Genomic DNA, 60948 nt, shown 5'->3' with positions numbered 1-60948 from the left:
CCTGTATGGAAGTATGGACTGAAGGTGAAGGGCTTGTCTGCAGGAGTCTGCTATAAAAAAAATCTGTTTATTCTCAGCTAATTATAAAGCGAAGTGTCTACACAAGGACTGTGACTGTAGCCAAACTTGCTTAGTGTCCTCTGAAGGATTGGCAACATATGCCGCCTCTGACAAAACAAAAGTTTCCCAAGATTTCGTTTCATTTTTTTATATAATTGGGAAGCCTAAAAAATTGTTCCCTCAAATATGCTTTAGAGATGTCCCAAACTACCCCAATTCTGCCGAATCCGGATTCTGACAAAAAAAGTGGTTAGCAGTGCAGGCACTGGATCGTGAAACAAACAACCAAAATGGATTCAACTTCCAGCATGAGCGTTTTGGAGAGACAGAAGTAAAGAGATCAACATAAAATGGGGAATGGTCACATATACATCTAGTCTCGTAATGTGAGGAGGCCAGATGCGGAAGCAGCGCACATTGCCCAGGCCCAAATTTATTCTTGAGAAACCCCCCATAAGATGCAGAATAACATGAAAACATGCGTGTACCCAATGTCCCATTTTCCACACATCTGTAAGGCGTCTGCAGGAGTCTTATCAGGGGTGCCATGCTTTTCTGGTTCCTTAGGGGAAAAAATGATAAATGCACACATTTGTGCAGGGAAAAAAAAATGTGCTTTTATTATTTTTTTTTTCCCAAAAGGTTAACTGATCCCTTAAAAACATGAATTTTAGTTTGTCTTTTAATGCATGCCACCGCAAGACAATGCAAAAAATGCCTTGTCTTTTACCTGGCCAGCACAGTGCGAGGCAATCCACCGCCTTGTGCCACACGGCAGCCAATAGAACTTAATGAAATTTTCACACTGTGACCTTTTCAATAAAATTTGTTTAAAAAAAAAAAAAGTGAACATTGCAATGCTCCGCAATTGGCACATCCGCACTGCTGTTATCCCACTGCACACCAGCCGCTGCATTGTGATGCAGTGACTAGTATGAAAGTACCCATGATGACCTAAAACACTGGGGTTGATCAAAGAGTTAAATGTATGCCTGTTTGAGCTTACTGACTGTGGGGGGGGGGGGGGACTCTGTGACAGGCACAGAGAGATTGGGGTTTCAGCTTAGCTGAAACTCCTGATCTCTCTCTGCCTGTGTGACAGAAGACCCGCCTGCTTTGTTTACATCGCCGCCACTCCTCCTGCGGTCTAGCTTCCACCGTGTCTAATCACAGCTGGAGTGCGGCTCCGGTGGCACGCGCGCTACGCTGAGACCATGTGCACATAATCACGTATATGCGCAGCCGAGCCGCCCTGCCACAGGAAATATGCGTGGGGCGGTTGGCAAGTAAGTCCTTTTATTTTTTTTTATGTAATATTTTGATTTCTCTGAGATACTGAATTTTGGGTTGTCACAAGTTGTAAGCCATAATCATCAAAATTAAAAGAAAGAAATGCTTGAAATATATCACTCTGTGTGTAGCACATCTATGAAATATATGAGTTTCACTTTTTGAATTGAATTACTGAAAGAAATTAACTTTTTGATGATAGTCTGATTTTATGAGATTCACCTGTATATACTGTATAGATATTCATATTTCCTAACTGTATAAATATTTGTTTTTTCAACATCTGTTTCCTTATCAGTAAAGATACCATACTGTCCCTGTGGAACCAGTTTAGGTGATACTTGTTTGGCAGTTCCAATGTCATGGCGGAAAATTACAACTTCCCATGCTGAGTTACAGAAGCTTGGCTTCTGTATGACACGTGTTCTGAAACAAAATACCTTATGGAAAGCCTTAGATGTGGGCTGGCATCTTCTGCCCCCCCCCCCCCCATTCCAGCTGCAAACTCATTCCAGAGCAATGAATATAGTGTGTGTTCTAAGACCAAACTGGCCCTGCTTCGCTGTCCTAGAACTAGTTTACAGGGAATGGCAGGCAACATCTACTGGTGACTGGTCAACTTTCCTTCATTTACAGGAAAATTGGAGAAGCAATCAACTTCAAATTGCATAGATCTCTCCCATGACCAGGGAAGAGTGATTGTCATTATACCTATGCTAACCAGTTATAGCTCAACATGAGGAAAGAATGTAAAAAAGTGAATGCTGGAAATTTCTGGAGTTATAGAGATTTGTTCAGGCAGGCTTATAAGTGAAAGGAAATATTCATTTTTATGTCATTTGTAACACTGGACTGGTCTGTTCACAATGATGAATTCACAGTTATTGTAGAGCATTCCATGGCTCACCAAAGAAGATGATAGAAAATGCTACACCGACTAATTAGCTCTTTTTCTTGCAGAGGGAAAATAGGTGGATTCCGGTTGCTATGGACATCCTCATTTCCAAGCTTCAGTCTACTTCTTTACACAAAAACAGCTAGTTTATTTATTTTTTTACACAGTAAGAGTTGATCTTTCCCCCTAAGTGCACAAGAGGTATTTTGTCTAAACAGGTTATATGAAACTTTCTTCTAATCCTCATCGCTATCTTCCTCCATCAGTAATATTTTGGGGATGTCTTTTGGTATTTCATCTCCCTGGTATTTACCCTGAAATGAAATGGAGAGGTCCACTATTCTGTGGAGGGGAAGACAATTGTCTTTTGCAGAACTTTCTGCTCCAAATGATCCTGAAGTAGATTCAGAGTTGCCCCTTGCAGTTGGAATATATCCTTGAGAAGAAGAGGACTTCTTCAGGATACTTTTGCTAAATGATGGTCCTCCAGGGGTGCATGGCGGTGTAATCCTGGGGTCTTTCTCTTTGACTTGATTGCCATGCTTATCTGTTAGCGAATGAGGAAATGCAGTCCAGTCTATACTGTTATCAGGGGTGAACTCAAATTTAAGTTTAGGGATGAAAATGGCATTTTCATCTGTACTTCTTAGTACCAGTACTCCCTGACTTCTCCTTATGACATCATTCCTCCTTAAAGAAATGTGTGACTTGGTGTCCTCTTGGCTACTAGATGCTCCAATGGCTGCTATGTTTATGGCTTGGCCAAAGTCCATGCTGATTTTATGTGCTAATAGGTCCTCGTCTACTGGTAATGACACACACGTCTCATCTGTGCCCTCTGCATCATTAGCCCTAGGACTTTTTGATGTAAAAATTTGACTTTTTGTTTTGACCCTGGGACTTTTCTTCAAGTTTTCATGACTTGATATGGTATCTTCTTGACTAGGAGTTTTGGTGCTCACTTCTCCTTGTGTGTTGTGCAAAGCATTTGATTGAGACTGTGTGAGGTCATCAGATACTACCTCAGGCTGAAGTCCTTCAGTTTCAAGGTTCTCTTTACTACTAAGGTGTAGTTCAGAATCTGACTCGGTTTCTCCCTCTAAAACTTGTCCTTGGATTTCTCCTTTTTCCTTTGTTCCAAAATCAAAAACTTCTTCTTTGACATCTTTATTAACAATATCCAAAATTCTTTCTTCCTTCTTGGTACATGTAGTTTGAAAGGTCAGCAGTTCCAGTGGATCCCTATTTTTGGTTTCTTCTATGGAACTACCATCAATCCAAGCTGTATCATCATGTTTGCTTTCAAATTTCTGGTTGGTAATAAGCTGGGGTGAGGTTTGAGGGTTATAAGACTCTTGACCGGTGTTACATGAGCTGGATTCTGAACCTTCTTTCTCACTAAGGACCAGACCATCTATCTGATGAGTCAGCAACAGGTGGCTTCCGTGATCTTCTGTGGTTTTGTTCTGTTTTGTAGACAGGTTACTGTCCTGCCTGGAGAGAAGTAAAATGAATTGTATGCATCAATAATTGTTAATGTGTCATACAGTAAGTAGAACAAAGGTCAGATTCATGGTCCCATAGCAAGCAGTTTCAAAATCAAGTCAGCCATACAACTATCTTGACAAGTTGAGTTTAAACTCTCCACCTGTCCCAATACATAGGTGGGATCATCTCCCCTGTGATTGGACAATGAAGCAATATGGTCATTATCTATTCTTTTCTGTAAGCTATGTTCCCCATAAGCAACAAGGGCCCACTGGCTCATGCTGTGCATCGAGTCACGGGAAGCTTACAGTGGTACTTCTATCCAATGTAAAGATACAAGTAACTATTGAGTAAGTAATAACTGAATATAGAATCTGTACATTTAAGCTGCTAGTACCACTCGCCTGATTTTATGATTTATGCCGTACAAAATTAATTCAAAAGAGAGACACACTGTTGGGGCAGCACCAACGAATGTGGTAGAGACATCACAGCAACCCACAAGAGATATCAAAGCCATTGAGTAGACTGAACCTGTGCGTCTTACAAAACAGGCACAAGCTGAACATTACCTTTTGGTTATGTAATAAGTAATCTAGCTCACCGTCTTCTAGGAATTCCAGTGCTCTTCCTTGAAGGGGATATCGGTTTCACTGGAAATCTAAGAACTGTTCCATGCCTGGAGTTCAAAGAACGCTGCTTGCTGGCTTGTGGCTGATGAAGTTGGGAGTACAGCCTCGCCTCTCCTGCTCAAACAAACATGCAGAAGGGAGGGATACACAGGCTGTAAATAAACTGCCCTCAGGAGTTGTAAATGCTTCCATCTCATTGATATATTATAATCCTGAAGTATTAATAAAATTCCTACATTTAACAAACAATAACTTAATTTCACAGTAGTGATTAGTTGTTTGTATAGTACAAACAAAACTGATTCTATACCAAAAAGCCTTACATTCTAATGCCCCCGCCATAGTATATTCCCATGTTTTCCAAAGAACACAACCATTCACATCAGTTTCTGTATCAGAGAGCTTACACTTTTAAAAAAAATACTAAACACACATTGTTTAATTTACATTGTCCCTTCTCTTTCTGTATATGGATGATGGCACTGTAAATATTAAAAAAAAAAAAAAATCCACCAAGTACCTTTTTTCTTATCGATATACAGCTGTCACATAAACCAGCTCTTTCCTAGCCTATCTGTAGGGAAACATAAGCAGGAGGAGCTTCTAGTCCACTGCTGCTGGTCACATGTTCAAAATAAAAAAACAGCCTTTGAAATAGTAAAAATAAATTAATATCTATAAATGGTTTCAAAATATCATATAAATATATATTTGAAATCAAATCTATATTATTTTGTGGAAATAACATGGTGTGGGCAGATTTCTGCCAGTCACAGGCTGTGTCACGCCCCTCCAGCCTGAGTCTTGGAATAAGAGGGAGGTGAAGCCACCATTAATCTACATGTAATATCCCACCCCCATTGTGTTTAGCTGGTTAGTGGGCATGGAGGGAGTGGGCTGTCATTTACCACTGTGTATATGCCCACATGTGTGACTCTATAGTCACGCATGCTGCTCAGATGTTAAAGGGAGGAAATGCTCAGCAGAGAAACTCACTGAAAACTGAGCATGTGCAACACTGCTCTGTAAAATCCCTAGCTGCATTGGGGACTTGGATAGAAGGGGGAGTTAGAGAACAGCAGGGTCAACCAGGTTTTTTTGCAGAAGACAGAAAACGAATCCCATAGTGATTGAGTGAGTATGAACAGCATGTAATACAGCACGTAATAATAGTTTATTATGATGTAAGTTTAGTGGCACTTTAAGTCTCACTACTGTTAGTATATATTTATACAGCTCTGACACATTCTGCAGTGGTGTATAGAGAGTACTGAGCCATTTACATAAAACCCAATGCACCAAAGGAGCGAACACTCTGTTTCCACCACAGTTCTATATTATTTCTGTTATTTAGCTCTGACATAATACCCAGTGCTGTACAAAGTGCAGCATTCCATGTACATTGGTATCTGCTTTAAAGGATTTTACACTGTCACACACTATTATTATACATTGATAAAGCTCTGACCTATTCTATAGTGTTGTACAGGGAACACTGAGCTATTTATATGAACCACAGGAGCTTACATTCTAATTCCCCACCACAAGCACACACTATTAGCTTTATCAATGTAAAATAAGACATTTACCGCATTGCTGTTTAGATACCATTGTACTATTCATGACAGTCTCTGCACCTTGCCATCTAATGCCCCCCTACATTCATACACTATTAATATTACTACCTAGAAGCACTTCTGCGATTTGGGCAGTGACAGCTACAGTGACAATGACAACCCAAGCACAGAATCAAATTTTCAGCTGAGCAGATGACAGCCAGCTACTCCAGCTACTGTATGGAAATTATCATGAGATCAAATGGTTTATAATAAAGCTGAAACAGCTTATATAAGAAAAAGTTGAAGAATCTTTACATATTACATGATCACAAATTACCTTACACTAAAATCATTATTGGTTATAGAAAAAAAAATGTCATTGAAATCCCCTCATTGCAGTACCTGAATCAAAAGGCATAGCTGCTGCTAGGGAGGTCAAATTCTTCACTTTCTCAGGGTCCAAAAGTTTCAAACTGGTAAACATAATGACAGAAAACATTATACAGAAAGAGAAAAGCGGCAGTTGGCTATGTATAATGCGGGACTGTGTCTTTCCGGCAGCAGCAAGTTAAAGCGTAAACAACGAGCTGTAAAAATCCTGGCGCATCGTGGCAACATACAATGGGAACTAACTTTCCTATACGGGAGAGTTTAAGAAAATGTTTGTAATGGTCATTAGCGTAAGTATGCATTTTCCAAATTTTACTGTCGTGAGCCAGGTTCAGCTAATGAAGTGATACAAAATCAGCGCAAGAATACTCTAAGTATATACCCTAAAATGATATATATCACCTAAAAATGTTGTTTGTTACAGAAAGTGCATAGTGCTAATATAGTGACTAATACATGCCTTCTACAGTGTACATATAACTCCGCTAAATGCATAGCGATCAAATAATAATACCATCTACAATGTGCAATAAATTACTAATATATACAAACACTCCGTATAAATTATCTGCAATAAATATTTGTGACAAATTCAGTGCAATAATCATACATAAAATGAATGAATATAAATACAAATTATTATTATAAATTATTAATGATCATAAAGTTCCAAGGAAAGTCCAAAAAAGGTGCAAGAAATTAGTAATTTATTGCACATTTTAGATGGTATTATTATTCGATCGCTATTCATTTAGCGGAGTTATATGTACACTTTAGAAGGCATGTATTAGTCACTATATTAGCACTGTGCACTTTCTGTAACAAACAACATTCTTAGGTGATATATATCATTTTAGGGTATATACTTAGAGTATTCTTGTGCTGATTTTTTATCTGTTCTTATCTTGTTGCTGCATCCTTTTGCAGTCAATTAGCAGCAATTATACTCTGAAAATATTTATTTTTACAGCCTTAGAATGCCCAGGTGCTAGATCATATTATTTTTCACATTCACCTAATGAAGTGTAATGAAGGTGTCCTAGGAGGACCATATTGCTAACTTCAAATAGCCTCAGGAGACATTTGCACTGCTCTATCCCCATAGCTGGCACTGCCCGAGTTGAATGTGCTCTTAAGTCCTCCGGAACAGGAGGGTCTTGTGAAGAGTAGGCTCTTGTAATTGTCTGAACAATCTAGGAGGTGACTTTACGTGTTGATGCTGACTGACCCTGCCTTAAGCCATGCCGGAACCAAGCACATATTTCAGCTTTCCTGAATGTAAAGGTGGCTGCCAAGCAGGTCATCAGAGTTAGATCAACATCCAGGGGATGTGGTTCTCTCACTTAACCAAGAAAGACGGTAAATTGATTTCCTAAGATAAGTGGAAGGACAAAATAAAAGGGGTAGATTTAAGTGGAAGGAGAAAGATACCCCATGGATAAAAAGCAGTCTGGGGTTTTAGGACTATTTGGTCCGGGTAGAACGTTAGGTGAGGCTCCTTGAGTACAAAGCCTGCAACTCTGACACCCTTTTCGCAGAGGTTGTAGCAACTAGAAATATGGTCCTCAGGGTTAGATTGTAGAGTGTAGCCAATTCTGTAGGATAGAAATAAGGCCTTGATAGAGCTGAGGACCATAAGAGAGTCCCACATAGGGAACAATGGTTTCCAGGCAGGTCTATAACTTAATGCAAGCCTTTTAAGAATTGCATCGATAAAGGGTTAAGGACTCCTTAAACCCCTGTAAGTGCAGACAAGGCTGAACTATTATACTATTTGAACCTAGGCCCCTGTTCAGTCCCAGTTGTAAGAACTGCAGAACCTTGGCTGGTTTAGGTGAAAAGGACTCTAGGCTTTTGTTGTGTGAGATCTGCATAATTTACCCATATTCTCTGGTAAATATTATTCATGGAGACCTCTGTGGTTTGACACAAGGTAGCCACTACCTGTACTGAGCACCCTTGACTTGGTAGCCTCCGCCTCTCAACTTCCATGCCATCAAAAGTAGTCTCTTGGAGCTGGATGGCAAAACTCACCATGAGTGAACAGATCCGTCATAACTGGCAGAGGCTCAGTGCTCAACTGTTGGAGAGAGATACTAGAGCCTCCTAAGCCAAAATGGTAAAATTGCAATTATTAATACAGGAAGTTCCACTGACAGCCTAAGAATTCTAGCATTCCACTGCTGTATAGGCCCAGTACAACTCTTGCTTCTCTCATAAAAGGAGTGAATGACAGAAGGACTTGGAACACTACACTCAGTTGGAGAGCATACTTTGCCTCATAAGCTAAACATCCCATGACCCTGAGCAGCCTGCTCTTTGAAATGAGCCCCCCCCCCCACCAACCTTTTTGGCTGGGGTCTGATGTGATAATGTTCCATTCGAAAACAATTGGTCAGTTACAAAGAACAAAGGATACACCAGCATTGTTCTGCTGGAAGAGACTTCGCTGCCAAAGCACCTTTGACTTTCTCTATCAGAGGACGGATCTTCCCTTGTGGAAGTTCTACTGAAATTTTTCCCATCGCTATTGCAGACAGTAAGACCGTTGTGAATGCCCTGGGAAAGGTGTACAGACTACCAGTTTCAGTGCCTCCCCCTCAGAGGAATTGAGGGTGGATTGGGACAAATAAATAGGTGTCTAATAAACCTACAAAGCATTCAGTCTCCCAGATTTTTCAATAATAGAATTGATTGGAGGTTCTCTATCTTACACGACTCCAACTTTCTCTGCTTGTTGAGTTTTTTAAACTTTAGCACTGGGCACAAATTACCTGATTTTGATTTTTTTTCTTTTTGCTCGGAACAGAGATGAACCTAATTCTCATCTCCTCTGGGCACTTGGAACCTTCACAATTGCTCATTTTACATTTAATCCAGCTACAAACTGGATCAGAATTTTACACTTTTCCTTTGGTGGAAGAGATCGGAAGGTGGACATCCCTTAAACTTCCACCAATGTCACACCAATATAGCTGATGTGGCCCACTGATCCTGAACATTTTCTATCCAGGTGTGTCTGCAAAGCTTTACACAGGCACCCCCTGGATGAGTGCACCCTTAAAAGGACTTCCGCTGTTCCCCGAAGACAGGTGGCTTCGATTTTTAGGGCTTCAACAATGAAGTTTGGGTACTTCTCCAGTCCCTTTACTAATATTTTTCCCGGTCCATAGAAGTTGCCTCCTTGTATCTACTTGGGAGTTGCTGCCTGTATGCTGGACCTGATTTTTTTCATTTTTTTGTCACATGATATTCGCCCTGACCTGCTAGTGGTCACCCTTGAGATGGTGGTATCCTGTCTACTCCCAAATAGATTGGATCTGTTGTCTGGCATCTTGCACCAGTTTTCTTTTTAAGTTGAGATCTGCCGACTATGGCTTCAGCCATAATGCCCTCCTTGCCATGACTGTGGGGAACACCGCTCTTAAAAAACATCAATTGACATCTACTGACACATTCACCGCAGAGTCTCCTGCCAATTTCAGCTCCTACAAAGCTGTTACCACCTTGTATCACTTCACTTCCTCCAGAAGGGCTTCTTTAAAGGGTAACTCCGCTTTCCTTTTCAATCTATAGAGCTGTAATTTTCTGTAAAATGCAAGGCAATATGGCTAACTGGAGGTGTTCTGCACACAGAATGTGTACAGAACGCTCCCCTGAAACATTATTTCCTGCTTGAGTGATTGGCTCACAGATTTTCCCAGAAGTCTGAACGGAGATACAAATCAGATTTTTGGCACCCACTGCAACAAAAATGTAATTTTTGGTAAGATACTCCCAATAGGAAATCACATCTAAAGGGATGCAGACTCTGCCACTTTCCTCAGATGCAGCAGCTGGTTGATAATTATGAAACCACTTCCATTAGACTCACTTAGCACATGGGCTGGTTATTGCTGGTCTGCAGGCATCTGCAGATGCTACAGTAAGTAGGAGCACTTCAGAGCTGGGTCTAGATTTCGGAGTAGAGCCTCCTTGAACACAACCGAAAGGCGAGGGGTGTTGCCAGCTGCAATAATGATGCATTCACCATCAGAGGAGACCGCAGCAGGTGGACCTTTAGCTTTTTCAGGGTATACAGTTTTTAAAACCTGTTTATACAGCCTTTTTCTCTGACCCCTTCTTTTCTTCCAGGATTAACTCCTCTAGTTTCTCAGTGAAGGGAAATGAGACTTTTCTAACCTTGTAGAGAGTTTCCTCCACTTCACTTCAGGCAATTGCATCCTTAACTGCCCTTGCAAAAGGCTCTATTGGACAATCGTCAAAGCCGGTGAGCCCTTTAATGCCTTCTTCTTCCGACAAGCTTTCTAATTTGGACCCCACCTACTGGCTCTGGTTGGAAGTGCTAGGCAATTCAGCCACCGACTAGGAAGTACAGGCTTCATGTATCAACTCCTTGGCCGATTCTTTAATCAAGGCGGCGACTTTGCAGACATACACTTCTTTGTCAGTTGTCGCTTCCTCCAAGCAGAATTAACATAATAGCTTGTCAGGCAATGATGTTCCACCACAAACGCCGCAACCATTAGGGCTGATAACCTGTGGTGTTTGTAAAATGGCGAGCAATTAAAAAGAAGGGTGAGATGATTTTGGTTTTGATCAAGGTTGCCTGGATGTCTGAGCCTAAATGGTGAATGTTCTTGCTTTTAGAAAGCTCCCGTCATCTTGAGGTCCTTGCAGGGCTGTATCCTGCTTGTTCCAGGCAGACTTGACATATTAGCTTGGCAGGCAATGACTCTCCACCACAAATGCAGCAATTATTAGGGCTGGTAACCTGTGAAGTTTGTAAACGGGGAGCAATGATAATGAGTGGTGAGATGATGATCTTGATCAACATTGTCTGGATGTCTGCTCCTAGATGGCTTCTTGTCTTGACCTTTAGAGGGCTTCCGCCATCGTGAGGTCCTTACAGGGCTGAAGATATTGGCTGGCTCTCTTTTTCTCAATCTTCACTACTTACCTAATCCCTATACCTTAAAAGCAATGGGTGGTCTGACTGGGCAGCGTTCCCCCATAGAAACAGAGCAAAGCAGCAGACTAAAATGAAAAACAGCATGACACAGTGATCCCAGAGCAAGCATTGAGAAGGGGATAGGAAGAGCCAAGGTGAAATGCCATAAATAGCACAGTGATCCTTGAGCAACACTGAGAAGGAGAAAGCAAAAGCCCAGGTGAATGTCATAAAGAGCACAGTGGTCCCAGAGCAACACTGAGAAGGAAATAGGAAAAGCTCAGGTGAATGCCATAAAAAGAGAAAACATACCTGCAAACAATGGCCACATAAGCATTCAGCATGCATGAGTAGAGAGCTCCACCATGTGTTGCCCAAAAATGCCATAAAACTATTTAAAACTATCACATTTTGCCATTAGTGATATCAGTGCCTGAGCATGCTCAGATCGCCATCTTGGAAAAGGGCTGGCCAGGAAACAGGACACAGAAAGCCACATGACTTCCTGCCTTTCATGCTCATAGTGTACTTGCACTGCTGCAGCCATCTTGGAAATGGCACACACCCACAAAAAAAGAGAAAAGAGGTGAAAAGCATATGGAAAGCAAGGGGGAAAACGCTGTCACTTACGTCAAAGCTTGTTTAAAGCCTTATTTGACTGGCCTGCTCCGCCAGAATGGGGCTCTAAACTTATAGCTCATTTAGAGACTTTACAGGAAGGACTTCCACCAAGGAGAGGCTAAACCTGGCTGGGACGACAGGGGGTAAGGGATACCTCGTGACTCCAGTCCTGATCAGGTGAGGACGAAAAGGAGAATGCTGCCTTTGATTTATAGTAAACCAGTCCTATCAGGTTGTGGGGATGGAGTCACAACCCATTTGTATGCTGCTATAATGTGCCAGGAAATTATAATGTACTTTGAACATGTGACATTAAAACAAACCACATTAAATCTTATAAAAGTGAATGTCCTCCCTAGGAGTCGATAGGCACAAGATACCTTCCATTATCTTTGTTAGAAACCTTCCTCTGTGTGCCTGTAACTAATTGCAGGTTGTTAGTAAGGACCAGTCTTACCTGACTTCAAGTCTAAACAACACCACCTATCATTACCCTGTACATTGAGACTGTTCTAAATAGAACTGATTGGAAAGGGGATGGTAGAAACATAGAAAAATGACGGCAGAAAAAGACTGAGTAGTTCATCGAGTCTGACCCTTTCTTTTTTTTTTTTCGTTAACTTTTTTGGCTGATGAGTAAAGATCTAGGTTTGTCCCAAGCATGTTTGAAGTTATTTGCTGTTGACTGTCTCACTACCTCTTCTGGAAATGTATTACGAGCATCAGCTACCCTTTCAATAAAATAATACTTTCTAAGATTTGTTTTGAACTTTCCTCCAGTTAGTTTGAGGTCATGTCCCCGTGTTTTTGATTTTGATTTCATATTAAAAAAAAAAACACGCCCTCCCGAACCTTGTTTACCACCTTGATGTATTTAAAGGTTTCAATCATGTCTCCCCTTTCCTTTCTTTCCTCCAGACTGTGCATATTAAGTTCCCAAAGTCGCTCTCGATATAATTACACAGTTTGTGAGGTTGAAAAAAAGACATCAGTCCATCCAGTTCAACCTATGATGTGTGTGTGTGTGTGTGTGTTTGTTGTTAACCGTACATTGTATATCCCTGTATGTTGTGGTCTTTAAGGTGCCCATCGAATAGTTTTTTGAAACTATCGCTGCTCCCTGCTAATACGACTGTTTGCGGAAGAGAATTCCACATCCTTACTGCTCTTACAGTGAAGAACCCCCTGCGTATTTTAAGGTTAAACCGCATTTCCTCTAGTTTTAGTGAGTGGCCACGTGTCTTATTGTATTCCCTTTTTCTGAATAGTTTGTTCCTTATGCTAGGGTCGCCAGTACAGTATTTGTACATTGATATCACATCCCCCCCTCAATCGTCTCTTCTCCAGAGAGAATAGGTTCAGTGCTTGTAGTCTTTCCTCATAGCTGATGTCCTCCATTCCCCTAATTATTTTTGTTGCCCTTCTCTGGACTTTCTCCAGTTCCAGCACATCCTTCCTGAGGACTGGTGCCCAGAACTGGACAGCATACTCCAGATGTGGCCGGACCAGAGTCTTGTAGAGAGGGAGAATAATCTCTATTTCTGGAGTGAATCCCCTTTTTTTTATACATGCCAGTATTCTGTTGGCTTTGCTTGTAGTGGCTTGGCATTGCATGCCACTGCCAAGCCTGTTGTATACCAGTACACCCAGGTCCTTTTCCATCCTAGACTCCCCCAGAGGTCCCCCCCCCCCAGTGAGTAGCTTGCTTTCGTGTTTCTGGCACCCAAGTGCATTACTTTACATTTTTCAACATTAAACCTCATCTGCCATGTAGTTGCCCACCCCATTATTTTGTTCAGGTCCGCTTGTAAGGTTTCCACATCCTGCATAGAAGATATTGGCATGCTTAGTTTAGTATCGTCCGCAAATACTGAGATTGTACTAGATATCCCCTCCTCTAGATCGTTTATGAATAAATTAAACAGGATTGGCCCCAAACATTGGATATGTTTTATCCCCCAAACCTTTCACCATTTTTGTTACTCGTCTCTGGACTCGTTCTAGCTTATCAATACCTATTTGGAAGTGAGGTCTCCAGTACTGGACACAGTATTCTAAATGAGGTCCATATAGGGGAATTAGCTGTACAGACAAAAAGAAGAGGGGAGAAGCGCTCTAAGTGCAGACAATTTATTGCAGATAACAAGGCAGGTGATATACACTCACTAGACATGAAGACTGAAAAGCTGTATGTGTCAAAGCAATCCTGCAGCCATCCTCTGGAGGGTGTCCTCTGGTCACAGGAAGCCGTATGCAGTACTGTCACTGGCGGTGGGAGGGAAGAAAGCCGGCTGTCTCCCACAACATCAGCGGTGAGCGGTCAAGCGGCTCGGATCTGCGGTTCCGTGTTGCGAGTGATGGATGGAGGCACTCTCACCCACAGGGATGGTGGGATCTGTCCGATGTGTTACGGCATGCACGACGCGTTTCTGAGCATGCGCGGGGTCCTCTGCACCCGGCGCGCTCTTTCATCAGGTGCTATAGTGCCGTAGTCTCTGTGGGGCTTTATGTAGTGCTGAACAAGAGGATAATTAGGCACAGCTGAAGTAAGGGGATGGCAACCGCCCACAGCACTGAGCAATAACCTAACCAATCAAACATTTTTGTAGCAATGGGAGAGATTAAAAACAACTTAGAAGTGGAGTATGATCGGTCGGCTGCCCTTAAATACACATGTATGTGGGCTAGACAACCGCTTATCACAGTGATAGCAAACAATTAGGCAATACAAAACATATAATAAATGTAAAATAGGGGTAAGCCTGGGTTCATCAAGGCTTATGAAGAACATGTAAAAACGTTCCAGGTTTAAAACGATACAATTATAAAAATAAAAAAGTTAATAAAAAGCATCTTTAAAAGGTATATTTTAAGAGCTAATGCATAATACCTATACAGGCTGTGGTATGGAGAAACAGATAAGCAAATGAAACAATAAAAGGAGGGAGGGGGAGGGGGGGGAGTAAAAAAGCCTTATATATTGGATAAGAAAATGGAGGATGGATATAACCCATATATAGGTGTACATATGTATATCCTAATAATTATATTTTCTGTATAAAGGATTTTTATATGGATTACCAACTACGGTACCACATGTATGATATATAGGGGAATAAGCCTTCTGATTGCTCAGTAGGTAAACCTTATAAAGTTTGTATAAAAGATTTATATACCAGAACCAGGGCCAAAGTGTATATATTAAAAAATCATCTGATATGATGTGATGAAAAAATAATAAATAAAGACCAACAGAAAACCCTGATAATAATTATAAGATAGTGTGCACGTCTAATTCTTCATTTAACCCTCGAGGAGCGAGAACATCTAACGTATAGATCCAGAAAGTCTCTCGCATACATAATTTGGAAAATCGTTCTCTCTCCGGCAAGTCTTTGGGAATCGATTCGATAACCCAAATTTTTAGTCCCTCGGTGGATTTTCCATGGACTTCTGAAAAATGTCGAAGGACACTATGAAGGTCACATCCACCTTCAATAAGACGGCGATGTTTGCCGAATCGTTGTCTGACTGGTCTGATGGTTCGACCTACATAGAGCAACTGGCAGGGACATATCAGACAATACACCACATAGTCTGTGGAACAGTTGAAAAAATTGTCCAAGACATAGATTTTGTCATTATGTGTAAAGTTCTTTTGGCCATGTTGCACAAAACTACACATTTTGCATAACTTTTTACGGCAGGCATACATGCCTTTCAGGGGGATCATCCATGACGGATGATTAGTGGCCTTGATGTTCTTTAATTTGCTGGGTGCTATTTTGTTTTTCAAGGTGGTAGCCCTCCTATAAGTCACTTTTGGCTTGTCCAAAATGACCGAGTTCAAGTGGGGGTCTTGTTTTAGGATATCCCAGTGTTTTGATAGAATTTTTTCCATTTTTCTATACTGACAATGGAACTTAGTGACAAAACGAACAGGATGGTATTCGCTCTTGGCCCTAGAACTAGGATGTTTCCCTGGAAGATAGGCCTCATAGGCTGAGTTTACCAAATCATCAGGGTAGCCCTTCTCTGAGAATTTTTTCTTTAAGTGTTTACTTTGAGTTAGATAATCTCCATCTCTGGTACAGTTCTGTCGAAGTCGACAGAACTGGCCTTTTGGTATATTTTTCGTCCATTGGGGGTGATGGCAACTCTTATAATGGAGATATGAATTACCTCCCGTGGGTTTGATATAATTTTTGGCATGTATCTGATGTAGCTCATGTCCCAATTCCAGATCTAAAAAAGGCATAGAATCTGGATGTGAGACTGACGTGAACGATAGACCCAAAGAGTTGTTATTGCAGTGGCTGACAAAACCGTCAATCTGGGATGCGGAACCATCCCAGATGACGATAATGTCGTCAATATACCGCCCAAAAAAAATGATGTGTTGAGCAAATGGATTATTCTGCCAAATGTATCTAAGTTCCCAATAGCCCATGGTCAGATTCGCATATGAAGGAGCAAAGTTAGCTCCCATGGCTGTGCCATTTATCTGCAGATAAAACGTGTCCTCAAACTGAAAATAGTTGTGGGTTAGGCAGAAATGTGTCGCCTCCAAAATAAAGGAAACTTGGTCATGATGTAGGGAAGAATCTAATAGGAGAAAATGTTGTAATGCTTGTAAGCCTATACTATGGGGGATAGATGTATACAAGGAGCTAACATCTAAAGATAGCCACGAGTAACTATCTTCCCATCTATATGGCGTAATCTGCTCCAATAAGTGGCCCGAGTCTCGTATGTACGATTGCAGACTTTGGGCCAAGGGCTGTAAAAAGACATCAATAAACTGTGAGAGGCCACTAGTGACGCTATTCATTGCTGCAACGATAGGTCTCCCTGGGGGATGAAGGGGGTCTTTATGGACCTTTGGCAGGTGGTAGAAATATGGAGTATTATAATACTCCTTTTTCAAAAAGGCCGCCTCATCCTTATTAATCACTTTTTTGGATAGTGCAGAACCTACCAGTTGTTCGACCTCAATTTTATATATGGGCAATGGGTCTTTTGAGAGCCTCAAGTATGTTTTTTGGTCACTTAATAGTCAAAGGGCTTCGTTCACGTAATCAGTTTTATTCTGTAGGACAATGCCCCCACCTTTGTCTGCAGATTTAATAATAAGATCAGGGTTATCAGAGAATCTCTTAAGGGCCTGGGATTCGCCATGATGGAGATTAAGGTGGGAGTATTTGCTCTGTTTTGATGTATCTGAACACATGGCTTGCAGGTCAGCAAAGACTGTCCTATAATAAGTTTCTAGGTACGGGCCTTTTGAGCGTGTGGGGTAAAACACGGATTTAGGCCGTAAGTCCGTATGGGTATAGTGTGGCGACTCCGGGAGATGCTGAGTATATAACAGTATATCAGGGTCCAGATCGTCATCCTCACAGGGATCATAAGTGCTAAAGGGACTGCCAGGAAAAATCTCATCAGTTGGGGTAGGGGCATTGGTGTCTACATTGTCAGTGAGGGAGCTGGTATCAGCCTGTTTGGCCTTTATATTGAAATAACGCTTCAATGTAAGGTTGCGTATAAACTTATTTAAATCACGAAATAGTAAAAAGGAGTTAGGGAAGGAGGTAGGGGCAAAACTTAGGCCTTTATGTAATAAGGACATATCATCCTGATTTAACTGGACGGAGGAAAGATTAAAAATCTTTATAGTCTCCGTTGTTTGGAGTTTATTTTTGGTAATTCGTTTACCTCCTCTACATCCTCGTCTATAATTTTTCTTTTTTTCTTTCTGGTATTGGTCAGTGGGCCCTCCTCTAAAAAAGACACCGGAGGGGGGACCATTGTAGAGGGAACCGTGTCAAGTTCATTGATCATGACAGGAAAAGATATATTTTGGCTCAAGCCAAGTGACTTTGGTGTTACTGGTATCTGACTGGCTATAGGGGGACTAATGAACTCTTCCCGGTTGGCGGGTAAGTTTGGGAGGGTCTGAACCGACGTGGGGACAGATGACTTACCAGCGGTAACTCGGGCGTTGGTGGTACTGGAAAGTCTATTTTTAGTAATATTATTATAGGTGGCAGAAATGCTCTCAATCTTACTAACTTTACCTATATCTGTCTTGGTTTTGTTTTTATTTATATTTTTATTATTACACTTATTAGAATGGTTAGGTGGAATTCTGGTTGGACAACTAGAGGGAATATTACTCTTATTATGTTGGTCAAAGAGTCTATCTACCTTAGTGGTCTGATTCTTGGCTATGGGTATGAGTCTATGGTTGTACATGGGCCGTGTATCACTGCCACCACTATGTGGCGCGGTCCTAAGGGGTTGGACTGGGTGAATCTCCAGGGACATTAGTGGAGGTATGTGGTGATTTTGTTTCCACAGGAAAACCTTATCGTTGCTGTAATCATCTAGGTCTCTCCTAAATTTATCCAATTTAGTATGTATGAGTTGGTCCTCCTTTCTTTTTGTATTCCTTTTTATAGACTTTCCAGTACCACCAACGCCCGAGTTACCGCTGGTAAGTCATCTGTCCCCACGTCGGTTCAGACCCTCCCAAACTTACCCGCCAACCGGGAAGAGTTCATTAGTCCCCCTATAGCCAGTCAGATACCAGTAACACCAAAGTCACTTGGCTTGAGCCAAAATATATCTTTTCCTGTCATGATCAATGAACTTGACACGGTTCCCTCTACAATGGTCCCCCCTCCGGTGTCTTTTTTAGAGGAGGGCCCACTGACCAATACCAGAAAGAAAAAAAGAAAAATTATAGACGAGGATGTAGAGGAGGTAAACGAATTACCAAAAATAAACTCCAAACAACGGAGACTATAAAGATTTTTAATCTTTCCTCCGTCCAGTTAAATCAGGATGATATGTCCTTATTACATAAAGGCCTAAGTTTTGCCCCTACCTCCTTCCCTAACTCCTTTTTACTATTTCGTGATTTAAATAAGTTTATACGCAACCTTACATTGAAGCGTTATTTCAATATAAAGGCCAAACAGGCTGATACCAGCTCCCTCACTGACAATGTAGACACCAATGCCCCTACCCCAACTGATGAGATTTTTCCTGGCAGTCCCTTTAGCACTTATGATCCCTGTGAGGATGACGATCTGGACCCTGATATACTGTTATATACTCAGCATCTCCCGGAGTCGCCACACTATACCCATACGGACTTACGGCCTAAATCCGTGTTTTACCCCACACGCTCAAAAGGCCCGTACCTAGAAACTTATTATAGGACAGTCTTTGCTGACCTGCAAGCCATGTGTTCAGATACATCAAAACAGAGCAAATACTCCCACCTTAATCTCCATCATGGCGAATCCCAGGCCCTTAAGAGATTCTCTGATAACCCTGATCTTATTATTAAATCTGCAGACAAAGGTGGGGGCATTGTCCTACAGAATAAAACTGATTACGTGAACGAAGCCCTTTGACTATTAAGTGACCAAAAAACATACTTGAGGCTCTCAAAAGACCCATTGCCCATATATAAAATTGAGGTCGAACAACTGGTAGGTTCTGCACTATCCAAAAAAGTGATTAATAAGGATGAGGCGGCCTTTTTGAAAAAGGAGTATTATAATACTCCATATTTCTACCACCTGCCAAAGGTCCATAAAGACCCCCTTCATCCCCCAGGGAGACCTATCGTTGCAGCAATGAATAGCGTCACTAGTGGCCTCTCACAGTTTATTGATGTCTTTTTACAGCCCTTGGCCCAAAGTCTGCAATCGTACATACGAGACTCGGGCCACTTATTGGAGCAGATTACGCCATATAGATGGGAAGATAGTTACTCGTGGCTATCTTTAGATGTTAGCTCCTTGTATACATCTATCCCCCATAGTATAGGCTTACAAGCATTACAACATTTTCTCCTATTAGATTCTTCCCTACATCATGACCAAGTTTCCTTTATTTTGGAGGCGACACATTTCTGCCTAACCCACAACTATTTTCAGTTTGAGGACACGTTTTATCTGCAGATAAATGGCACAGCCATGGGAGCTAACTTTGCTCCTTCATATGCGAATCTGACCATGGGCTATTGGGAACTTAGATACATTTGGCAGAATAATCCATTTGCTCAACACATCATTTTTTTTGGGCGGTATATTGACGACATTATCGTCATCTGGGATGGTTCCGCATCCCAGATTGACGGTTTTGTCAGCCACTGCAATAACAACTCTTTGGGTCTATCGTTCACGTCAGTCTCACATCCAGATTCTATGCCTTTTTTAGATCTGGAATTGGGACATGAGCTACATCAGATACATGCCAAAAATTATATCAAACCCACGGGAGGTAATTCATATCTCCATTATAAGAGTTGCCATCACCCCCAATGGACGAAAAATATACCAAAAGGCCAGTTCTGTCGACTTCGACAGAACTGTACCAGAGATGGAGATTATCTAACTCAAAGTAAACACTTAAAGAAAAAATTCTCAGAGAAGGGCTACCCTGATGATTTGGTAATCTCAGCCTATGAGGCCTATCTTCCAGGGAAACATCCTAGTTCTAGGGCCAAGAGCGAATACCATCCTGTTCGTTTTGTCACTAAGTTCCATTGTCAGTATAGAAAAATGGAAAAAATTCTATCAAAACACTGGGATATCCTAAAACAAGACCCCCACTTGAACTCGGTCATTTTGGACAAGCCAAAAGTGACTTATAGGAGGGCTACCACCTTGAAAAACAAAATAGCACCCAGCAAATTAAAGAACATCAAGGCCACTAATCATCCGTCATGGATGATCCCCCTGAAAGGCATGTATGCCTGCCGTAAAAAGTTATGCAAAATGTGTAGTTTTGTGCAACATGGCCAAAAGAACTTTACACATAATGACAAAATCTATGTCTTGGACAATTTTTTCAACTGTTCCACAGACTATGTGGTGTATTGTCTGATATGTCCCTGCCAGTTGCTCTATGTAGGTTGAACCATCAGACCAGTCAGACAACGATTCGGCAAACATCGCCGTCTTATTGAAGGTGGATGTGACCTTCATAGTGTCCCTCTACATTTTTCAGAAGTCCATGGAAAATCCACCGAGGGACTAAAAATTTGGGTTATCGAATCGATTCCCAAAGACTTGCCGGAGGGAGAACGATTTTCCAAATTATGTATGCGAGAGACTTTCTGGATCTATACGTTAGATGTTCTCGCTCCTCGAGGGTTAAATAAGGAATTAGACGTGCACACTATCTTATAATTATTATCAGGGTTTTCTGTTGGTCTTTATTTATTATTTTTTCATCACATCATATCAGATGATTTTTTAATATATACACTTTGGCCCTGGTTCTGGTATATAAATCTTTTATACAAACTTTATAAGGTTTACCTACTGAGCAATCAGAAGGCTTATTCCCCTATATATCATACATGTGGTACCGTAGTTGGTAATCCATATAAAAATCCTTTATACAGAAAATATAATTATTAGGATATACATATGTACACCTATATATGGGTTATATCCATCCTCCATTATATAAGGCTTTTTTACTCCCCCCCTCCCCCTCCCTCCTTTTATTGTTTCATTTGCTTATATGTTTCTCCATACCACAGCCTGTATAGGTATTATGCATTAGCTCTTAAAATATACCTTTTAAAGATGCTTTTTATTAACTTTTTTATTTTTATAATTGTATCGTTTTAAACCTGGAACGTTTTTACATGTTCTTCATAAGCCTTGATGAACCCAGGCTTACCCCTATTTTACATTTATTATATGTTTTGTATTGCCTAATTGTTTGCTATCACTGTGATAAGCGGTTGTCTAGCCCACATACATGTGTATTTAAGGGCAGCCGACCGATCATACTCCACTTCTAAGTTGTTTTTAATCTCTCCCATTGCTACAAAAATGTTTGATTGGTTAGGTTATTGCTCAGTGCTGTGGGCGGTTGCCATCCCCTTACTTCAGCTGTGCCTAATTATCCTCTTGTTCAGCACTACATAAAGCCCCACAGAGACTACGGCACTCTAGCACCTGATGAAAGAGCGCGCCGGGTGCAGAGGACCCCGCGCATGCTCAGAAACGCGTCGTGCATGCCGTAACACATCGGACAGATCCCACCATCCCTGTGGGTGAGAGTGCCTCCATCCATCACTCGCAACACGGAACCGCAGATCCGAGCCGCTTGACCGCTCACCGCTGATGTTGTGGGAGACAGCCGGCTTTCTTCCCTCCCACCGCCAGTGACAGTACTGCATACGGCTTCCTGTGACCAGAGGACACCCTCCAGAGGATGGCTGCAGGATTGCTTTGACACATACAGCTTTTCAGTCTTCATGTCTAGTGAGTGTATATCACCTGCCTTGTTATCTGCAATAAATTGTCTGCACTTAGAGCGCTTCTCCCCTCTTCTTTTTGTCTGTACAGATTCTTCCTCCTCATCTGTGGAAGAGCAGCTCAGTGCCCACGGACTTTATCCCTTTTAGGATCATCAACCTATTTATGGTATCCCATTGTCCCCTATTGTTTGGTACCATTTTATGCCTATGTCCATTTGCAGCTACAACCTTTTTTATTGCCTGTGTTTTTTTTTTTTTTTTTTTTTTTCTTTTCCCCTTCCCTCCCCTCCCCCCCCTCCCTGGATTCAGCTGCTTATTAGTTCTGTTCATCCACCCTTCATATGCTGGAGGTCTTCGTAGCGCTCTGTGTTTTGTTTTTTATATAGGGGAATTAGAACCACCTTCCTCCTGCTGGTAATCCCTCTAGTGGTGCATCTTCGAATTCTATTTGCTTTCTCCACTGCCTGGTCAATCTGTTTGCTCATTTTGCAGTCATCTGAAATAAGTACCCCAAAATCTTTTCTGTAGTGCTGGCCAATACTTTACTCCCAAGGTTGTACTCTCTCAGGGGATTCTTATGTTTTGGTGATGCCTATCCTGGTGTGAAGCTATTTGAAAAAAAAACGCCAACAGGAGGCAAAAGTAACAGGAAACATTTTATGGCAAAAGGGGAAGCTCCACTTGTTTGCCTCCTCCCCTCCCCTCCGCTGCCACATTTAGCACCTTTCGGGGGGGGGGGGGAGCAGATACCTTGTTTTGACAGGTACCGGCTCCCACTTCTGGCTGATCTCACCACGGCAAAGTCACCCAGAAGTTTGCGCAGTAGGGAGCCAGCTGTGAAGCTACAAGGTTTCACTGCCAGTTTCCCTTACAAGAAATGGTGGCAGAAGCACTGAGAGCTGATTGAAAAATCGACTGGGGTGAAGACACTGCAGGATCCCTGGACAGGTAAGCGTCCTAATATTAAAAGTCAGCAGCTACAGTATTTGTAGCTGCTGACTTGTATTTTTTTCTGAAGGAGTCTGGAGCTCCTCTTTAAAGGTTTACAGGTTTTACTTTATTATTAAATCAAAGAAAGGTCAGACTTGCTATATTGGTCAGACTTTTTATTAACCTTCATTCCTAACATTAAACTTAGGCCTCATTCGCAGTGGCACTGTCTAACCTTTGTTTTATATGCATTTAGAGGACATTTCCTAATGCATGTAATGATCTCTTAATGGTGCAGTTCACACTGTGCATTTACCTGCATTCAGTTTAGCTGCATTTAGAGAAAATAGAATTTTGTGCATCCAAGATCTGATTAGAAACTCTAAACATGACTTTAAAGCAGGAACATTGTTTACACTTTCCAAATCACTTCTCCTGGGTTTAGGAAAGCCAAACACACCAATGCCAGAGTGTATGAGTACATAAAGCTCAGATAAAATATCAAAATGCAGTTAGAAACACAGCGTACTAACAGTCTCCATTTTTGTAGTCATGCCTTCACTTTCTGAGTCTATTTTTGAAACAATTGTTGCACAGATGTCAGAAACATTAATGCAAGCCTGAACAAAATGTCACAATATGTTTGTTTGCAAATAGATTGATTCCTGTATCTTCAGCTCCATCTACTGGCCAAAATGTAAATATCTCAATGATAAATGATGCCACATTTTGGCCACTTCGTGAGCTGATCATACAGGCGTTAATCTATTTAAAAACATGCAGTGAAATTAGTTGAGCTAAATGTTCTAGGTGTCTAACTATCACTTTGCAGTCCAGTGGACACCAGAGTCAGACCCAGTGGTCTCATTAAACGCTCTGGTCAGACACCCCCTTTTCTTCATTGCAATACAGGTCTGTGTGTGGAAGCTTGTGTCGAAAGGTGTTACTGTTACTCGGCTCTACTAGCAAAGACCACTGGAGAGGAAGGGTATTTTAAAGTTTCTCCTAGCAAAAATCAATCAAAAATCATGTGGGGTGTAAGAGTAAACAATGTAAACAATGGTGTGAGACCTTAACTGGACCTTAACTAAATCCCTGCATATCCACACTGTTGCTGTCTTACGCTGAGATGAGCCCTGAAGTCCCCATTTGGCATTCATATCCCGCCATTGAAACCCCTGATTTAGACAAAAATACCCTGCACTCACTTACCCAGCCTTCTTCATCCTGACTGGTACCATCATGTAGGTGGCCTGCCTCTGAGGGCGTGGCTGTGTTGAAGGAGCACTCTGTCTCTCTCTAGGCACCCCAAGACTCGTACTGCATGCTCCTTGCTATGGAAAACAGATATATTTGTTACATACAATTTAAAAAAATTCTATTTATCTGGCATGTTAAACTGCAACAGAGATACATTTCAATCCGGTGATATGCAGTTGTATGTTAAGATGTGTAGCTGGCTGCCATCTGTTCCATGTAGCTGCAGATGCCTCCCCCTCCCTCGCCTACACTGTCATGCTGGGAGCCAGAGCAGCCTGTGTAAAGTCCTCTTCTCATGCTGGCTGTGCTGCGGCCCTGTGTGAGACTTTTCCGCCCACTCACCTCTCTCTTCCTGGCAGCAGAGAAAAGGAGCAATCAGGGAGCAGGAGAGCTAGCCAAGCCATCTCATAGACTCTAATGCACAGCGCTTGGGATCATGGGAGATTTAGTCAAAACGACATCTCTATAATGCAGGAATTCACTTTCATAACTACAAATCCAGATAGACATTGAGACTCAGGAGGAGCTGGAGGAGGATTTACACTACACTACCCGAACAGGGATTTTACTGTCTGGACAAGGACAAGAGAGAACCCCTTTATACCAACTCGTGGACCCTGGGGAGCCCAGCCAGAGGGAACTGGGTCCTATGACTGGGGGTTGAGAATGCTGACACTACAAAAAAGAGGTTGGAGCATCCATCCACTACCCGACACCACTGCTGGAGGCTGCGGGGAGAGATGGGGGGGGGGGGAGGCTTCCGCTGCGAATGATTACAGCTGCACCCTGAGGACTGGTGAGAGGGCTTTTGGCCCAATAGTCACATTTCTAGCAGTTGCTGAAAGCAAAATGGCAAGTACACCCAGGTCTTACTGCTTTTATCCCAGACCTACACTGCACCCCTACCAACTCCATACCACTGCTATACTAAACTCATTACTCACTACATCTGATGCACCTTTACCCAATACTTGTTCCATATCTACATTACATCTGTGCAAGGACTATACTACCTTTATAGGAAACCTTAACTGTATGCAGGTTCACCAGGACTGTTATTAAGAGTGCAAACACTTCTTTAAAGGCCCCAACATATAGCCGGCAGAAGACACATCTCAAGTACTGCCTGTGTCTCATAAACTATGCGCAAACTCCCGCTATTTCCCTATACCCTTTCTTGACCTATCAACTGAAAACAGTGCTTACCAGATGGTTTTAGGCCTAGCATAGCCATCGTTAGTGCTCTCTGGCAGTATAGATCCAGCATTTTATAGTTTTTTTACTATAGTATTTTACTGCTTGCTGCTGCACTTCATGGCATTGTTACTGTTTATGCTGGTCTGGATAGCAGGTGTCACTTTAGGCCTTGTCCTTATTGCTAAATATTCTGTATACTAAGTGTATTATCGCCATTATTATTTATTTCTCTTCTTGTCTCTACTTGCCTTTACCAACTTTATTTTGTGTAAATATATACATTTAAGTTTGTTTTTACCAACTGGCTTGGTGCTTGCGCTCTGTCAGGAGTTCCTCTGTGATACTCTGTTTGTGTACTCAGCCTGGTGTGTCAGAGGGGCTGAGGTCTTTGAGAAGGTTGAGGTCAGCAACAGAGGACTCCTCTTAAAGTGGAGCTCCACCCAAAAGGGGAAGCTTGGCTTGTTCGCACCCCCCCCCCCCCCCCTCTACTGCCACATTTGGCACTTTTTTGGGGGGAGCGGGTACCTGCTTTTGACAGGTACCCACCTCAACTTCCGGTTAAGACCACTGCAGCAATCTCTGAGTATTTCTGAACCCCCCCCCCCCCCACTGCCTCCTGGGATACACACAGGTTCCAGAAGATGGCAGGACTATTTAGAAACCGCAGCGTAAATCATGCATGCGCAGTACAAAACCAGCTTGAAGGCTTCACTGCTGGTTCCTTATAGTGAAGATGCCAGTGACTGCACCCGATAGCCGACTGAAGAATCAGCTTGGGGTGCCAACATCACTGAATCCCTAGACAGGTAAATGTCCTTATATTAAAAGTCAGCAGCTACAGTAATTTTAGCTGCCCACTCTTAATTTTATGTGCCCAGACTGGAGCTCCTCTTTAACTAGCAGCATCTTCAGAAGTAGCACTACAGGTGATTTCTCGGACTGAAAACACTTTGCTTTACAGGACTGAAACCTGTCCTCTTAGGCAGATCTAGTTGCCCTATGGGGAAAATCTGCCAGACTTGAGAGTGTCAATCTACGCAGAGGATTATGAACAGATAAGGTATAAAGAAGCAAATTTGTATGTAGGCATTTTTCTTTAAACCTATCTAAGAAAAAAATTATTAGAAATTATTTTCATTAATTTTTAATGAAATTATGATTGTTTTTTATTTTAATTTTTTTTTTGAGCACCAATAAAAGAGAAAACGAAGTACCATTGTGGGTTTGCAGTTCGATGTTAGACAGCTCACAAACCAGCACAACATATACTGTAGCACCACTGAAGGAAAAGGTTCTACCTGTATTAGAAAAGCATCTGCAGAGTCTGGCTGTAATCAGAAATACAAGTTCTCTGAAATGACATCACCAGGTCAAATTAGGGTTTTGCCCATAAACACAAAACTGGACCTGAAGCCCTTTGACTGAAAATGACCTCTGACATAGCGGCATCTAATCTATAATACTGAGCAGGCAACAATAAAAGACTGTAATCTTGTATTATTTGCCCTCATTAAGTCATTAGACTTGACTATCTATTGCTATAAACTATAAAGGTATTATCTGAAGAGCCAAACAGATATTAATCAGTGTCTCGCTTGCATACTAACCTTGGCTGTAAGCGATGGATTTGTAGCTGTTTTTGTCCCTGCTGGCAGTCTAACTATGGTGGCTGGTGCACTGGCACATGTGGGTTTATGAGATGGCAATCTGGAAATCACCTTCCCTTTGCTGAGAAAAGAATTGTAAATGTTAAATACCATGTTTGTCAAACTTTTTCATGAAACAGTGACCGCAAAGTAGGATAGGAACCTGTCAGCTATTTATTTTTTAATATAAAAACTTTGCCTAAGAACAGTCTTTTCAACCACGTCTTACATGGCTGTTGAACTACAACTTCAAGCATGCTAGGTCGGTTGTATTAGGTTCTGTAGTTACACAAGTCCTGGACATTTACTGCTATACTGAATCATTAAGTAGGATTTGGCTGCTCTATTCAAAGCAATTGCTAAGTGAAAAAAATGAAAGCAACTGTCTAATGCCAGGATAAGAATTCCTTGGTTTAAATAAATATGTACACCTCTCTAACCTGCTACCTAAATTTGTAATTGCCGTTATTTTTATCTTCTTAAATAACCAGATTTTGCACCTGCATACAGTCTCTTTATGTACTGGGGCATGAAAAGGAGCCAACAAAGCCAATATCATCCCCGGGAGCACTGTCAGAAAGCTTAGGACTCTGGCTATATGTGATTAGAAAATAATCTCACATAAAAGTGAACTTGGGTTTGCCCATCAATGTCATTTGAGCAATCGGGGTCACTTATTGTGATGGTCTCTCTGGAGGTCCCTGTGGGGCTAGTTCATCCCTAAAATACAACGTATTCAACTCCACATGTAACCCCTTGGACTAGTACAGTGTTTCTCAACCTTTTTTTAGTTGTGGCACCCTTAGCAATTTTGCACAATCTTGAGGCACCCCATTCTAAAATGTAAAAAAACCCTAAACTAATAGTTTTACATAATGCAACAACGTCCATACACATGGGCCATCCAACATTAGAAGTTATTTATTCCTCCACTATTGTAAACTGGTACGGACTAGTATTCTAGGGTTTCTCTTCTCCCTCAGTTTCTCTTCTTCTATTTGCTAATGTGTCCCCAGTGCTGATTTAAAAGGGACGAGGAGGAATAAATAAGGATGCTGTGCAAGCACCCGTCATTCTCCTTCTCAATCAGTAATGTTGTCAGGGTGCCAGTAGTTTGACCCGCACAGTGCCCAGGGTTGTCAGGGTGCCAGTGGCTTGACCCGCACAGTGCCCAGGGTTGTCAGGGTGCCAGTGGCTTGACCCGCACAGTGCCCAAGGTTGTCAGGGTGCCAGTGGCTTGACCCGCACATTGCCCAGGGTTGTCAGGGTGCCAGTGGCTTGAACAGCACAGTGCCCAGAGCTGTAATACTACAAAGTAAAAACATGTGGCAATTTGTTGCCATTTTGCCAAGGCACCCCTGAAGAACCCAGGAGGCACACCAGGGTGCCACAGCACCCTGGTTGAAAAAGGCTGGACTAGCACATCCTTGCATATGTTCATCTTCTAATGATTGAATATACGCATAGTGGAGTTTGTTGTAATTGCCTCCATCTGACTACCTTTTATCTCCTGTGGGTCTTGGATTCGACCTCAATACTGAGACCCTTCAGATGCACTACAGCCATTTTTCTTGGTTCTATATTGGGTCTATTTATGTCTGTTTCCACCTTATTTTCCCCTGAAGAATACTATATTTAGTCAAAACACGTTGGAACATTTTTGGTGGCTACACCAAAGTACATGTTATCTCTGCTAATTGTATAAGATCTCACTGTACATCAGACTAGAAGTTAAACTGTATAGACCAGAATATAATCACTTTTATCCTATTGTGCAAATAAACCTTTTTTTACTTTTATAAAAAAAACCTATTTGGTTTGAATCTTAATGGCTGCAACAAAATCCCATGGTAGACACCTTTTTGTTCTCAATTTGCTGAGGGATGCAGCAGCTATTTAACCCATGTTACACTCACCACTTTTGTCTTGGGTTTGTCCATCAATGCCAAAGCAACACGTTTACTTTATATTAGGAATGCACCAATACCATTTTTTAAGACAAGTACAGATACTTTTTCTTAAAAACTCACCGATACCAATAACCAATAAGTATTTTTAGTGCTATGTGACAGGTTTTTCTTAGACTAATGATACATGATTACAGTTTCTTTATAAATTTGAAGAAAAGTAATTTGCGGCTTTGAAATTGCGCTACCAGTGCCGATTTTAAACTGCACTACTTCAGAGCAGTTCAGTGCGATTTGGACCTCCGATTTCATTGCGTCTTGAGACTTCATTTAACAGAAGTCAGTGCAAGTCCTAATAGAATCACACAAAAGGTATCAGTTTTAGTATTAGAGCATTTGCAAATACAAATGCTTAGTATCTGCACTGATTGTTGCAATGCTACTTTAAAGTGGTATTAAAGTCACTTTCCCTAAATTAAAATAGAAATATTTTGTACTCACCTGCTCTGTGCACAGATATTGTACAGAGCGGCCCCTTGCCTCCTCTTTTTCAGTCACCCTCCTTTTCTCTGAATGCCCCCGTGCGGGCTTGTTTTTGAGCCAGGCTGTATGTGCCCATAGTCCAATTTTCCTACTCCCTTCTTAAAGCGGTAGTAAACCGCTGAAAAACAAACAAACAAAAAAAAACCCTGCAAGACAATAGCATAATGTGCTAGTATGCATTGCATACTAGCACTTTATGGAATGCCTACCTTACAACGAAGCCCCCCCAGCAGCGCCCAGTCACTGCTGAGGGAGCTCACATGTTCCCTCGGCATCTCTTCTGGGTTTGCGGCCCCGGCTCTGGGAGTGACCAAAGTCAGCGTGAAGTCACTGTTCCGGCGAGGAGCTCTGAAGTTCCGGCATGATACGCCAAGCCTTCAGAGCACATGCCACACTGCATGTAGGGTGAATATCCCCTAAACCATGTAGGTTTAGGAGATATTAATTTTACCAACAGGTAAGCCTTCATATAGGCTTAGCTGTAGGTAAAAATCACGAAGTGGGGTAAACAATCGATTTGAAGGATTTGACTGACAGCAGAAGGAGCCAATGGCTCCTGGAGAGGAGAAGGAGTGATCTGCTGCAGCCAGGGACAGCACTGAATCGACAGAGAGGACTTAGGTAAGTGTTTAGGAGTGTGTGGGGGGGGGGGGGCAGTTGCTGGAAATTTTTTATTCACCTTAATGCACAGAAGGCATTGGTGTTGGTCTACCCTAAAACTAAAATCCCTGCATCTATAGGTCTCAACAATCTAACACTAACCCATCTAGTCCTGTAAAGAAGAAATCAGTATACATTATTTTTTTAAGCTGATCCAATCCAGTCTCCAATGGCGGAAGCAGTGACCTCACCCATAGACTTACTATGGGGCTTCCTTTGTCGGCTGTGTCCTCTGTGCCCGCGCCTCCACAACAAAGCTGCAGCTGACAGCTCAGCATGGGATTGGACCGGATCGGCTTTAAAAAAGGTAAGTATACTGATTTTTTCTTTACAGGTCTAGATAGGTTAGTGTTAGATTGTGGAGGTCTATATATGCTGGGATTTTAGTGTTAGCTTGGAATTCTACTTTAAGGTAAAAACCTTTAGTGTTTGGAACCACTTTAAAGCCGACTCCTGAAGCTGCACATACTAACCTTCTCGTTGCTCCTCACCACTCCATTGGAGTGAGGAGAAGCCTTGGGTAAGCTCCAAGTTGCTCTGGTAGGTGCTTACAAAGAATTAAAAATTCTCTATCTGCATAGCATGGCATGAGTGCCTGAGCAACCAACCATCATACAGCATTCATGTCCTATAGAAGGAAACAGACTAAGCCATATGATCCTCCATACCTGGAAGTACCTATCAGCACAATAATTTACCTTGCACTGGATATGGCTCCCGGATTTGTGTTAGATGGAATTTTACGCTCTTGCCTTTGTGTAGCGATTCTCTTTGCATATGGAGATAATACTCTTGGTGCTGAAGAATTCTTCATGCTGGCTGCACGATTTACACCCTGTAAAATACGATATAAAGTTGCGGTCTGGACAGAAAAGCTTCTTCACCCCCCTATAGCTAATTCATAGGGTAAAAAACAACTGGACACAACCTTAAGTAATTATTATTGCTGGTGCTTCAGTAGTGATTCACTGCAATCCTGGCTTGAGATAAAGCTGGATACATACTATCCAACTTTTGTGGTTAGATTTCCTTCAGATTTACCTTTTCTATGTAGTACAAGGGCCTGCCAGATTGCATACAAATTGAAAGTGTTTAGGTTTGACCTCTTATTATATGGTTTTGGTAAATCTAAAGGAAAAAGTCTTCAGAAAATCTTATAGTGTGTATGGCCCATAAGAAAGACTTGAAAGCTGCATTGAGATATGCCTGTTCGTTGCAAACTATACCCTACAGCCCTCTGCTTGAAGGGCCTTTGGATTGTTCAACCTTCCTAAAAGGCCCTTCTTATGATGAAACCTGGAAGCAAAAATATTTACTTTCATTGAATTCCATTAGGATGTTGAGTGCTAAGAAAACCTCCTTGAACCACTTTTGGTGGGAATAAGAGGGGAATTGTCTAATGATTTTATATTCCTCTAATAAACCGGGGTCAGCATAGATTTTTCCCCAATTTGCTCCTTTCTAGTCCTGACACAGATGCTATGAAGAAAGCTTATTTTACAAATTCATCTCCACCAACCTGAAAAAGTTAGTTTGGCTAATTGAGATTTCAAATTCTGACCTAAGTTCCGTCTCCATTTTATGCAAAGGTAACTATACTGTATTTTCAGTAACCACTTTGAGTTATTATTGTATTACCTGGAAATCATTTATGTAACTGTAACATTTGTATCTACAAATACAAGTAATAATAATAAACTTTATTTTATATAGTTCCTTTAAAGTTTGCTTCTTAAAGCGCTTTACAATGAAAACACAAAAAATACACAGGATAACATAACATAAAGGAAAAGGGGACAATTAAATGAAAGCTTGTCCAAAGAAAAATGGTTTTAGATTTGATTTGAATGAGTTTAGAGCACCCACTGTGAATGTGTACATTACAATTAAAGGCCTGAGGCCTCCCCTCAGTCCACATCCATCCAGAGCACTGTGCGTGTGCATTACAGGCCTCCTCTGACCATTGGCATCCAGAGCACTGTGCATTACAGGCCATCCCTCAGACCTGAGACCACCATCCAGCACTGTGCAGCATTGCAGGCCTCCTCTGACCTTTGGCAACCAGAGCACTGTGTAGCATTACAGGCCTCTCATACCACAATCCAGAGCACTGTGTAGCATTACAGGCCTCTCCTATCACCATCCAGAGCACTGTGTAGCATTACAGGCCTCTCATACCAATATCCAGAGCACTGTGTAGCATTAAAGGCCTCTCATACCACAATCCAGAGCACTGTGTAGCATTACATGCCTCTCATACCACAATCCAGAGCATAGCATTACATGCCTCTCATATCACCATCCAGAGCACTGTGTAGCATTACAGGCCTCTCATACCAATATCCAGAGCACTGTGTAGCATTAAAGGCCTCTCATACCACAATCCAGAGCACTGTGTAGCATTACATGCCTCTCATACCACAATCCAGAGCATAGCATTACATGCCTCTCATATCACCATCCAGAGCACTGTGTAGCATTACAGGCCTCTCATACCACAATCCAGAGCACTGTGTAGCATTACAGGCCTCTCATACCAATATCCAGAGCACTGTGTAGCATTACAGGCCTCTCATATCACCATACAGAGCACTGTGTAGCATTACAGGCCTCTCATACCAATATCCAGAGCACTGTGTAGCATTACAGGCCTCCTCAGACCGTCCAGAGTGGCTAAATCTGTATCTGTGAGTTTGTTCAAACCTTAATACCATAAATTATATGGATATTTTTTTTTTTTTTTTTTACTCCAGGGGTATATAATGAGTTTGGAAATTCTATAGAAATGCTTAAATAATGCATTACACATTAGATTTGAGTCAATTACAATTATTTTATTCAACTAAAATGTACCAGAGCTTTTAGTTGACTACAGTACGACTAAAACAATTGCAGATGATAAAAATGGGACTCTAAAATGGCATTTAAGTGAAAAGACTAAGAATAAAACTAAATCGAAATTTGAAGCCAAAATGAACACTGCTGGAGACCTGCATGGTGCCAGCGATCTACTGATGGCTGGTGCAGTGCTTTACAGGCTCAAAAAAAAAAATACACATTTTTTACCTGCAAAAATATGTGCATTTATTTATTTTTTTCCCAAAATGTGAACCTCTCCTTTAAGCCTAACTGTGGCCACAACAACAACAAAAAAATCCCTTGCAGTGCCCCTCCCCCCATCCCTCAGATTGGGGGATGGGGTAGTTAATAATACCTGTTCCCCTACCCCCTAGAAATAACCAGCATTTAATCCTTTCAGTGCTGTGGGAGGGACTATAAGGGTAGATTTATAGTAATTCCTGAAGCTGGCCTTTAAAATGATACAAGAAACCAGAGTAAACACTTTCACCGATGATTGGAGGAAAAGTTCACTTCCCACGATAAATTGTAATATAAAGTAAAATGATAATGATTATATTTTTGTATGGGGGAAGGAAGGGGGAAATGCCCTTCTCGCCCCCTTCTAGCGCCGTTCGCAGGATGCATTGAATGTAATGGAACTTGCTAGAAAATGTCCCCTATGTACGGACCCCCCACCTTCCCCCAGAGTATTATGTCCCCCAAGCTGGCAGTATAAGGGAACACAGCAACCCCCCGCATTTACCTGCACAGCCCGCTCCCCGTGTTCCCCCCGGACCCCCATACCGTCCCGGACACGCTTCTCCTCGCAGGAAGCCATTCAGCGTCCTGCGTCTCCTAGGCAACCAGACACAGCGAGGATCGCTGCTTGGAGGATGAAGAGTGCCGAGCGCATCGATACTGGATCAGCACCATGGACAGCGGCCGGAGGAGAGTGCAGCCAATCACAGCCGAGCGATCTGAGGTGCACGTGGCTGACATTGATGAATATCGTAGAACGGCTGCAGAAATCTTCTACAGAACCGATCACATACCGGAATCTGACCGTTCTCATAGTCATAACCGTACAAGAGGTTTATAGAGGATTGTATTCGATGTCTTATACAGCTTCACTTACTTTCAGTCTGACACTTCAGCTTGGGGGTAAAGAGAGATATCTGACTGTTCCTTTCCAGCTCCTGAGTATGCATAACAGCCTCAAATAACAGACTTATCACCGCGTTTGAGAGAGTTATTGCATTTTTAATGCTGGTTGTTGATTCAGCGAATATCCGATTGCCTCTTGGGGGTCAGGAAGGAAAAAAATGCAGCCCTGTTTGCAGCTCCATTTATTGTGGATGGGGGTTCACTGCTAGAGTAGAACATTGAAACCCACCAAAGTTGCAAAATTGTTGGTAATAGGATTCTTTTCATTTTATAAAAATTTTACAGAACATTTTATTCAGTACAGGTAATTAATTTACCTCTTCAGATGGACCTGTCTATAAGTTTACAATTCCACACCAGTAAAGTCACAATATACAAACTGCCTTTTATCATTGGAAAGCTGTCAGTGACTTTGCTGTTAGTGAGATGATGTTATCAGTCTGCTGCAGGGATGAAGAAGCATTGTGTTGGTCTCCTCTTCCCCAGTGATCATTTAGACTGTACATTGTAATTTGTAGCAAGCCACAAGGGGAGAAGCTGCAGCAGGAGCAGCTGATCTGTGTCAGACATTTGTGAACACAGCCAAGAACTGAACAGGCACCAGAGTTGACATGTGTGCATCATCTCTGAGCCAGCATCTTAGTGCAGGAAGTACAGCCGTGGTCAAATGTTTTGAGAATGACACAAATATTAATTTTCACAAAGTCGGCTGCTTCAGTGTTTTTAGATCATTTTGTCAGATGTTACTATGATATACTGAAGTATATCGGATGGACGGATGTCTTTTTTCGACCTCACTAACTATGTAACTATAAAACTATTAGATGGGCACTTTAAAGACCACAACATACAGGGGTATACAATGTACGGTTAACAGCAAACACACACACATCATAGGTTGAACTGGATGGACTGATGTCTTTATTCAACCTCACTAACTATGTAACTATAATTACAAGCATTTCATAAGTGTCAAAGCCTTTTATTGACAATGACATAAAGTTTATGCAGAGTGAATATTTGCAGTGTTGACTCTTCTTTTTCAAGACCTCTGCAATTCACCCTGGCAGGCTGTCAATCACTTCTGCGCCACATCCTAACTAATGGCAGCCCATTCTTGCATAATCAATGCTTGAAGTTTGTCAGAATTTGTAGGGTTTTATTTGTTCACCTGCCTTTTGAGGATTGACCACAAGTTCTCAATGGGATTAAGGTCTGGGGAGTTTTCTGGCCTTGGACCCAAAATTCCAATGTTTTGTTCCCCAAGCCACTTAGTTATCACTTTTGCCTTATGGCAAGGTGCTTCATAATGCTGGAGAAGGCATTGTTCCCACCAAACTGTTCTTGGATGGTTGGGAGAAGTTGCTCTCGGAGGATGTTTTTGTACCATTCTTTATTCATGGCTGTGTTCTTAGGCAAAATTTTGAGTGAGCCCACTCCCTTGGCTGAGAAGCAACCCCACACATGAATGGTCTATGGATGCCTTACTGTTGGCATGACACAGGATTGATGGTAGCGCTCACCTTTTCTTCTCTGGAAAAGTTTTTTTTCTGGATGCCCCAAACAATCGGAAAGGGGATTCATCTGAGAAAATGACTTTACCCCAGTCCTCAGCAGTCCAATCACTGTACCTTCTGCAGAATATCAGTATGTCCCTGATGTTTCCTGGAGAGAAGTGGCTTCTTTGCTGCCCTTCTTGACACCAGGCCATCCTCCTAAAGTCTTCTTCTCTTTTTTTTTTTGTAAAGCCTGTAGCGTGTGAAACACACTCAAAAGACTTAACACCTGGTGCATAAAAAGTGCACACACACAAACGAGAAGAAACACAAAAACTGCACAGGGTGTGCGAATGGTCTGACCTCCGAAGAGGTTGGACCTATACCTTGATCCCCCGGGGCTCAAGACTCCTGACAGGGACTGAGGTACTTCCTATGGTTTGCCTGGCCGAGACCTGGCAAACCCCGTTCTCCAGGGGGACTGCCGAAACAGCCCACCCTAAGTACTAGGTGGGGCTCCCCCGAAGGGAGACCCCATGAGAGAGGGCGAACTAAGCCAGAAGGCCATGTCCGCCCCCTCCCAAGACTTTCAAGGTAGGCCCAGAGACCCACACCGTACTCGTCGTGCAGGAAAAAAGGTGATAGTGAAGTGACAAACACTACAAAGAAAAAGCACACACAAACAAAAATGGTGGGGAAGGGGGAGTGGAGAGGTGAATTAGTGCCCTTGTGTAAAATACAAAGGCAGGCCTTCCGGCCGGAATACAAATTTCCTCTGGTCGAAGCCAAAAGGCCTTGCCCAAGAGGCAGGTGCTGAAAAAGTGTGTAGGTGCAGTGACCATGGTGCCGAAAAACTCAAGGCGAGCTGCCCCTCACCAGTGAGAATTAAGGCACCCCTGGGCTGCCACCCCAGGGGCACGTACACTACGGGCTTTTTCTATCTCAGCCCAAAGGCCAGACCCAGTGTAGCCCTTACCTACCAGGAGGTTTGGAACGTGGACAGCTTAGGGAGAGCCTGCCTACAACTGGGGACAAGCCTTTTGCAAGGCCAGATTCAACCCAGGAGGAAAGGCCCACCCACCGCCATCCAAATTCCTCACCAATTACATCCAGGAGCAATACTAACCGTCTTTCCCCAGCTTTCTTGCTCCTTTCAAACTGGCAGGGGCAGACCCATTCAAATCAGAAGGCAATGGACCTCTCCGGCTTTCTCTGGTGTGGCTTACTTCCCGGTCCTCCGGTAGTTCCAGAGCGCCCCAGTTCATTTTGGCCCCCACCGATACTAACCATCAGGTTCCATACCAACTGATAAGAACAGATACTACACTTGATCTTAGCCAAAAGGCCGAGAAGCGAAAGTCTTCTTCTCACTGTGCTTGCAGATGCACCCACACCTGCCTGCTGCCATTCCTGAGCAAGCTCTGCACTGGTGGTGCCCCGATCTCGCAGTTCAATCATTTGTAGGAGACGGTCCTGGCGCTTGCCGGATTTTCTTGGGCACCCTGAAGCCTTCTTCATAAATGCAGTGTAAATGTTTTTTATGGGATTAAGTTCATTTTCATGGCAAAGCAGGACTTTGCAATTAATTGCAATTCATCTGATCACTCTTCATAACATTCTGGGGTATATGCAAATTGCCATCATAAAAACTGAGGCAGCAGACTTTGTGAAAATGAATATTTGTATCATTCTCAAAACTCTTGGTCATGGCTGTAGATGCTGACCATGGAAGATGCCTGAACAAAGATGGCTCTGCCCTTCTAGAGAGAAAAACATGTTATACCTTGTCAGACTGATCTCTGTAAGAGGTAATACTGTACATTCCTCAAAGTTTAAAGTGGTTGTAAACCCAGAAGGTTTTTTATCTTTATACATTCTATGCATTAGGTTAAAAAGCCTTCTGTGTGCAGCAGCCGCTCTAATACTTACCTAACCCCATCTACATCCAGTGATGTTGCTGGAGTGTCTCAGCTGCCTGAGACTCTCCCTCATTGGCTGGGACGGCAGTGAGGCACTATTGGCTCCCGCTGCTGTCAATCAAATTTAGTGAGCCAATGAAGAAAAAGAAGGGGCAGGGCTGGGCCGCAGCTCTGTGTGTGATTGGACAATGAGCTGTGACTCTGCTCGGGTGCCCCGATAGCAAGCTGCTTGCTATGGAGGCACTCAACAGGAGGGAGGGGCCAGGAGCATTAGTGGAGGACCAAAAAAAAGAGGAGGATCCAGGCTGCTCTGTGCTAAACCAATTGCACAGAGCTGGTAAGTATAACATGTAATAAAAAATAAAAAAAATGTACAAGTGCTTTAAACATTTATATATCAGGTAACATGCATGCACATGGCACGAAAAGCATTTCTGATGCTAGGGCGACTTTAACATTTTACTACTGAAGTTGATATGCTGCTGAAATATGACTAATAATAATGCAATATAGAAATCATCTGACATGAGGTCCTGGGCATGGATCTCTGCATACAGAACATTGCCAATTCCTGCTGTGCATTGTCCATAGTGGTGAGCTGTGTAGATCTTCAGAGCTGTAGACACCATGCAGTACAATGTATGTTGTCACTCAGCACAGTGCTGAATATTGATCTGGCTGTAAATCATCAGATGAAGCGACTGTGTAGTGACTGTGACACAGACATCTAGGGCACATGCCAGGGGGAGGGGGGGTGACTGTAACTGCTGTGTGGCAGCAGCAAACCAAGGTGAGGAATGCCTATGCTTGGCAACTGCTGTTACCATGGGAACTGGAGCTCCTAGCGCTCAATCAGTACACCCCTCCATACTGACCCTGCTCAGCCTCTCCTGGCAACGTATGACTACAGGGGGGGGGGGGGGGGGGTCAAGATTGCCACTGAATCACAACTTTGCTGATAGGAAAAATCAGAGTATTACATCTAATTTAATAGACTTAAAGCAGAAATGTAGCTAATAAGCAAACAACTGCAATCAGGAATGTTTTTTTATTACATATAATACTACAGTATGTAAATCTACCTTTCTGAAATCTTTAGTGTGTACACTGAGCTATGTATGTGCAACACAGGGTACAATCCCAGGACCCTATGCATGGGAGAATAGATGTGCGCAATATATATATATATATATATTTGTGGTCGACCAATATCGTTTTTTTATTGCCGATACCGATATTTTGGTCATCGCATATCAGTATCGGCCGATATTGGCCGATATTTTCGTACATTACAGGTACTCTTGTGAAGGGATCTGGGGGTCTAAAAGAGCCCAAACCCCTCCTCTGCACTTAAAAGCATTCAAAATGCCAACTTTGGCTGTTTTAAATGCTGTATTTTTTTGAATTTGGTGCCGAGTACCCGGAAGTAATGTCATGACATCACTTCCGGGTTTTTACACAGAGACCCGATCAGAGCCAAATGCGGCTTTGATCAGGTCTTCTCTTCGGCGGCCGTGTAGGATGGTTGCCCGGGTCTCCCGGTGGGACGGGAGACCCGGGCTAGCCGCGGAAGGCAGCAGGAGGGGAGGGGCGTCCACTTCCGCTCCTTGTAATGACAGCCGCGTGGCTTCTCAGCCGCATCGGTTGTCATTACAAGACAGCCGACTGTCGGCTATGGACGCCGGTACTGGGGTGATGCGTCTAGCTGCAGGCATCACTCCGGTACAAGCACTTTGCCGAAATATCGGCAATGTCGGTCACCTTGGTGGCCGATTCCGATATATTTTGCACAGTATATATGGAGCAGTGTGACGGCCCACTGCTTAGCACTGCATTGCTTGAATTACACTAGGTATACTAACTGCATGGAGTTTGTTTGCTCCTATTATGTCTAATGGTTTCTTCATTTTACACCCTTTGTCAAATGCATATTGGTATGTTACCTAGCTTTCTCATAGAGATGCCAGCTGCCATGTGTTTGTTGCTTGCGGCCTGCTGGAACCAAGCCATCCCGCACTGTCATGGGCATTTCAGGACTCAGCCCTGATTCACAGGGACTCCGGGACACAGACCATTTTCCAGGATGGTCCCAGTGAATCAGAGAGAGTTGGGAGGTATGGCAGAGACTGATGTGAATGTTTCAGTGCTCCGGTACAACACAGTGGATTATGTCAGAGTTATTTACATGTATAATAGTTGTGTGTGACTGTCATCGGGCATCAGGGTTTAAGCTCCTCTAATGTAGAGACTAAAGTGATTGGTACTATGTTGATAATTCAGCATAGTGGAATATATCAGAGCTATTTTATTTTGTACTTTAAATGTATGTAATCTGGACTGTAGCTGATAACTGCTGTAAAACTTCTTCCTTTGTTGCTTTGGTACTATCCTTCTGCAGTGTGGACAGGTTTGAACTGAATATTCATGAATGCAGCAGGGGCGGCCATCTTGTCTGGGTAGATTCTGGAAGGACTGTGATTGGCTGCTGCAACAAAGCAATTGGAGGAGGTACAGCAGGCTACAAAGAGGAAGACACATGCCAGTCTTAAAGACGATTGCAAGGACTGCTGTCTGAACGGAACCCTGCCAAAGCTGACCATAATCAGGTGAGATCTCAGACAAACTGCTCATCATACAAGACCTTGCCTCAGAAATGGGAACTTTCTCTCTGGGAAGATGTGATGTGTGATTTGGATGCCTGGTGAGAGCAGTCCCACCGACTGTAAGGAAGGAAAAGAGGGACTGTCTCAGTGGGATTGAAAGAGGGAAATCACAGCAACTTCTATTTCTGTTTTAGGTGTGGACCTTGAACCTAATCAGAACAGATGACCAGAGACCCAGAAGAGGGCACCCTGGGTCTGGTAAGAGACTAACAATAAACAAATGTATCTGTTGTCTGATGGAAACTGTTGTGTTTCCTTCAAGGGCCCCAACTTTGCCGGCCAACATTTGTTTTTATTTTTCATCATTCACTGTCCAGTGGGACTTTTATAGGAAGTGAGAACTGTCTTTATACTGTATACTGTTGCTAGATAAAAGCAATTACTTACTGATAGTCAGAATACTGCAGGTATTTAACCACATCTCTCAGACTAACTTTATTGTCTTATCGATTATTTGTGTAGGTACACTTTCTAATCCTCTCTACTTTTGGACTATGCTTGCCCTAATAAATTATTTGAAATACCTCAAGATGTGTCAGTGAGTGCTGGGTGAGTGAGGGTTGTCATCTTCAGGTGTACAGACAAATCACAAAACAATCCAGCGGCTCCTTGGGGGGGAAGTGCTACATATATATTAATAGTGTATGAATGTGGTGGAACATTAATGTGTACGTTCCTTTGATGCAGATGCTAATGTTACTAGCTCAGTGTTCTCTGCAGAGCATTGTGCAAAGTGTTAGAGCTATATAAATGTGACTGTGCTGGAGTGTAAGCTCTCCTGGTGCATACATTGATGTGACTGGCTCAGTATTCTCTGTATAGCATTGTGAAATATATCAGATCTATATTAAAGTGGAACTAAACCGTGGATTTAAAGTGACATTTTAGATCATAAATAAAAATGTGCAAATTTTAATGCAGAACTGACATGCTTTGTCTTTTCTGCCTTAAAGTTACTTACCTGCCTGTCCTCCCCTGTACAGTGAGCCACGCATGTGCAGTTCATTGTACAAATTCAGCAATGCCGAATCTTACTGAACTCCCACGCATGTGCAGGAGTGATGTCATCCCTGTCCGGCCAATGAAAGCGGCCGGCGATCTAAACATGGCTGGTGTTGCAATGGATCACATGCAGCATCATGACAATTGAAGATCAAACAGAGGCCAAGATGATAGGAGGGTTTAGTTCCATAATAATATTGCCATGTGACAGTGGTGCAACATTAAAGTGTAAGCGGCTCTGGTGCAGAGGTTGATGTAACGGGCTGAATGTTTTCTGTATAGTATTTCAGAATTGATCAGAGCTATATAAATGTATATACGGTAAATATCAGTGTGGGACAGTGGTGGAACATTAAAGTGTAAGGCTCCATGTACACGGGACGCTGGAAATGGACGTTTAGGAGCAGTTGGGCGTTTTTTTTCAGAAGTCCCTGAACGCAGCTCCATGTTATCTTATCTGTCCATGTACACATGGTAGTTTACAGTCATTTGCAGGCAGTTGCGTTCAGGGACTTTTTTTAGAACGCAATTATATTGCGTTCGAACGTGTGTTTCCCGACGTTTCAAACGCAGAAACGCGGCCGAACGTGACTAAACGTGACTGAACGTGATGAACCTACGTTCAGCCACGTTATACGTTTTTTTTCTTCCATTCAAAATCAATGGTTCCCTATGGGAGCCTATTGATTTGAATGGAAGGCGCACCGCAAGTCAGATCAGGATGATCCGACTTGCGGCGCGACCTGCACTGTGAGAATCTTAAGGGGGAACTCCACCCAAAAATGGGAAAAAAATTGCGTGGGGTTCCCCCCCAGGTTCCAAACCAGGCCCTTCGGGTCCGGCATGGAATTTGAGGGTAGCCCCACGCCGAAAAAACGGCGTGGGGTCCCCCCCAAAATCCATACCAGACCCTTATCCGAGCATGCAGCCCGGCAGGCCAGGAAAGGGGAGGGGACGAGCGAGCGGCCCCACCCCCCCTGGACCACACCAGGCCACATGCCCTCAACATGGGGGGGTGTTGGTGCTTTGGGGCAGGGGGAGCTCTGCACCCCGCACCTCAAAGCACCCTGCCCCCATGTTGATGAGGACAAGGGCCTCATCCCCACAACCCTGGCCGGTGGTTGTGGGGGTCTGCGGGCAGGGGGCTGATCGGAATCTGGAAGCCCCCTTTAACAAGGGGGCCCCCCAGATCCCGGACCCCCTCCCTGTGTGAATGGGTATTGAGGTACACTGTACCCCTACCCATTCACCCCATAAAAGATAGTGTATGTAAATAAGGACAGGAGACGTTTTGGAAAGTTTATTAAAAATCTTCATCCGGCTCTTCGGGGTCTTCTCCTCTCCGGGGGTCTTCTGCTCTTTTGCTGTCCGCCCTTCTGCTGTCCTCTCTTCTTGTCTTCTCCTCTCCGGGGGTCTTCTGCTGTCTTCTCTCCGTGGGGTCTTCTGCTCTTTTGCTGTCCGCCCTTCTGCTGTCCTCTCCTCTCCGGGGTCTTCTGCTGTCTTCTCTCCGTGGGGTCTCCTGCTCTTTTGCTGTCCGCCCTTCTGATGTCCGCCCTTCTGATGTCCTCTCTTCTTGTCTTCTCCTCTCCGGTCTTCTGCTCTTGTGCTGTCGGCTGCCGGCTCTCCTTCTTCCTCCGGTCCTCCTCCGACGACGTCTCCAGCGATTATGCCGGCCTCTGGTCTCTGCAGCTTATTATATAGCCATTAGGGGCGTGGCCGCCAGATGACATCATCGGGAGACCACGCCCCTTGTGTCACATGTGACGTCACATGTGACACAAGGGGCGTGGTCTCCCGATGACGTCATCTGGCGGCCACGCCCCTAATGGCTATATAATAAGCTGCAGAGACCAGAGGCCGGCATAATCGCTGGAGACGTCGTCGGAGGAGGACCGGAGGAAGAAGGAGAGCCGGCAGCCGACAGCACAAGAGCAGAAGACCGGAGAGGAGAAGACAAGAAGAGAGGACATCAGAAGGGCGGACAGCAAAAGAGCCGAAGACCCCACGGAGAGAAGACAGCAGAAGACCCCCGGAGAGGAGAGGACAGCAGAAGGGCGGACAGCAAAAGAGCAGAAGACCCCACGGAGAGAAGACAGCAGAAGACCCCCGGAGAGGAGAAGACAAGAAGAGAGGACAGCAGAAGGGCGGACAGCAAAAGAGCAGAAGACCCCCGGAGAGGAGAAGACCCCGAAGAGCCGGATGAAGATTTTTAATAAACTTTCCAAAACGTCTCCTGTCATTATTTACATACACTATCTTTTATGGGGTGAATGGGTAGGGGTACAGTGTACCCCAATACCCATTCACACAGGGAGGGGGTCCGGGATCTGGGGGGCCCCCTTGTTAAAGGGGGCTTCCAGATTCCGATCAGCCCCCTGCCCGCAGACCCCCACAACCACCGGCCAGGGTTGTGGGGATGAGGCCCTTGTCCTCATCAACATGGGGGCAGGGTGCTTTGAGGTGGGGGGTGCAGAGCTCCCCCTGCCCCAAAGCACCAACACCCCCCCATGTTGAGGGCATGTGGCCTGGTGTGGTCCAGGGGGGGTGGGGCCGCTCGCTCGTCCCCTCCCCTTTCCTGGCCTGCCGGGCTGCATGCTCGGATAAGGGTCTGGTATGGATTTTGGGGGGGACCCCACGCCGTTTTTTCGGCGTGGGGCTACCCTCAAATTCCATACCGGACTCGAAGGGCCTGGTTTGGAACCTGGGGGGGAACCCCACGCAATTTTTTTCCCATTTTTGGGTGGAGTTCCCCCTTAAGATTCTCACAGTGCAGGTCGCGCCGCAAGTCGGATAATCCTGATCTGACTTGCGGTGCGCCTTCCATTCAAATCAATAGGCTCCCATAGGGAGCCATTGATTTTGAATGGAGGCAGAAAAACGCTGCTAAAAGCAACGTGGCCAAACGTGCAATAACGCAAATGGAAAAAGCTACTGAAAGCACGTTTAACAGCTGCTTTTTCCCGGCGTCAGAAATAGCTTTGCAGGACGTTTTTTCTAACGTCTCGTGTACATGGAGCCTAAGCGGCTCTGGTGCAGAGGTGGCTGTAACTGACTCAGTGTTCTTTGTACAGCTTTGCACAGTATATCAGATCTACTGTATAATAATATATAATAATATTGCCATGTGACTGTGATGGACCATTAGAATGTAAGCTCCTCTGGTGCAGAGGTGGATGTAAATGACTTAGTGTTCTTTGTACAGCATTGCACAATATATCAGATCTACTGTATATTAATAAATAATAATATTGCCCTGTGATTGCGATGGAACAATAGAGTGTAAGCTCCTCTGGTACAGAGATTGATGTAACTGGCTTAGCGTTCACTGTACAGTATTGTAGAATATATCAGAGCTATATAAATGTATATTAAAAACAGAGTGGGACTATGGTGGAACATTAGAGTGTAAGCTCCTCTAGTCTCTGGTACATTGACAGATGTAAATGGTTCAGTATCCTCTGTATAGTACTGCAGAATATATCAGAGCTATATGTAAAATAATCTTACAGGTACTGTGAAACATGCTGGCTCTATATAAATGGACATAGAGTATACAAGTATCTATATCAGTGGGAGCTTATAGCAGGGGTGGTATGGCAGAGAATTAGCATTGCAGCAGGCATGAGAGAGCTACATGATTGGTGGATGTGAAAAAAGAGCAGATTAATTATAAGGCAGACAATGCTCTGGAAACACACAGGACAGATGCAGCTTCTGTTAAATACATGTCTGCTCCTTGTAGCATCCTCCTCCCCCCCTCCCCTGGGGGGGCTTCTACATCATTCATGATTCTTCCTCATCCTCCGTCTCCTGTGCAGCGACCACATCTACACAGCTCGTCATCCACCTCTGTCGTCTGCCATGGCAGGGGAGCTGGACTCCGAGCTCCCCCAAATAGATCCCCGCATCCTCATCTTCCTCCTCTATATGGTCATCCTGCAGGAACTGGTCAGTGGCTGGATGGAGTACAAGAAACTAGCATGTAAACCCAAGAAGAAGGCTGGACCAGTCTGGTCATCCAGGTGAGTCACTGTCAGGCTGCAGACATTCCTTTGTCTGTGGGTACCCTATAACTTGCTATCTGCTGGGGGGACTACAATCTTCAGCATCCCCTACTTGTAGTCCTGCAGATCCCCCTCCATTTATGAGCAATCTCTGGCTCTCTACGCCAGGGGATTACAAGGCCCAGCATGACATGTTCCAAATCCCCCCCTGTTGTAATGGGATAACATTCTGCTTAATCCGCAAAAAAAAAAAAAAAATGGTTATACATCCATCCTTTGGCTGTACTACATTTATAGATCTTTGTCTTATTACCTTAAAAGCATATCACTGAGATATGTTGTATTGATAGCTAGACTGCATTTGCATGGAGTTTGCATTTGGGTGCACTTGCCATGGGCCACTTTACATAAAATGTTTACTGAAAATGTAAAAGATAGTGGAGGTCAACTGTGTTCAACATACACGAAACATAACCAGTTTGGACACAATACTTTCATCTCCATTTATTTTAAGCTAAGCTCTGTAGTGTATAGTGCATCTAAAGTAGTTGCAAAAAATACAGTTATAACTATGGATGCACCATAACTGCTTTTGCTTCATTTCATAAATGACTTTTCTTACCTTTTTTTACAAAGTTAAAAAAAAGTTCTTAGATGTGACCATACATCTCTTCTTTCTAATTGGGGGGGGGGGGGGGAGTTACAGGACACTGTGCAAACACACAGCATGCCTGTATTCCATAGTCTGTTCAGCCTTGGGCAAGATTCATCCTGCGCTTGAGCAGGGGGTGTATTCAAGAGGCAGGCTATGATTGGTTGTATGTGGGGTGTGGTGACTTAACAGACTACCCAATACAGGCATGCTGTGTGTCCGCACAGTGTCCTGTACCTCTGAATAGTAAGCCCAAGGAAGCAAACTGATCAGCAAGCACAGGTCAGCTTCTGTGCTTTTTTGTGGTCAGTTTAGAACAAGGAAGAAAAGTGACTGGTAGGATTAACCAGGAGCTTCAAATGGAAGAAGTACATGAAAATGATAGACTATTAAAAAAAAAAAAACACATATGTGAACACATACATAGGAAAAAAAAAGTGTAATATACACATTAAATGACCCACAGCAGCCAAACTTAAACACAATCCAAGTGGGATATAAATTAAGTCCAATCAGCGTTACTAAACCCAGAGCCTGCATTCACTATATCTGGTCTCCCTTAGTACACAGAACATGGAAATGCAATTATTTTAGTAAATATAAACTTAAAAATACCTTTTCTCATTAGCAGTATATAGCAGTCTTATGACTTGTATCAGTTCCTAGTAAAACCTGTAGGAGGAGTTTTCATTCTCCCCTGATTCTCAATGCTGATTGGCCCTGTGCTGATCACGTGCACGCTCCCAAGAAAAAAGAAAAACCCTTTAGCAATACACACCAAATTTAGCATGTGCAGCCTGACTCCTAATGCTCTGTTCTATCAGGAGATGGGTTGGAGTCAGTTAAAGAAGAGGAGGATCAGAGAAGACAGGATCACACAGCCTTTATACACAATGCAGAGGATTAACCCCTTAGATTCCACAGTGAGTATAACAAGCATGCTTTACTGCATATACACACAAATTTTTACGGTTGTGGGTTTAGTAACACTTTAAGGTACCCATACTACATTTCAGCACTGTCAAACTTTAAATGACAATTGCGTGGTCAAGCAACACTGTACCCAAACTAAATTGTTATCCTTTTGTTCACACGAATACAGCTTTATTTTGGTGGTATTTAATCACCACTGGGTTTTTTCGTTTTTGCTTAAAAAAAAAAAAAAAAAACTAAAAATTTTGAAGAAAAAAAACACGTTTCTTCATTTCTGTTATAAAAGTTTGCAAATAAATATTTGTTCTTCATAAATGTAGGCCAAAATGTATTCTGCTACATTTCTTTGGGGCAAATAACCCAAAACAGTGTATATTATTATTTAGTTTGTAGGAAAGTTATAGAGTCCACAAACTATGGTATATATCTGAAAATTGATCAATTCTGATGTACTGACAGCCTATCTAATTTCTTGAGGCCCAAAAATGTCAGGACAGTACAAATACCCTCAAATGACCCCTTTTCTGAAAGTAGACAGTGCAAGATATTTAGTAAGAGGCATGGTGAGTTTTATGAAGTTGTAATTTTTTTGTCATAATTTTTTGGAAAATGAAGAATGTAAAAAAGAAATTACAAATTGTTTTACATACTATCACCGGTGCAGTAAAGCGTCATCATGTAACTGGTATGGTAGTGATCAGAGACACTGGCTGGTGACAGTACGAAAAAAAATGTAACAATTTTTAATTTCTTATTTTTACAAATTTTTTTAACGTACTGTGACCAGAGCAATATAATGTTACCATTACATTACATTAACATTGTAATACTCTGGAAAAGTGATTAGGGTTTATTTATTTATTTATTTATTCATTTATTTATTTCACATTATGATTGCTTATAGCAGTTAATTTCATTGCTATAAGCAAGCATTTTACTGAATAAAATAAATTCATTCAGTTTGTTTTGTTGTAATTAGCTGTGATTGGCCACAGCTAATCACATGATACAGATGGGCTGTGATTGGCCCTGTTGGTACGATGTGATCACTGTGACCATTTACAGCTAGCAACACAACTGTAACAGAAAATGGCATGAAAGGAAGCCATTCATTGTTTACAACTGTCATGTGATCTGCGGTGATTGGTCACAGGGATCACATGGTACTGGCAGCGGGCTGGTACCCTGATCAGTCATTGGCTGTGTCTGGTGGACACAGCTATTGAGAGATTGCACCCACAGCGCGGCAGGACGGCCGCGCGTGAGGCTCGTTCTGAGAGGAAATCATAGGATGTCCATCCAGAACGATGAAAGTCCTCTTCAGCTGTCACAATATTATAGGCCAGGTGGGAACTGGTTAAGCAGAATTATATTCAAATGTTACCAAATATGCTTTCTGAAATGGCTAAAGATTAACACAAGGGATGACATACCTAAAGTGACACTAAACAATATCCTTTTTCTCCAAAAATAATCCATACACATCCACTAACTAATGATCCTGTAATGTATTTTTCATGAAATTACTTTTCACTGTTTTTTTCTGCCTCTCCTTTTCTGCTCACTTCCTTTTTTTTTTTTAGAACAAGCAGTGCACAATAGTTGTGGTCATGTACACTGCTCAATGTACACTACACTTCCCTAATCTATAGTCCATAGTCCATCTCAGGAGCACAAGAGAAGGAGGCTAACTTCCTACATACCGTGGGACCATAGAGAATGAATGTAGCCACCCTCTAACAGGAAGTCGGGTCATTAATGTGGAGATTTGGAGGAGGCTGAGAACAATAGAAAATTCCTTTTTTTAGTTAAGAATAGACATTTGAATAGATTTTTTTTTTAAACAAGGGTTCAGTGTCACTTTACAGTGGATATAAAGGCAGGGTGTTTTTTACCCTAATGCATTAAAGTACAACTTTTTCTTTAATTTTCGGTAGAGTAAGGGAGGGTTATAACCCCTGTTAGATTTTTTTTGCCATCTGTGTCCCATCGTGGAGATTTTGCTTCACTTCCTGTCCCATAGACAAACAGGAAGTGAGAGGAAATCCCTGCAAATTAACCACTTTACCACCGGAGGATTTTGCTGTCTTACGTCCAGGCCACTTTTTGCGATTCGGCGCTGTGCAACTTTAACTGACAATTGCGCGGTTGTGCGACGCCGTACCCAAACAAAATTTACGTCCTTTTTTTCCCACAAACAGAGCTTTCTTTTGATGGTATTTGATCACCTGTGCGCTTTTTACTTTTTGCGCTATAAACAAAAAAAGAGCGTTTATTTTGAAAAAATAACAATATTTTTAAAATTTTTTTATATGAAATTCCCCCCCAAAAAAATGTAAAAATCAAATTTTTTTTAAATTTTCGGCCAATTTGTTTTCTGCTACATATGTTTGGTAAAAAAAATCACGATAAGTGTATTTTGATTGGTTTGCGCAAAAGTTATTGCGTTTACTAACTACGGGAATGATTTCTGTCATTTTTGGTGTTTTCTTTTGTTAACGTGTAATGGCGGCGATCTGCGATTTTTTTTTGCGGGACTGCGACATTGCGGCGGACAGATCGGACCCTTGACTGACATTTTTGACACTTTTGGGGGTACCAGTGACATTACTGCAGTAATCAGTGCTATATATATGCACTGTTACTGTAAAAATGACACTGGCAGTGAAGGGGTTACTGACGTGTGGGGGGGGAGGTGACTGAGTGACAGAAGGACAGATCGCATATGTTCAGCTATGCTGAACACTCCGATCTGTCAGTCCCTGTCACATATGCCCCGTACACACGTGCAGATTATCTGAAGACTTTTGTCTGCAGACTTACCAAAACCATATAATATGAGGTCAAACCTAAACACTTTAAATTTGTATGCAATCCGGCAGGCCCTTGCACTACATAGAAAAGGTAAGTCTGCAGACAAAAGTCTTCAGATAATCTGCACGTGTGTACGGGGCATTATGAGATCCGCCCGCTCTGTTTACACAGGCGGGCGGATCTCCTCACTTGATTCCCCGACGATCGGGGAAGAGTGGCGGCGATCGCCACTGCTCCTCCCCTGGCCCGACTCCCGCTGTGACTGAAAACAGCGGGAGCGCGCCTCCGGCGGCGCGCGAGCGCCGCCTACAGGGGGAGGAGTCCAGCGACGTAGGTCTACGTCGCTGGATGGGAACGAGCCACTGTGCCGCAGTAGCAGCACAGTGGCTGGGGGTAAAGTGGTTAAGGAAATTCCTTGGGGACCCCCAGGTTGCCAGAACCAGTGTCCCCATTGGAGGATTTCCATGCTAATACTTTTTTTGGGGACAACTCAAAATGTGGTATTTGCTTTTACTTTCATTTCCAATGATAATAGTAAATAGGACCAATAGGGAGCCTGAATCTCCTTAACAGGGGCACAGACAGCAGTAAAAGCTGACACAAGTTCTAACCCCTCCACACTCTATCCAAAGCTAAAAAAAAAAAAAAAAAGTTTTGCCTTTAGTTATACTTTAAGGTAAACAAATACCCCACTATCCCCCCCCCCCCACCCAAAAACACTTAGGACTTCCTCTCCTCACAGGGACTTTGGCAGCAGAAGGAGCTATTGGCTCCTGCTGTTGTCACTCAAATGCTGTAAGAAGGGAGCCAGGGGCAGTGCCAAGCTGCACTGTCTGTGTCCGTAGACACAGACAGCGTGGCACTGTCCATGGGGACACACAGAGAAGAGGAGGGCCTAGAGCCCCACCGGGGGGACCCCAGAAGAGGAGGTTTGAGGCTGCTCTGTGTTAAACCATTGCACAGAGCAGGTAAGTGTAACATGACTATTATTTTAACTTGAAACTGAGAAGGTGTCAATATGATAAGTGGGTACCTACATCCTATTGATTTGGAGGAGAGGAGAAATGAGGCATATATGGACTTTAATGGTACCGTGCACAAGCTTAACAAAAAAAGGGCACCCGAGTCTCCCGTATGATGGGATATTATCCACATCCATTGGACGCTGTATAGGGCTAAAAGGGGCCATTCCAAAAGAGATCTCAGGGATTACTTCGCTCGCCCCCTTTTCACATCTTTTTCCGATCATGGGAAGTTCAGTGTGAAGTCCACTGTTTCATTTGTAAATAAAATATCTTTTCCCCCTGGAAGTATCCCCTTCTGTCAGCCAATAAGATATTGGAACCTTGCATACTGACCCTCCCATCGAGGAATGGGAGTCGCACATCCGCCTGGGGAGACGTATTCCTGTGCTCTTGGGGTGGGGCTCTGCATGGAATAAGGCATTAGATGCTCTGTATGATGATATAATAGGCTCCCGAAGAAGCGGTGAATGTCCCGCTGTCACGGAACCATGAACCAAACGTACAACAACAGATAAGTGAAAATAAGAAGGCTTTATTGAAAATCAAGCTGTAAAGCAAAAGTCCAAACGGATGGCGAAACCGAGGCAGAGTCCTTGCGAAGCCAGAGGTCAGGAACCAGGAGGGTGGTCAGACGAAGCCGGGATTAGGAACCAGCAGGGTAGACAGACGAAGCCAGGATCAGGAACCAGCAGGGTAGTCAGACGAAGCCAGAATCAGGAACCAGAAGCAGCAGCAGTCTTAGAAGCATGTGAACACAGGAGGACCAAGCAAGGAACTGAAGCCACAGACCTCCTATATATATGAGCTAGGCATCCAGCTCCTCCCAGTGGGAAGGAGGAGCCGCAGAGTGGGAGGCTACAAGAAACCCAGAAACCAAGATGGCCGCCAGCACATGTCAAACGAAGGAGAACAGCAAGAAGGTAAGACCATGACAGTACCTCCCCCTCAAGGGCCCCTCCTCCGCGGAGTAAAGAACGGTTTCTGAGGGAAGCGTGCGTGGAAGGCACGGAGCAAGGCAGGAGCATGGACATCTGCGGAGGGAACCCAGGAACGCTCCTCTGGACCATAACCACGCCAATGAACCAAAAACTGCACCCGACCGCGGACCAGGCGTGAGTCCAGGATATTGCTCACCTCATACTCCTCACGATTGCCCACTTGGACCGGACGAGGCCGAGGAACCGAGGAAGTGAAACGATTACACACCAGTGGCTTCAACAGGGAGACATGAAACACGTTGGAGATCCGCATGCCAGGAGGAAGCGCAAGGGCATAGGCTACCGGGTTTACCCTGCGAAGCACTCGGAAGGGACCAACAAAGCGAGGCGCCAGCTTGGGAGTGGGCACTCGAAGGTTGAGGTTGCGGGTGGACAACCATACACGGTCTCCGGCCTGGTAGGAAGGAGCAGGCGCTCGTCTGCGATCAGCCTGGAGTCTCTGGCGCTGCGCAGAGACCTCAAGGGACTTCTGGATCTGTACCCAAGAAGCACGTAGGACGGAAAGGTGATCCTCCACAGCCGGAATATCCTGGGGAGAGAATACCTCCGGTAACACGGCAGGTTGGAACCCATAATTGGCCATGAAGGGAGACGTCCCAGAGGAAGAGTTCACCGCCGTGTTCCTGGCAAACTCAGCCCAAGGCAGGAGGTCAACCCAATTGTCTTGGTGATCGGAGACATAGCAACGAAGGAATTGCTCCAAGGCCTGATTGGATCGTTCTGCGGCCCCATTGGACTGAGGGTGGTAGGCCGAGGAGAAGGAGAGATGAATGCCCAACTGGGAGCAAAAGGCGCGCCAGAACCTGGACACAAACTGACTCCCCCGATCCGACACAATCTCCTTGGGCAAACCGTGCAACCGGAAGACCTCCCTGGCAAAAATCGTGGCCAACTCCTGTGCAGAGGGTAACTTCTTGAGAGGAACACAGTGGCACATTTTGGAAAACCGATCCACAATCATGAGAATGACGTATGGCCTCGGGATGCAGGGAGGTCCACAATGAAATCCATCCCCAGGTGTGACCATGGGCGCTCCCCGGTGGCTATGGGTTGCAGAAGGCCCAACGGAAGGTGCCGAGGGGACTTACTCTGGGCACAAACGGAGCATGCCGCTACATATGCGGCGATGTCGGAACGTAGGGAAGGCCACCAGAACAGACGTGAAACAGCCCAGGACAGCTGATTCTTTCCAGGATGCCCCGCGGTCTTGGAGTTATGGTAGGTTCGCAACAACCGAGTGCGCAACTCCTCAGGCACAAAACATCTGCCTTTGGGTCTCCCAGAGGGAGCACCAGATTGAGCCGCCAAAATCTGCTCACCCAGGGGAGAGGTCAGGCTGGTGCGAATGGCGGCCAGGATCTGATTTGGAGGTATGACCGAAGTCGGAATCGACTCCTCCCTGGACAGGTCGGAGTACTGCTGTGATAAGGCATCCGCCCTGATGTTCTTGGAACCGGGTAGGTAGGAGACCACGTAATTAAAACGTGACAAGAACAGAGCCCATCTGGCCTGACGTGGTGTCAATCTCTTGGCCTCAGAAAGGTAGGTCAGATTCTTGTGGTCCGTCAGGATGAGGACCGGAACCACCGAACCCTCGAGCAAGTGCCTCCATTCTTTAAGGGCCTGCACGATGGCCAATAACTCCCTGTCACCAATCTGATAGTTGCACTCCGCGGAAGACAGTTTCCGGGAGTAAAACCCACAAGGAAGCAGAGGACCCTCTGGTGTTCTACGCTGAGACAGAAGGGCGCCTACTCCCGTCTCAGACGCATCCACCTCGAGGACAAAGGGCAACCCAGGGTTGGGATGCGACAGAATCGGAGCCGACATAAAGGCAGACTTTAGAGCCTCAAAAGCTCGGATGGCCTCGAGCGGCCAGACCTGGGAATTACTGCCCTTCCTGGTCAGATCCGTGAGAGGCTTGGCTAGCATGGAAAAGTCCCTGATGAACTTCCGATAATAATTGGCGAAGCCCAAAAAGCGCTGCAGGGAGCGAAGACCACTGGGCTGGGGCCACTGTAAGACAGCCGAAACCTTCTCAGGATCCATGGAGAACCCCTAAGCGGAAATGATGTAACCTAAGAAGGTTACCTGGGATCGGTGAAATTCGCATTTCTCAAGCTTACCGAACAGCTTGTTCTCTCGTAACCGTTGCAACACTCGTCTGACATCCAGAATGTGGGTCTCCATGGATTCAGAATATACCAAGATGTCATCCAAATAGACCACCACACACTGCTGCAACAGGTCACGGAAAACATCGTTGATGAATTCCTGAAAGACTGCGGGCGCATTGCACAACCCAAAGGGCATAACCAAGGATTCATAATGACCGGTCCTGGTGTTAAACGCGGTCTTCCACTCATCGCCCGCCTTGATCCTTACGAGGTTATATGCCGCCCTCAGGTCGAGTTTGGTAAAGACCGTGGCCCCTTTAAGGCGATCGAACAGCTCGGAAATAAAGGGTATCGGGTAAGCATTCTTGATCGTGATGCGATTGAGACCCCTGTAATCGATGCAAGGCCTCAACTCACCGCCCTTCTTTTTCACAAAGAAAAATCCAGCCCCTGCCGGGGACGAGGATTTGCGAATGTGTCCGCGTGAAAGCGCCTCCTTCACGTACTCCTCCATGGCCTCATTCTCCGCTACCGACAGTGGATAGACCTTGCCACGAGGAGGAACGGCACCAGGTTGTAACTCGATGGCACAATCGTATGGGCGGTGCGGAGGTAGGGCAACCGCGCGCACCTTATCGAATACATCCCGGTACTCCTCGTATTCAGGAGGCAACAGAGAGTCCGAGGAAGTACACAGCAACTTGACAGGCCCATGGATGCAACTAGCCCCACACTGTGGTGACCACGAGAGGATCTCGGCCGATCTCCAATCGAAAGTCGGATTATGCTTCTGGAGCCAGGGGTACCCCAAGACCACCGAGTAGTGTGGAGACGAAATAACCTGGAAGCAGACCGACTCTCTGTGAACGGCACCAATGGCTATCCCCACTGGAAGGGTCTCATGAGTCACGTGTGGCGGCAGAAGGGGTCTGCCGTCTATCGCCTCAAGAGCCAGTGGAGAACCTCGGGCCTGCAGAGGAATGGAATTGGCGGCAGCGAACACACTATCAATGAACAAACCACCAGCACCAGAGTCCACCAACGCCTGGGTCGTCACTGAGCCCCCGACCCAGGAGAGGACAACAGTGATCAGTGGTTTGTCAACACGGGAAACCGGGGACGAGGAGACTCCACCCAAGATCTGCCCCCGACAGGATCTCAGGTGCGAGCGTTTCCCGGACGGTTCGGACATGCCAACCGAAAATGCCCACCGAGACCACAGTACATGCATCGGCCCTCGTGTCTCCGGAGTACCCTCTCCCCCTCGGACAGGCGAGCAAAGCCCAGCTGCATGGGTTCATCCCCAGCCAAGTCATCCCCAGGAGGCGTGGGAGGAGAGGGAGGCACGGGTGGGACAGCAAAGGTAGGCGCCAATCTGTTAGGAGGCCTCCGCAGACTCTCCTTAAAGGAAGGTCTCTCCCTGAGTCTGGTGTCAATCAAAATCAGGAAAGAAATAAGAGACTCGAGCTCCACTGGTAGGTCCTTAGCTGCAACCTCATCCTTCAAGGCATCCGAGAGACCATGAGAGAAAGCAGCGACCAGAGCCTCATTATTCCAGCCCACCTCTGCTGCCAGGGTACGAAACTCAATGGCGTATTCAGCTACGGATCGTGAACCCTGTCTGATGGACATAAGGAGCTTCGCAGCAGAGGCAGCACGAGCCGGCACATCGAATACCCTCCGAAGAGAAGCAACAAAACCGGAAAACTCGGCAACCACCGGATTGTTGTTCTCCCATAAAGGGCTGGCCCAGGCCAAGGCCTTGTCCGAGAGCAGCGAAATTAAGAAGCCCACCTTTGATCTCTCAGTAGGAAAGGCATGTGGCAGCAACTCGAAATAAATGCCCACCTGGTTAAGGAAACCTCGGCACTGAGTTGGCTCTCCCCCAAAGCGCTGTGGAAGGGGGGCAGAACCGGTCATACCCCGAAACACCGCAGGCGCAACAACAGGTGTCGGGGTAGACTCTGGCGCAACAACCGGAGCGGCAGTAGGAGCGGGCCCAGGAGCGACAACCGACCCATCGGCAACGGGAATGAGCCGTGCGTTCAAGCAGGGTTTGCAACGCCACGGCGAACCGACCCAACAGGTGATCCTGCTGATCAAGTCTGGCAACCAGCGTGGGTAGCGAGGATGGCCCTGTACCGTCAGAATTCATGGCTTGGTCCTAATGTCACGGAACCATGAACCAAACGTACAACAGATAAGTGAAAATAAGAAGGCTTTATTGAAAATCAAGCTGTAAAGCAAAAGTCCAAACGGATGGCGAAACCGAGGCAGAGTCCTTGCGAAGCCAGAGGTCAGGAACCAGGAGGGTGGTCAGACGAAGCCGGGATCAGGAACCAGCAGGGAAGACAGACGAAGCCAGGATCAGGAACCAGCAGGGTAGTCAGACGAAGCCAGAATCAGGAACCAGAAGCAGCAGCAGTCTTAGAAGCATGTGAACACAGGAGGACCAAGCAAGGAACTGAAGCCACAGACCTCCTATATATATGAGCTAAGCATCTAGCTCCTCCCAGTGGGAAGGAGGAGCCGCAGAGTGGGAGGCTACAAGAAACTCAGAAACCAAGATGGCCGCCAGCACATGTCAAACGAAGCAGAACAGCAAGAAGGTAAGACCATGACACCCGCAAAACATGTTCAACGCAATCAATCCAAATGGTATCTGTCATATTGATAGTCACGATATCCTTAGGATGACTCCATCAGTGACACATTATATGTAAAGCATAATTGTTAAGAATATTGGAGATATGCAGTTGAATATCTGTATCGGTGTTTCAAGTATGTAGATGTTTCTGCTTTATTTTTATACACTTTTGGATAATAAAATGATGTCTTCAGAAACTTTTTTTTTTTTTAAGCTTGTGTGCGGTACCATTAAAGTCCATATATGCCTTATTTCTCCTCTCCTATTATTTTTATGTATGCTTTCTGTACTGACTCCGTCTCCTGAAACGCCTGCTCTCATAATCTCTGTAGTTCAGAAGGCAGGCTCTGTGAAATGTGTGACACAGCAGTGCGTATTCACAAGGCATAGTGACTGTGTCACTGAATGCCAGGAACTAAATGTGTGGAATTCTTCAAGAAGTAAAGTTTTTAAGCTTCAGGGTTAATTCAGTTTAATAGGAATAGGCAGGAACTCATTTGAAGGATAATGCAGAAATAAATATGGGAATTTACATTTTGACCACTAACACATTATGACAGACTTACCTGTACACGGAACCCTCCAGCACAGTGCTGTCACGGCTCCTTGTTGCTGCCATCTTCACCCAGGCTTCCTTCTGGGTTAGCAGGCTTTGGCTGTATAAATGGTCGTCCCCACGATGACATCACTCCCGTGCATGTGCATGGGAGCCCTCGGCTCCGGCATGGAGCTCTGAGGATTCGGCATGGTATACCGTCCCCTCCAGAGCGTATGCGCCGGTGATGTCACCAGCTGCATGCTGTGTGAATATCTCCTAAACAGTGCAAGTTTAGGAGATATTCACTGTACCTACAGATAAGCCTTATTATAGAATTTCTCTCCCTTTGCATGTTTTCCTATGATGCAAAGGGTCTTTAATTCACCTGCCCAGCAGATCCACCTACAATCCGCTGTTCAGTATATATATGAGCTACAGCATCCTCTGAACTCATCACTAGCCGAACTCCAAACTCATGCTTTTTTCTAACTAGACTGGACCCTGGTCTGTGTCATTCCCAACTTGCAGCTCGCCCCTTTGTTTACTTGAGCTGTGGTAGGAAGGACTTGGTCTGCAGGCCTGTGGAGTAAAAAAAAAGGCCAAGTTCAGAGTTTGGCTACAGATGAGTTTGGAGGATGCCCAGGTTCTATTGTATAGTCCCATGCCATCATCCTTGTCTTCGTCAGTGATCGTGAACCTTTTCTAGGTTCAAGCAGCTGGCCTATTACGACACACCAGCTCGGCTCATGGCCACTGTGTGTCTCCTACTCCTGCAGCCCCCTGGGATATGTGATGGGGATATCGCAAGTGGCTGTGGCAGAAGGGATACATCATTCTTGCCTTGGCAAGAGTGTATGTGTGTGTTGAGGGGCAGGGGGGGGGGGGGGGGGGTGCAGGAATAGAAAGACACTCAGGGAAGCTTGCTTAAATATCAAGAGACAGCTTAGCTGTAAAGCCTGGTACACACTAGTAGTTTTTTTTTTCGTTCAATTGAATGGAAAAAAAATGACAGCTCAGAAGGAGCCACTGTACTAACTATCAGATGTTAGTACCATGATCTCCCCTGCTGTGCTATTGTGTTCTGACAGGGGGACGGCCCCCCCCCCACCAGAACACTCCAGTCAGCGCTCTCAGCCATTGGCTGAGAGTGCTGATTGAGAGCTGATCAGGAGACCTTCTTCGGTCATGCCCCATTAACAGAAGCTGGCCCAGCTGCAGTACACACATGCCGAATGTCTGATGGTTTCTATTGAACCGGCCGATGCTGCCCGACATTCAACCCATGTGTACTAGGCTTACGTTTTCAGGTGTTCTTAGAATCTTGAGAAATAGTGGTACGTGCAATAAAGACTTGAGAGTTGGAGTTAGTGGAACTTGTAGAAAAGATGGCAAAGAAGCTGATAAGTTTGGCGGTATTTTGTCCAAAGACTTAGAGGCAAAATATTCAGATGTGATGGAAACGCAATACACTGACCTGGTGTAGTAGTAGAAGTTTTTTTAATTAAACTATATTAAAAAGCACTCACAAGTGTAGGAGGTCTCAGAGGCTCAATTAATGTGTCCATTCAGGAAAATAATTACAAAATTCTCACAAAGTGGTATCGCACCCCCCATCTATTAAATAAGTTTGATAGCAAGGTGCCTGATTCTTGCTGGCGCTGTAAAACACATTTTGCAGATATGATCCACATTTGGTGGGAATGTCCGTCCATCAAACCATTCTGGAACGTGGTCCGTCAACACATTGAAAAAATTACGAAGCAAACAATAGATCTACTACCCGCTCATTTCCTCCTGCATCATTTTGCTACTCCGCCACCTAAATACTTTAGATCATTACCTATGATAATGATTAATGCAGCAAAGATGTGTATCCCAAGACTTTGGGGTACCTCTAAAATTCCCTCTTTGCAAAATTGGTTGCTCCAAATCGAGCGGATTTCCGAAATGGAGGAATTGATTGCCACCGCCCAGGATAATCCTACCCGCTATTCGAATATCTGGAAAGATTGGATCTCTTTTCGTAATTCTCCTGATTTTCAAAAATTGATTGAGGTATCTCTGCATTGATTAATCTTCTACTAAATGGATACTGTACTAACATAAACTGACTGCTTACCCTTATCAGTGTCTCATCATTTGAAATATCCAGCTTTAGGAATGTCAGATTTTGCACTGTTTTCCACCAACCTTCCCGTCCCCCTCCCCCCCCCTTGTGCTGGACACAAGGGAGTAACTTTGTTCCCCTCTACCCCCCCCATCTTTACTTTTTCTTAGTTTGGAAGCTGTAATCTGCAACTTTATTATTACTTTTTGACATGTTTCAATTGTTTTTTTACCTGTATCTCCATGAACAATACCTATTGTACCTACTACAATGCTCACACTGTAATGTTTTACTATTGTTGTACCATGTTCCTTCAATAAACTTTTTGGAAAAAAAAAAAACAAGTGTAGGAGGTTTGCGGGAATCATCCGTGACCCAGTAGAAGACTCCTTGAGGTCTGACGAAGCCTTGCTGACCCAGAAGTGGAAGAAGCTTTTTGTCCCCCCTCTCAGTAGTGGTGACCCTGAATGTACAGTTTTTCACCAGGGTCCTTGTTCTTTGGTTGATCCCAGCTCTTCTGAATTTCATGTTCGGAAGATGTCTACAGGACAACTAATAGGCGCAGCAAACCTCCTACACTTGTTAGTGTATGTCACCAGTTCTGTTTCTTTTACCTTTCACAGGGGCTTTACTGCATGTGTTGCCTGCTGCTTTCAAATGTGGAGTGCAATTTTAGAGTAGAAAATAAATTGTTGTGAATGTGCATACATGGACAAAAATAGGGATAACTTGGCTGTATGAAAATGTTCCTTTTCATGTTAGATAATGCCATTTCAGACAGGGTGATTTGTACAATTCCCAGCACGGGAACAGAACTGTTCCTAGTAGGATAATTCAATAAGCTGTTTAAAATTCTGGACATTTCTTAAAGTGATTATAAACAAAAGCTACATTTGTAGAAGCTTATAAACTGCATTCGTAAGTAAAGGAAATTTAATTTCTCTTTCATTCATTGACGGACACAGCTCTTCGTCTTCATGACTGTAGGGTTATACTGCCCCTTACAGGAGTAGGACACTAGGCAGAGAAAAAAGCTTGAGAATGTCTATGGGGGAGTTCCTTGGGGTATACTCCCACTTCCTGCTATAGGTATTCAGTTTTTTTCTTCCTAGTCAGGAGTAAGGACCTAGTTCCTTGCTGGGATTTTTTCCTCCTTATTATTTTGTTCCTGTGAGAATCTACAATCAAGTGCCGGACTGGGCGACAAACTGGATACTCTAGATGCTTAGGGTCCCCCCAGTCCAGCCAGCGAGCGTGTGCAGACGGCAGCTCCTCGCTAGGTCAGCTGCGACATAGCCCCACTGGACGGGGGCTGGCCTGCGAGTTATACATCATACGAGGGCGCATACAAACTGGAGTCGCAGCATTTCCTCCTGGCCAACAGCACCCACATTACGATGAAGTAGTGTCCTGTCCGGAGCAGTACCCACCCTTTTCCTGGTGTGGTAAGTAGCTGTCCCCCCCTACCCCTGAAGGGTTTTGTGGTGGACATGGGCCCCTCCCTGGGATGGTCAGGCCCCCAGGCTCCCCTCCCTCCCAGTTTGCTTCCCCCCCAGCTCGGTGGTCTATTGCAGCCTGTGCCCCCCATTTGTCCACCCCCCCGGGGGGCGGACATATCTTTTTAGGTTAAATGGGGTGCTGCACTGGCAATGGGGGTGGGGGAGGGAGCACACCACCGGCGACCGAACAATCGCTTCTCGGG

General features: G+C 44.1%; 1 protein-coding gene across 1 annotated transcript; it reads right to left on the bottom strand.

Moving 5' to 3' along the window:
• Nucleotides 1–2402: 2402 nt before the first annotated feature.
• Nucleotides 2403–34045, bottom strand: LOC309559431 (uncharacterized protein). Its single transcript, XM_082262691.1, has 7 exons — nucleotides 33931–34045; nucleotides 31025–31161; nucleotides 27178–27298; nucleotides 24326–24447; nucleotides 6327–6397; nucleotides 4338–4479; nucleotides 2403–3739 (listed from the first exon to the last, which is right to left on the bottom strand). Exons 1-7 carry the CDS (start codon nucleotides 34003–34005, stop codon nucleotides 2482–2484), a joined length of 1926 nt encoding a protein of 641 aa, XP_082118817.1. The 5' UTR covers nucleotides 34006–34045; the 3' UTR covers nucleotides 2403–2481.
• Nucleotides 34046–60948: the final 26903 nt, after the last annotated feature.

This window comes from Pelophylax lessonae (genome assembly GCF_965119305.1).
Source record: "Pelophylax lessonae genome assembly, chromosome: 7".
NCBI lineage: Eukaryota > Metazoa > Chordata > Amphibia > Anura > Ranidae > Pelophylax > Pelophylax lessonae.
This window is presented reverse-complemented; position numbering and strand designations above follow the sequence as displayed.

Coding starts and splice junctions, on each gene's coding strand:
- LOC309559431 (XM_082262691.1), bottom strand. CDS start 34,005: ATGGCTTCCTGCGAGGAGAAGCGTGTCCGGGACGGTATGGGGGTCCGG. Junction 24,448..27,177: donor ATCCATCGCTTACAGCCAAG/GTTAGTATGCAA, acceptor TGTTTTCCATAG/CAAGGAGCATGCAGTACGAG. Junction 6,398..24,325: donor GTCAGGATGAAGAAGGCTGG/GTAAGTGAGTGC, acceptor TATGTTTACCAG/TTTGAAACTTTTGGACCCTG.